Source organism: Phyllobates terribilis, unplaced genomic scaffold (genome assembly GCF_046119375.1).
Source record: "Phyllobates terribilis strain yellow unplaced genomic scaffold, ASM4611937v1 Scaffold_12__6_contigs__length_324123572, whole genome shotgun sequence".
In the NCBI taxonomy this organism is placed as follows: domain Eukaryota; kingdom Metazoa; phylum Chordata; class Amphibia; order Anura; family Dendrobatidae; genus Phyllobates; species Phyllobates terribilis.
In genome coordinates this window covers 298,516,247-298,588,335 of record NW_027362772.1, presented here as the reverse complement: position 1 = coordinate 298,588,335, position 72,089 = coordinate 298,516,247, and the positions used below count along the sequence as shown (strand labels likewise).

The 72,089-nt window shown below is 46.7% G+C and overlaps 1 protein-coding gene across 1 annotated transcript; it reads right to left on the bottom strand.

Moving 5' to 3' along the window:
• Nucleotides 1-29,331: 29,331 nt before the first annotated feature.
• LOC141172740 (indolethylamine N-methyltransferase-like) lies at nt 29,332-47,330 on the bottom strand. The gene is made up of 3 exons (XM_073657211.1): nt 47,106-47,330; nt 31,379-31,586; nt 29,332-30,175 (listed from the first exon to the last, which is right to left on the bottom strand). Exons 1-3 carry the CDS (start codon nt 47,254-47,256, stop codon nt 29,752-29,754), a joined length of 783 nt encoding a protein of 260 aa, XP_073513312.1. The 5' UTR covers nt 47,257-47,330; the 3' UTR covers nt 29,332-29,751.
• Between the last annotated feature and the right edge of the window lie 24,759 nt (nt 47,331-72,089).

Here is a 72,089-nt window from a genome sequence, read left to right as displayed (position 1 = left end):
AAGTGGAGGACGAACTGATGGAAGACTCATCAGATGAGGGAGACCTTGATCACATTTCTGTTGTGCGAGGTTGGGGGGAGAGGACAGAGGAAGGAAGCATGATTGTTACCTCGCCACCAACACAACAGGGACTTGGTGCTCCTGGATGCGCAACACACATGAGTGCCTTCTTGCTGCACTACCTGCAACATGACCCTCGAATTGTGAGAATTAGAAATAATCCTGACTACTGGGTTGCCACACTGTTAGATCCCCGGTACAAAAGTAAATTTGCCGAAATTATTCCTGCCATAGAAAGGGATGCACGCATGCAGGAGTATCAGCAGAGACTGTTGCAGAATCTTACATGTGCTTTTCCACAAAACACCAGTGGTGCACGTAGTGAATCTCACAGTTCCAACTTGCCAACCGTGGGACCGTCAAGTGTTCAGCACTCAAACCGTAACAGAACCACAGTATCTGCTGGTAACATCAATTTTGCGGAATCATTTCACCACTTTTTTAGCCCATCCTTTGCAAGGCCACAGGAGACAAGAAGTCTGACACATAGTCAACGCCTAGAGACGATGGTACAGGAGTATCTCCAAGTAAACATTGAAGCCACGACTGTGTCACTGGACCCTTGCTCTTTTTGGGCTTCCAATCTGGATAAATGGCCGGAGCTAGCCACTTACGCCTTGGAGATCTTGTCATGCCCCGCAGCCAGCGTTCTGTCTGAACGTGTGTTCAGCGCTGCTGGTGGTGTGCTGACAGATAAGCGCACGCGGCTCCCCACTGATAATGTAGACAGACTCACGTTCATAAAGATGAACAAATCATGGATCCGAAACGACTTTTCTACCCCTGTGTCATCCTGGGGAGAGTAAAAGCTTGATGATTGGTTAAAATCACCCTACCAACCGTTTTAAGCTTTCAAATTACTAATCATGTTTATCTGTATCTTGACTGGAAAATAATTTGGGCTTTGTAGCAGTGTGCAGCACTGATCCTATTAGGCCATCTATAATAAGCTCCACCAGATTTAAAATTAAAAATAATTTTTAGCTGCATCTAGCCCGGAAAATAATTTTGGGGCTCCGAGATGCGCAAGACACATAAGTGCCTTCTTGCTGCACTACCTGCAGCATGACCCTCATATTGTCAGAATTCGAAGTAATCATGACTACTGGGTTGCCACACTCTTAGATCCCCCAAACTTTTCGATCAACCTTTTCATTTTAATAAAGACCAAAAAAATGGTCATTTTTGAAATTATAAGCATTAGCAGGTTGTTAGAAACTGAAATCAAACAGTTTTCAACTCAAAACTTTATTCTAGGTGATGTTACATTTTCACATAGGACCCCTTGTTCGAAAGGAGCTTCTGAACTCTCTCGTCCATTGAATTTGTCAGGTTTTGGATGGTTTCTGCTTCAATTGTTTTGCATGAGGACAGAATACCCTCCCAGAGCTGTTGCTTAGATGTGAACTGCCTCCCGCCATCATAGACACTCCTTTTAATGATGCTCCAAAGGTTCTGAATGGGGTAGAGGTCAGGGGAGCATGGGGGTCACACCATAAGTTTGTCCCCTTTTATGCCCATATCAGCCAGAGATGCAGATGTTTTATGTGCAGCATGAGATGGTGCATTATCATGCAGAAAAATGATCCTGCTGTGAAATACACGGTTCTTCTTCTTGAACCATGGCAGGAAGTGCTGTTTGAGAAAATCCACATACATTATGGAGTTCATCTTTAGCGCCTTCAGGGATCCTAAAGGGGCCGACAATCTCTCTCCCCATGATTTCAGCCCAAAACATTACTCCACCTCCTCCTTGTTGGCGCTGTAGCCGTGTTTGCGTGGGGTGTCCATCAACCAGCCATCCTCCACTCCATCCATCTGGACCATCGAGCGCTGCACGGCACTCATCCGTGAACAAAACAGTTTTGAAATCAGTCTTCATGTAATGTTTGGCCCACTGGAGCCGTTTCTGCTTGTGTGAAGTGGATAGAGGAGGTCGACAGGATGGCGTATGCACAGCTGCAAACCTCTGAAGGACCCTGCATCTTGTTGTTCGGGGGACGTTGGAGGCACAAGCAGCTTCAAAAACTTGTCTGCTGCTATGACAAGGCTTTTTTGCCGCTGCTCTTTCAACCTGACGTAATTGCCTGTAGGAAAGAGTCCTCAATTTGCCCTTATCAGCACGCACACGTGTGTACTGTGAATCAGCTACATACTTCTTGTTTGCCAAGACACTTCATCCTGATCATCGCACAATGTTGATTGTAGTCATGCCTTGACCTAAACACTCCACAATTTGTTGCTTCTCAGCAGCCGACACATCCTTTTTCTTTCCCATTTTGGCAGAAAATGTAGGCTGCTTAATAATGTGAGAGAGCCTTCTTAAGTAGTCTTGCCTTTCATTGGACACACCTGCCAAACTAATTAGCACAGGTGTCTGCAATTGCTTACAGTGATATAAAGAGCCCTGACACACATCACCATCAATGAGTTTAACTGACAAACAAACAAATTCTTCCCTTATCACTCCTAAACACTTTTTGCATAATAATTTGGAACGCAGTGTACATGTGCTTTTCCACAAAACACCAGTGGTTCACGTAGTGAATCTTACAGTTCTAACTTGCCAACCGTGGTCTGTATGGAATTGTTCAATAAAGGGCCCAAAATTAAGATAACATAGATGGGAGAGGTCTCTATGAATAGGAATTCCTAAGTGTTTGATACCCTGTGAGGGCCAGGCAAAGGGAAAGTTGGACTGGATGGAATCCTATATGGATTTGGAGAGGGAGACATCGAGGGCCTCAGACTTCGCTGCATTGATTTTAAAATTTTACCATGTAACAAAGTGATCTATTTCAGCCATAACAGCAGGGATGGATATATGTGATTGAGTGATATATACTAGGACATCATCAGCAAATAGAGAGCACTTGTACTCGGTGCCTCCCACCTCAATCCACCTAATATTGGGGTTATGGCGAATTGATGAGAGCAGGTGCTCCGTTACTAGGATGTATAAGAGAGGGGACAGAGGACATCCCTGCCTTGTCCCATTGGTGATTGTGAAAGGTGATGAAAATGTTCTGACGCACCCCCTGGGCCTTGGGACACCCGGAGCCGGACCCTTTTTGGTGGATGCTGGTGGTTGTAGTCTTCGTGGCGGCGACCCGGTTCCGTGGCTCAGGGCGGTCAAACCAGTGGCGGAACTATTTATGTGGTTTTGATGTTTAAATGTCCGACTACGCCACCCGTGGATTGCGGTCAGAGTGAACCGCCGCTACAGGGCAAACCGCTGAGGCTGGTGTTGTGGGTGCAGCAGAGCGTAGCATAACTCCCCACGGGAGGAGTATAGCCTGAGGGCAGTGTATGCGGAGGATAGGGGTGATGGCGCAGGGCAGCAGCAGTAACGACACGGAGTCAGTGATGCAGTCCAGGGCCTTTACTCACAGTTCTTATTATCCAGACCACATCTGCAGGTAACGGCTGCCCACGTCGTACTGTGCTCACCAGGTGAGGGGCTCAGACAACTCCCAGATAACTTTGGAGCACTTCACAGGACCCCCTTTGTGTGTCCTTTGTCTGGCCTTTCTTACCAACACTTCTGTCCGGATGCCTCGGGCCTCCTCTTGGTAAACTTGGCGCCAGTTTCCCTGACCCTATGTGGTGCCTTCCTAGCGGGTGTAGCGAGGGGCTGCGCCACATAAAATGTCAGAGCCTCCGGTTTCTAGCTGAGGGTCGTTTCCTGCCTCCACTAGTTCGGGGACCGGTCTCCCCCTTTGGCCTGACCCCTCCACGCAGGTGGATTCGGGCGTGCGGTGGCGACTCGCCCGTCCGCACCCCTGGGATCCCTTCATTCCTCATTCCTGGAGCCTTCTCCGCTCCTCTTCCTTCCTTCTCCCTCTTCCAGGCCTGGGCCTCTGTTACTAGGCCCGCCTCCGGAGCAGAGCTCATGCAGAGCCCCTGCTCCCTGCCACTTCTGCTCAGACTTCTCTGCACTGAACTAAGATGGTGCCCACCTTTTATACTCCCTTCTCAATGCACCCAGGAACTGCTTCTTCCCTGCTCCTGCACTACAGGGTTCCCCTTCCTCAGTGTTCCCTCCCCCCACTCCAGCCAGGGACAGGGACTGTCGTGCCCATCTCAGGGGCATATTGGTCGCCCTGCCCCACGGCAATGTGGTGTAATGCATGCAGGTGTCGGGTCCTGATCCACACTCCATCCTTACCTGAGAGTGAGATATCACACCTCTGGGTGAGGTGCAATACGTCTGTAGCAACCGAGCCCTCAGGGTGCTACAGTTCCATTTATCTTCAGCCTAGGTGACGTATTGCGATACAGGGCCGTGATTTTGGCTATAAAAGGGTCCCCTAGACCCCTACCCCAAGCTTTTTAAGAGAATCATATATGGCGTGCCAGGAGACTCTATGGAATGCTTTCTCAGCATCCAACGAGAGTATCTAATTACAAATTTTTAACTGCATCTAGCCCAGGAAATACTTTGTGCCTAGTAGCAGTGTCTGCTAGTCAGCAGATTATCCCGGCTGTTAAGCAAGCTACACCACCTGTAGTTTAGACACTTAATTTTTTCAAAGGAAATGCTTCGGGACCATGGGATACTTAGTGAAGAGCATCAGGAGGCACCCCAAGGCATAGGGGCTGGGACTGGCAGTAGGATGCCTTGCGGTGGACAGCCGAGCTCGATCCTTATAAAAGCTTTTTAACTGCAGCAGCTTTAGTGGACGCTACTGGAGCTGGAATTACCTCGGCTGCTGGCATGAGACTTGCCCTCCAATAGATCCTTGTAAATGGATTTAAAGTGTATTCATTCAAATTAGAGAGACAATTTAAATTAAAAAGCTTAGAGCTGCCTCCACCACAGGGGGGCTCGCTCGACCCACCAGCGGACAGGCACCAGTATTGGGAGAGGGGGGCTGGCCGTCAGGGTTCACCGCGGCTCTGGCACAAACCCGGCGACACGGAGGTGGCACGGGCAGGAGCGGACTGGCCGTGTCGGCTTCTCACTTTTTGGATTTTAGAAGGGCATGACATGCCTATATCTGTGTCTCCCCCTCCTTTTACTCCTCCACCTCTTTTATTTTCGCATGACTATACAGTTATATGAAAAAGTTTGGGCACCCCTATTAATCTTAAGCTTAATGTTTTATAAAAATTGGTGTTTTTGCAACAGCTATTTCAGTTTGATATATGTAATAACTGTTGGAAACAGTAATGTTTCTGCCTTGAAATGAGGTTTATTGTACTAACAGAAAATGTGCAATCTGCATTCAAACAAAATTTGACAGGTGCATAAGTATGGGCACCCTTATCATTTTCTTGTTTTAAGTACTCCTACCTACTTTTTACTGACTTACTAAAGCACTTTTTTGGGTTTTGTAACCTCATTGAGCTTTGAACTTCATAGCCAGGTGTATGCAATCATGAGAAAAGCTACTTAAAGTGGCCACTTGCAAGTTTTTCTCCTGTTTGAATCTCCTCTGAAGAGTGGCATCATGGGCTCCTCAAAACGACTGTCAAATGATCTGAAAGCAAAGATTATTCAACATAGTTGTTCAGGGGAAGGATACAAAAAGCTGTCTCAGAGATTTAACCTGTCAGTTTCCACTGTGAGGAACATAGTAAGGAAATGGAAGAACACAGGGAAAGTTCTTGTTAAGACCAGAAGTGGCAGGCCAAGAAAAACATCAGAAAGGCAGAGAAGAAGAATGGTGAGATCAGTCAAGGACAATCCTCAGACCACCTCCAGAGAGCTGCAGCATCAACTTGCTGCAGATGGTGTCACTGTGCATCGGTCAACTATACAACGCACTTTGCACAAGGAGAAGCTGTATGGGAGAGTGATGCGAAAGAAGCCGTTTCTGCAAGCATGCCACAAACAGAGTCGGCTGAGGTATGCAAAAGCACATTTGGAGAAGCCAATTTCTTTTTGGAAGAAGGTCCTGTGGACTGATGAAACCAAGATTGAGTTGTTTGGTCATACAAAAAGGCGTTATGCATGGCGGCAAAAAAACACAGCATTCCAAGAAAAACACTTGCTACCCACAGTAAAATTTTGTGGAGGTTCCATCATGCTTTGGGGCTGTGTGGCCAATGCCGGCACCGGGAATCTTGTTAAAGTTGAGGGACGCATGGATTCCACTCAGTATCAGCAGATTCTTGACAATAATGTTCAAGAATCAGTGATAAAGTTGAAGTTACGCAGGGGATGGATCTTTCAGCGAGACAATGATCCAAAACACCGCTCCAAATCTACTCAGGCATTCATGTAGAGGAGCAATTACAATGTTCTGGAATCGCCATCCCAGTCCCCAGACATGAATATCATTGAACATCTGGGGGATCATTTGAAGAGGGCTGTCCATGCTCGGCGACCATCAAACTTAACTGAACTGGAATTGTTTTGTAAAGAGGAATGGTCAAAAATACCTTCATCCAGGATCCAGGAACTCATTAAAAGCTACAGGAAGCGACGAGAGGCTGTTATTTTTGCAAAAGGAGGATCTACTAAATATTAATGTCACTTTTCTGGTGAGGTGCCCATACTTATGCACCTGTCAAATTTTGTTTGAATGCAGAGTGCACATTTTCTGTTAGTACAATAAACCTCATTTCAAGGCAGAAACATTACTGTGTCCAACAGTTATTACATATATCAAACTGAAATAGCTGTTGCAAAAACACCAATTTTTATAAAACATTAAGCTTAAGATTAATAGGGGTGCCCAAACTTTTTCATATAACTGTATGTACTTGTCACTTTTCCATGTGTTAGTTATGTCTTCTGAGCAGTTTGTCAGCTTTTGGACACCTTTGAAGGTGTTTTCTATGTGTTTCTATGTGTTTTTGTTTGCCTGCCATTGGTTTTAACGGTGTTCGAAGGTGTTCGACGAACAGTTCGACGAACAGTTCGGCGAACACACGGGTGTTCGACGAACCGAACCGAACTCGAACACTACGGGGGTGGCTCAACACTAGTGGGCACTGGCAGGCTCGGCTGGTATGCAGACAGGCGGGTACTGGCAGGTAGGACAGCAGGTAGGATAGGGACCAGTTCAGACTGGGACACAGGAACGGAGCCGCAGGTGCGGAGGACAGCAGAGCAAAACCGCAGGCGCGGTGAACAAGCAGAGCGGAGCAAAACCGCAGTCGCGGTGAACAAGCAGAGCGGAGCAAAAACGCAGGCGCTGTGATCAAGCAGAGCGGAGCAAAACTGCAGGTGCGGTGAACAAGCAGAACGGAACCGCCGGAGCGGTGAACAAGCAGAGCAGAACAGAACCGCAGGTGCGGTAAACAAGCGAAGCAGAGGGGAAACGATGGAGCCGTGAACAAGCAGAGCGGAGCAAAACCACAACTGTGGTGAACAAGCAGAGCGGAGAAGAGCGGAACCGCCGGAGCGGTGAACATGCAGAACAGAATAGAACCGCAGGTGCAGTAAACAAGTGGAGGAGAGTGGAACCGCCAGAGCGGTCAACAAGCGGAGCAGAACAGAACCGCAGGTGCGGTAAACAAGCGGAGCAGAGCAGAACCGCTGGTGCGGTAAACAAGCAGAGCGGAGCAAAACTGCAGGCGCGGTGAACAAGCAGAGTGGAACCGCCAGAGCGGTGAACAAGCAGAGTAGAACAGAACCGCAGGTGTGGTAAACAAGCGGAGCAGAGCAGAACCGCCGGAGCGGTGAACAAGCGGAGCAGGACAGAGCAGAAGGTGAAGGAAGACAGGACAGGGCTCTGTTCACATGACTGGAGAACACAAGAAGATAGCTGGAACACAGGGTTTAGATACAGAGGCAGAGAAACAGAACGAGCAGAACCAGATACACACAAGGTACTTGCAATGAAGTAGCGAGTGGACACAAAACTCACAAACAGAAGTACAAAGACAACGAGTTGGAGTTAGGTGCAAGTTCATATACTGCAGGAAAGGGAAAGGAACAGACAGATACAAACAGGTAACGTACTAGAACACTGTTCAGAAAGGAACTGAACCAGGAACAAGATACAGGAACGAGCATGAGAACTCAGCCCCCAGAGTGGCGGAAACAAACTAGAAGTCAGAGATACAGGTAGTGGCCCTGGGTACTCGGCCCCAGGGTGGCGGAAACAGACTAGAAGTTACAGGTACAGGAAAGAGCCCTGGTTACTCGGCCCCCAGGGTGGTGGACAGACTAGCGTCAGGACAGGACCTGGCACCTCAGTTTGAAAAGACAAACTGAGTGAAAGTGTTGCTCAGGCACCTCCCACTGGGTGGAGGGGTTTAATTATCCAGTTACTCACAGCAATATGCTGGGGATGCATTAGGACTGTGCACACAGTAGCTATAAGAAACAAGCAGAAAGCCGCGCCGACGCCCTAAGCAATCAGACAAGAGACATGGACAGAGCAGACACTGGAGCAAAGAGTGCAGCATGGACTGACAGGTAAGATTGCGGTCTTGCATAGTGGGAGGTGGTGCACTATGCAAGCACGCCGCCAGGGAATTTACAGTACCTCCCGTTTATGCCCCCTCTACCTCCAGCCAGCAAGGATCTTCTGCAGAGAATTTGGAGGCCGATCCTTCTCCTCAAGAAGATTTCCTCTTCTGTCCACTAGAGGGAACAAAGCTGGTCTCATCCTCTTGGTAACTAGGATGCTTCCTTCCATCGGGCCATCCTCAGCAACAGATGAAGTGGGCGAGGTACCAGGAGCAGGACACAGGAAAGTCTCTCTCCACTTATCAATATCGGGTAGCACCCCATAGGATTCATGGGACAACTGGAGGTCCTCCACCAGGTTGGAGGGGTGCAGAGACTCGGGGTTAGCCACCGCTCTGATGTACACTTTGCCAAGCTTACTGGATGAAGTGGGCGAAGTACCAGGTACAGGGTGCAGAAAAGTCTCTCTCCTTTGTTATCAGGTAGCAACCTGGAGGATTCAGGAGACAACTGGAAGTCCTCCGCCTGGTTGGAGGGGTGCAGAGACTCGGCGGTAACCACCGCCTTGACGTACACTTTGCCAAGCTTACTGAATGAAGTGGGCGAAGTACCAGGTACAGGGTGAAGAAAGGTCTCTCTCCATTTGTTATCCGATAGCACCCCGGAGGATTCAGGATGCAACTTAAGAGACTTGGAGGTAGCCACCGCCTTTATGTACTTATTTCCAGATTTGTTAGAGATGGAGGATCCTTGATTAGGGACCAACTTCAGTCTGGTTTCTGAGATGACATGTCTGCGAGGCGGGGCGGTGCCTAAAGCCAGATCATTGGTACAATCGTCGAGACTGTGTGGGAACAATGCCTCCGCTTCCCTTCCTTCAGAGACTTCAGCGCACAGCGAATCAGCGACTATCAGATCTGGTAAAGAAGAAGAAACTGCTGACTGTCCTGAAGATATGGGGACTGGACACCTCTTGCACCGCAGCAGTCCCGATCTCCAGACCCGAGCGGGCACTAGATCTCTCAGCTCTGAACGATCTGTGGGTAAACCATTCAGCACCTGGAATGTGAACTTCTTCATGTGTAATGCTCCAATCTGGAGCTTAATTTGTACAGACATATTTTGACTGTTTCTGAGTAGGGCTCGTCATTCTGCTGACAATGCCCAAATCGGCTTCTGCAGTTGTCGGACGGGAATCAGACACCGACTCTCCAAGACTTTAAGCCCGAAACTTCCGGTTAATCCGAGGCCTTCACTTGCCACGGAGACAGTCATGGTCATCTGTGGAGAGGAAACACTAACGCCAAGGGCAGCCTCTCCTACAGGCCTAATGTCTTGGGATTCTCCAACTTTCGCTGGACAAAGACCGTCAGGAGGTCCCAAACAACCGCAGCGGGACCGCAATCCGATTTTGTGACTGAGTTCTGGCCTCTGCTTTGCCTGACGAACATAGTCATCCTTCATGGATTCTGTGTGGAGAGCTGCCTCTACAGGCTGGGGAACAAGAGGTCTTTGGGAGGACAGAACCTGGCGTGACGGTTTACCTCTATGCCTTGCACGTCTGGACTGCCTCTTGAGGTTGGGAAGGGAAGTATTCTGTGGAGCATTGTCATCCTGTGTGGGTTCTGTGTGGGCAGCAGTCTCTTTAGGCTGGAGAACTGGTAGGCTACCTACACACATTACCCATCGGGGCTGCTCCAGGATACTGGGAAGGGAAGCTTTAGCAGAAGCCTCAGGGTTAGGGTCATCGAAGACCATTAGAAAGGCCACCAGGAAGGACTGCAGGTCAGAGACGATAGGATCCCATGCTTCCCATAGGGGGGTGATCCATTTCAAGGCATCACCCACTAGGGAGGACATCATGAATGCTACTTTAACCTGATCAGTAGGAAAATAGTGAGCATAGAATTTGAAATGCAGCATGCATTGCTCCACAAATGCATGGCTTCGTTTTGGATCCCCATAGTACCGTGGTGGATCCGCAGGAACGAGTGCTGACAGATTCATTTGGGCTTGTGTGTAAATCGCCTGGGCCACAGATTGAGAAAAAAAAAAGTTTTTCCTGGTGTACGTATTCGCCAGACAAGGATTCAAAATGTCTCTGAGAGCGAAAGGCCATGGGGCTCAATGGGAACCATGGCCTGAGCAAACTGTTACACTCGCGCTCGGACTGACTGGCATGAGCGTGATTAGTGATCCCACTGTACCATGAACCGAGGAGTGCCTGGAGGGGTGTAACTAAGTATCAACTCGGTCCGACCAAGGTCACACGGTGGCTCTGTCAACTCCGTGAACCAGGGAGGAACCGAGCAGAATGACCAGGTGCTACTCCAGGTCAGACCCCGGTCACAGCTGTTGACCCACACCGGGGAATGCAGGAACAAGCAGGATAGGCTGGTATACAGACAGGTGGGCACTGGCAGGCATGGCTGGTATGCAGACTGGCGGGTACTGGCAGGTAGGAACGCAGGTAGGATAGGGACCAGTTCAGACTGAGACACAGGAACGGAGCTGCAGGTGCGGGGGACAGCAGAGCAAAATCGCAGGCGCGGTGAACAAGCAGAGCAGAGCAAAACCGCAGGTGCGGCTGGTATGCAGACAGGAGGGGACTGGCAGGCACGGCTGGTATGCAAACAGGCGGGTACTGGCAGGTAGGAACGCAGGTAGGATAGGGACCAGTTCAGACTGGCACACAGGAACGGAGCCGCAGGTGCGGAGGACAGCAGAGCAAAACCACCGGAGTAGAGCAGAATAGAACCGCAGGTGCAGTAAACAAGCGGAGCATAGTGGAACCGCCAGAGCGGTGAACAAGCAGAGCAGAAAAGAACCACAGGTGCGGTAAACAAGCGGAGCAGAGCGGAACTGCTGGAGCGGTGAACAAGCAGAGCGGAGCAAAACTGCAGGAGCGGTGAACAAGCAGAGCGGAGCAGAGCAGAGAATAGCGGAACCGCCAGAGCGGTGAACAAGCAGAGCAGAACAGAACTGCAGGTGCGGTAAACAAGCGGAGCAGAGAGGAACCGCCGGAGCGGTGAAAAAGCGGAGCAGGACAGAGCAGAAGCTGAAGGCAGAGAGGACAGGGCTCTGTTCACATGGAACAGACTGGAGAACACAAGAAGATTGCTGGAACACAGGGTTTAGATACAGAGGCAGGGAAACAGAATGAGCAGAACCAGATGCACACAAGGTACTTGCAATGAAGTAGTGAGTGGACACAAAACTCACAAACAGAAGTACAAAGACAACGAGTTGGAGTTAGGTGCAGGTTCAGATACTGCAGGAAAGGGAAAGGAACAGACAGAGACAAACAGGTAACGGACTAGAACACTGTTCAGACAGGAACTAAACCGGGAACATGATACAGGAATGAGCCTGGGAACTCAGCCCCTAGGGTGGCGGAAACAGACTAGAATTCACAGGTACAAGAAAGAGCCCTGGGTACTCGGCCCCCAGGGTGGCGGACAGACTAGAGTCAGAACAGGACCTGGCACCTCAGTTTGAAAAGGCAAACTGAGTAAAAGTGTTGCTCAGGCACCTCCTACTGGGTGGAGGGGGTTTAAGTATCCAGTGACTCACAGCAATAGGCTGGGGATGCATTAGGACTGTGCACACAGTAGCTATAAGAAACAAGCAGAAAGCCGCGCCGACACCCTAAGCAATCAGACAAGAGACATGGACAGAGCAGACACTGGAGCAAAGAGTGCAGCATGGAGTGACAGGAAAGATTGCGGTCTTGCATAGTGGGAGGTGGTGCACTATGCATGCACGCCGCCAGGGATGTTACACTTTCTAATAGGAACATGTCGTAATTTGTTACTGTGGCCCTGCTCCGTGTGTCTTTAAATTCTTAGTGGGGTTTTTCCTAAAATTAGTCAGCCGTTGGACTCACTGCATACCCTATAGCTGTATAGCAGACCCTCTCCTTTCTAATGGGAACATGTCGTACCTTGTTACTGTGGCCCTGCTCCATGTGTCTTTCTTAGTGGGGTTTTTCCCAAATTTTTCCAGCCCTTGCAGTCACATCATGGGCATTACCACTATAGGAGACCCGCTCCTTTATAATGGGAACATTTTTTTTACTGAGACCCTCCTCTACGTCTCTTCAAAGGGGTTTTGGGTTGCGTCCAAATTTTTGGCAGCCCTTGCAGTCACTGGATACACAATAACTGTATAGGAGACCCACTTGTTAATAATGGGAACAACAAAGCATAGCCGGCTGATGGCTCTCTAACAATAGCTAGGGCCGACTGCTGGCCTTTTAAGAATAGTAAGGGCCGTCTGATGTCCCTATAAAAATAGGATTTATGACTTTCAGAGTCCCTCCATCATAAATAAAACAGGAAGTGTCTGATGATGTGTCACACACCACATTGCCAGCTAAGGTTGTAAAATGTTAAATGACATTTCCCGGTGAATGCATTTGTCTTAAAAAAAAACTTAAAAAAAACAAAACAATAGGATCTTTCTTTAGTATAAAAACAGCACCACCAATTTAACAACAATGTAATCACATTGTTCAGCTCATGCACCTCCTCCTCCATCTCCGAAATGACCACATCAGTCATAAGCTGACAGCACTGCAGCACTGCCTTGGCCAAGTGGCAACAGGCTGTGCTGAAGATAACATGCTTAATGCTTAATAGTGTTGGGCGAACATGCTCGACACTTCTCGGTACTCGCCCGAGCATCACGCTACTCGGGATGTTCGGCGAGCACCGAACATTTCCTGGTTACTCGGGCGGGAGCTCGGGTCTCCGCCCTGCATGTTTGGCGCTCTTTACAGAGCCAATGAACATGCAGGGATTGCCAACCAGTCACTGTAATGCTGCAGCCATGTTGTTTGTGGGCATTACAGTGATTGGCTGGCCGCACAGCGTCACCTCGAGTATTTAAAACTGGGCGCAGCCATCTTGGACACAGTCGCTCCGGATTAGACAGTATAGAGACAGCGCTGCTGATTTAGGGAGAGATATAAACTGCGAAATAGTTAGTGTAGGGTCTGTAAAGGCTGCCAGAACAAACAAACAGTCCTTCTCAGGACTAATATCCATCCCAGATTCCAGGCAGGCAGGCTGTATAGGAGACACAGTGGTTATACCAGCAAACGCTGCATTACAGTCCTGTGTGCTCCTGTTGCTGAAATTGCTGGACTTTGCACCAGGTTTCGGGGGCCAGGAAAAATCCTTTTCTTTTCATCTAAATCCTCCTTTTTTTTCCTCCTTCACACTGTACAAATACCCGTCTTATTAACCTTTTGGTGTCCCCCCCCCCACAAAAAAAAAAGCGTGTCTCTGATTTTTCAGACACAAATTTAACTGTTGAAAATAGTCTGGTGTAGGCTAGAGAAACAGAAGTGTTGTTTTGCACTTCCACGGTTCAAACCTCTGTATTATCCATTTTGGGCCATTTGTATCTAAAAAATAAAACAGTTTGAGTGTGTCGCTCACTGTTCAGCCGCAAATCTATATATTTAAAAAAGTCTGGTATTCCCCAGTAAACAATAACTGTGGTTTTGCCATCCCACGGTAAAAAATCTCTATTATTCAGGTTTTGGTATATTTTCCATAAAGAAAAACAGTAGTGTCTCCTGACTGTTGTGACACAAAAATATATCTGTTGAAAATAGTCTTGTGTAGGCCCGACATCCCAGTGTGGTTTCGCAGTTCCACGGGTCAAATCGCTGTACTATCCAGTTTTGGGCCTTTGTTATCTAAAAAAAACAGTTTGAGTGTGTCGCTCACTGTTCTGCCGCAAATATCTCTATTTAAAAAAGTGTGGTATACCCCAGTAAACAATAACTGTGGTTTTGCCATCCCACGGTAAAAAATCTCTATTATTCAGGCTTTGGTAGTTTTTTCCGTAAAGAAAAACAGTAGTGTCCCCTGACTGTTGTGACACAAAAATATATCTGTTGAAAATAGTCTTGTGTAGGCCCGACATCCCAGTGTGGTTTCGCAGTTCCACGGGTCAAATCGCTGTACTATCCAGTTTTGGGCCTTTGGTATCTAAAAAAAAGCAGTTTGAGTGTGTCGCTCACTGTTCAGTCGCAAATATCTCTAATTAAAAAAGTGTGGTATACCCCAGTAAACAATAACTGTGGTTTTGCCATCCCATGGTAAAAAATCTCTATTATTCAGCTTTTGGTAGTTTTTTCCGTAAAGAAAAACAGTAGTATCTCCTGACTGTTGTGACACAAAAATATATCTGTTGAAAATAGTCTTGTGTAGGCCCGACATCCCAGTGTGGTTTCGCAGTTCCACGGGTCAAATTGCTGTACTATCCAGTTTTGGGCCTTTGGTATCTAAAAAAAAAAGCAGTTTGAGTGTGTCGCTCACTGTTCAGCCGCAAATATCTCTATTTAAAAAAGTGTGGTATACTCCAGTAAACAATAACTGTGGTTTTGCCATCCTACTGTAAAAAATCTCTATTATTCAGCTTTTGGTAGTTTTTTCCATAAAGCAAAACAGTAGTGTCTCCTGGCTGTTGTGACACAAAAATATATCTGTTGAAAATAGTCTTGTGTAGGCCCGACATCCCAGAGTGGTTTCGCAGTTCCACGGGTCAAATCGCTGTACTATCCAGTTTTGGGCCTTTGGTATCTAAAAAAAAAGCAGTTTGAGTGTGTCGCTCACTGTTCAGCCGCAAATATCTCTATTTAAAATAGTGCGGTATACCCCAATAAGCAATAACTGTGGTTTTGCCATCCCACGGTAAAAAATCTCTATTATTCAGCCTTTGGTAGTTTTTTCCGTAAAGAAAAACAGTAGTGTCTCCTGACTGTTGTGACACAAAAATATATCTGTTGAAAATAGTCTTGTGTAGGCCCAACATCCCAGTGTGGTTTCGCAGTTCCACGGGTCAAATCGCTGTACTATCTAGCTTTGGGCCTTTGGTATCTAAAAAAAAAGCAATTTGAGTGTGTCGCTCACTGTTCAGCCGCAAATATCTCTATTTAAAAAAGTGTGGTATACCCCAGTAAACAATAACTGTGGTTTTCCTCTTCCACGGTTCTAATCTACTCTTTATTACCCTTTTTCCATTGATAGTGCAAGTGTAAGCTATTTTACTTCATTTACAATGGGCAAGGCGCCGTGAGTAGCCGTGAGTCTCGACCGCATACTCCTCCTCAGCCTGATGCTCCTTCCTCCCACCATGCCGAGTGTCGTCAGAAAGCAAGTGATCCCACACTTGGACACTCTGAAGAGCTGTTCACTGGTCCATTTCCATATTCGGGCCCCTCGCCTGATACGCTTGAAGTGGTGGAAGAGGAGATCCCATGTTGCAATGCCCAAATATTTGAACAGCCACAGCCACAGGAAGTCGACGTTGGCAATCTGTCACAAGAGGTGGACGATTACGAGACACAATTGCCAGGAAGTGAGGAGGAGGATCGTGGTGCGCAAGTGGAAGAGAAGGAGGTGGTGTATGATCTAGTAACTGACCCAACGTGGAAGGAGGACATGCAGAGTGAGGCCAGCAGCACACAGGGGGAGGGAGGCAGAGTACCCCAACAGGCAGGAAGAAGCAGTGTGGTGGCCGCAGACAGAAGGCAGGCAACGGTTCCCCGTAACACCAACAGAGGGACGTTGCCAGTACAACCTGTATGTCTTCCAGAGTCTGGAATTTTTTTAAAGACTCTGCTGATAACCCCAAAAAGGCCATATGTTCCACCTGCCATGCCAGCATCAGCAGGGGTGACAAAACTACCAGCCTGACCACCACCAGCATGATCAGGCACATGGCAGCAAAGCACCAGACTTTGTGGGGCGAAACCCAGGGTCCACGACCAGTGTCAGCGGGTGTCACCACTGCTTCTTCCACTGTTGTGCGTGCAATATGCAATAGAACCCCCTGTTGTGTGTGCAAGGCAATCCCCTGTCCATACTGCATGTAAAGATACCCCCTCCTCTCAGTCTTCACTTGTTATGGCAGTTTCTCAAGAAACAGCATCAACGTCCACGTCCCACCGCAGCGTTCAATTGTCCATATCCCAGACCTTTGAACGAAAGCGGAAATTCGCAGCTAACGCCCCACAGGCCACAGTCCTAAATTCACACATTTCACGACTGCTTGCATTGGAAATGCTGCCTTTTAGGCTGGTGGAGACGGAATCCTTCCGCAATCTTGTGGCGGTGGCCGTCCCTCGGTACTCGGTCCCCAGCCGACACTATTTTGCCCGGTGTGCCATCCCTGCACTACACAAGCACGTGTCCCAAAGCATCTGCCGTGCCCTCAACAACGCAGTTACTGGGAGAGTCCACCTGACAACGGACACGTGGACAAGTGCTTGTGGCCAGGGACGGTACATCTCTCTGACGGCATACTGGGTAAACATAGTGGAAGCCGGGACCCAGTCGGACCTTGGGACGGAACACATCCTCCCCACACCGAGGATTGCGGGCCCTATGTCAGTCAGAGTTGCCCCCACAGTGTACAGCTCCTGCGCATCCTCCTCCTCCTCCTCATGTTCAGCCTCCATCTCAGATATCACCACATCAGTTACAAGCTGGAAGCATTGCAGTACTGCCTCTGCCAAGCGGCAACAGGCTGTGCTGAAACTCATAAGCTTAGGTGATAAACCTCACACTGATTGTGAGTTGTGGACAGCTGTGAAAGAGCAGGCAGATCTGTGGCTGAGACCGCTGAACCTACATCCCGGCATGGTCGTGTGTGAAAATGGCCGTAACCTGGTGGCGGCTCTGAGGCGAGGTGAGATCACACACGTAACATGCCTGGCTCATGTGCTTAACCTCGTGGTTCAGCAGTTTCTTAAATCGTACCCCGAGTTGCCAGATCTGCTCGCGAAAGTACGCCACCTGTCAGCTCAATTTCGCAAGTCGGCTACAGCTTCCGCCGCCCTTGCTGTGTTGCAGCAGCGTTTACAGATTCCGGCACACCGACTGGTGTGTGATGTCCACACACGTTGGAACTCTACCCTCCACATGTTGCAAAGGATTTGTGAGCAGAAGAGAGCAGTTGTGGAGTACCAGCTGCAACAAGGCTGTCGATATTCAGGTCAGACTCCACACATAAGACCTCAGGAGTGGACCTGGATGTCTGACATTTGTACCATCCTGACAAACTTTGAGGAGGCCACCAAGATGGTGAGTGGCAATGACGCCATCATTAGTGTCAGCATCCCACTTGTCTGTCTTTTGCAACACTCTCTGCAGAGAATTAAAGAGGAGGCATTGCAGCCAGAGTATGATGAGATGGATCAAGAAGCCGTAGCGGGCGATTACACACAGCCCAGCCTCATCTCATCGCAACATGCATTGGGGGACAATGAGGGAGAGGAGGAGGAGGAGGAGGAGGAAGAACAGGAGCTGCTATCATTCATTGTAGACGGTAGTACCTGTACAAGTGTCATACCGTCGGTTCAGCGTGGGTGGCCTGAGGACAGGGGGGAAGAGGAAGAGGAGGAGGAGGAGTTGGAGAGCATGGTCAGTCATCATCTTGGTGAGGACACGGAAATCTTGCCCGTTACCAGTCTGGCACGCATGGCTGACTTTATGTTACGCTGCCTTAACCGTGACCCTCGCATTGTCAAAATGTTGGGTGACAGTCATTACTGGTTGGTGACACTTGTAGACCCCCGCTACATGGAGAACTTTCACTCTCTTATTCCTGAGGTGGAGAGGTCTACAAAAATGAGGCAGTACCAGAAGGCCCTTGCTGCAGAACTCTTAAAAAAATTCCCATCTGAACATGCTAGCGGCAGAGGTCACAGTTCGTTGCCCAACCAAGGCGTACAGGCAAGAGAGATGCAACTCCAATCCAGCAGAGGCAGGGGAACACTGTCAATGTTCTGGGACAGTTTCTGAGACCCGCCCAGCTTACAGGCCCTGAGGCGCGGGGTACTCTCACAAGGAGTGGAAAGTTTCAAAAGATGGTGAGGGAGTACCTTGTTGACCGTACCTGCGTCCTCCGTGATTCCTCTGTGCCTTTTAATTATTGGGTATCCAAGCTGGACACTTGGAATGAACTCGCTCTGTACGCCTTGGAGGTCCTGGCCTGCCCTGCCGCTAGCGTGTTATCGGAGCGTGTTTTTAGTGCCGCTGGGGGAATTATAACTGATAAGCGCACTCGCCTGTCAACTGACACTGCTGACAAGCTGACCCTTATCATAATTAACACGGGCTGGATTGGGTCAGACTTCTCATGACCACCAAATGACAGCAGAGTAACATAAAGTCAAATCCACTGTGTTATTTCGGGAGGTGTATTCACATGCACCGCTTCACACCCACACATGGGTATACGCTTCTTCGTTTCGGCTGTTTTATCTTCTTCTACTTATCCTCAGCCTCCACCACCACTATAAAACCAGGGTGTCAGCATTGCAAGTTCCTCTGTCCTTATTTTTGGCAGCTTTTGCTTGCAAGGCATAAGCAAATACTATGGGACACCCACTCCCCAATAATGGGCCTTTTGTTTGTAATATGCTGTACTGCATGGCTCTTGTAAGGGGCATTGCAAGTTGCTCCATCCTAATTTTTGGCAGCTTTTGCTTGGAAAGCATAAGCAAATACTATGGGAGACCCACTCCCCAATAATGGGACTTATGTTTGTAATATGCTGTACTGCATGGCTCTTGTAAGGGGCATTGCAAGTTGCTCCGTCCTAATTTTTGGCAGCTTTTGCTTGCAAGGCATAAGCAAATGCTCTGGGACACCCACTCCCCAATAATGGGACTTACGTTTGTAATATGCTGTACTGCATGGCTCTTGGAAGGGGCATTGCAAGTTGCACTGTCCTAATTTTTGGCAGCTTTTGCTTGCAAGGCATAAGCAAATACTATGGGACACCCACTCCCCAATAATGGGACTTATGTTTGTAATATGCTGTACTGCATGGCTCTTGTAAGGGGCATTGCAAGTTGCTCCGTCCTAATTTTTAGCAGCTTTTGCTTGGAAAGCATAAGCAAATATTATGGGAGACCCACTCCCCATTAATGGGACTTATGTTTGTAATATGCTGTACTGCATGGCTCTTGTAAGGGGCATTGCAAGTTGCTCCACCCTAATTTTTGGCAGCTTTTGCTTGGAAAGCATAAGCAAATACTATGGGAGACCCACTCCCCAATAATGGGACTTATGTTTGTAATATGCTGTACTGCATGGCTCTTGTAAGGGGCATTGCAAGTTGCTCCGTCCTAATTTTTGGCAGCTTTTGCTGGGAAAGCATAAGCAAATACTATGGGAGACCCACTCCCCAATAATGGGACTTATGTTTGTAATATGCTGTACTGCATGGCTCTTGTAAAGGGCATTGCAAGTTGCTCCATCCTAATTTTTGGCAGCTTTTGCTTACAAGGCAAAAGCAAATACTATGGGACCCCCACTCCCCAATAATGGGACTTAAGATTGTAATATGCTGTACTGCATGTGACGCGCACCCTGGGCCGTGTGTACACGTGTGTGGGATACCCGGTGCCGGGTCTCTGGGGTCTGTAGTCTCCGTGGCAGTGACCCGTTCCCGTGGCTCAGGCTGGTCAAACCAGTGGCAGTCTTTCTTATGTTTTGAGGTTAATTGTCCGACTGCGCCACCCGTGGATTGCGGTCAGGGAGTACCACCGCTGCGAAGCAGACCGCTGAGGCTGGTGTTGTGTGCGCAGCAGAGAATGGGATAACTCCCCACGGGAGGAGTATAGTCTCAGGGCAGTGAGTGTGGATGATGGGGGTGATGGTGCACGAGCGCAGCAGTAACGACTCAGAGTCTATGCAGTGCAGTTAAGGGTCTTTACTGATGATTATAAGGTAGACCCTCCCAGGAGTACTGGCTAGCATAAGAGGCCTGGTCAGTCTGTGAGCAAGCAGGAGTTCCCCTGGCCAGGTGGAGTTGTAGGCCTCCCGTCTGTCTGCACTCTTCCTGGCTACCTTGCTGTAAGCGGGTAGAAGTAGCCCACGTCCCTGAGTGTACCGTGTAGTACTCACCCTTATGGCTGGTGACTTGGGGCCTTCTGTTAGCATCCGCTCCACGACGGCGGTGCTGGTCCCTTGCTTGTGACTGAGCCTCCTGTGTCCGGTTCCTATTGCCTTCTGCCAGGGTGAGCTCTGCTCAGCTTCCAGCCCCTGGTCTTTAGCTCCTAGCTCCTACAGAGCTCCTTGCTGTTACTTTCCCTTGCTCTCACTCTGACTCTGACTGTTCTCTGTTCTCTGACTCACTCAACCCCGCCCCAGATCCAGTTTATAAGGGCAGAATTCTCCCCTCCCAGGACTGGGACAGGAGGACGTTGCATGTTTAAGGGATCCTGACCAGGAAACCTCCCACTTGCTCTCCGACGTAATATCTCTATTACTGTGGTGACCAGACCCCTGGGGTGCCACACATGGCTCTTGTAAGGGGCATTGCAGTTCCTCATAATTTTTGGAAAGCCTTCCATTCACTGCTTAGGCCAACAGTGCACAGGAGACCCAGTTGCTATAAATGGAAAAAAAGGTTTAGTTAACGCCCTCTGACCTCCATGTCAATTCCAAGGGGCATTGGAGTGCCTCGAAATTTTTGGTAGGCATTGCACTCACTGTATGCCCTATAACTGTGTAGCCGAACCGCTCCTTTTGTTACAGAAACATATCCTACAAGACATATCTGGTTGACTGGCCTGATATTGATTTGAATGGTCCCTGTTCCTCCTGCTCTTTCTCCTTTGCCACTACCTCATCCATCATTTATCACCTGAAGCTTTGTTTTAACGGGAGTCATAGAACTTGGATAGTAGCAGGAAAACATCCAGCAATCCTCGGCGGAGGTAGGATATGCGCCAAAACGCTGACCACCTCAGGCCTAGCCGCTACTACATACATGCGCTTGCATTACAACAAAACAAAGAAGATGCTAACTTATATCATCCTCATCATGCTCCTCACCTTGGCACTCTCAACTCCCCTGATGGAGAAGCCAGGGCCCACCGGAGGAGTCTGATAGTCCGGTGGGCTCGGCCAATGCTGCCCTAAAGCAGGCCAGGCTAAGAAAAGTGTGGGAAAGGTTACCGGGACAAATAGGGGTGGCTGGGGACCGAGTATGGACACCCGGCTACCCCCTGGAGGCTGGGGAGCAAGCGGGGACACCCGGCCACCAGACGGCTGGGGACTGAGTATGGATACCAGACCACCGCCACAGCCATGGCGTGGTGGCCAGATTCCGCCTCCACATGCCTAAAAGGCCCAATTTAAAGTGCAAGCAAGCAAGCAGTACGGTATTGCAGCCTGGGGGTGGGTGGGTGGCAGGCTGCATACTTGCGCTTGCATTGCAAGGAATGGGAGAGGTACAATTGAACACTGCCCTGGGACAAGGACTTGAATGGGGATAGTTGCAAGTCTGCAATGACAGGTGAAAGGTGGGAGGCATCTTCGCATGTACTATGAACAGGGGTTTGGCATGCACACACTACAGCAGAATAGGCTCTCCTTCCCACTAAATGCACTGGCGAGGGCACCGGTAATGTTTTGGTATGCGCGCTTAATCTTATGTATAAGGCACACCAGGACAAATAGGGGCTGCTGGGGACTGAGTATGGATACCTCGCTGCCGAAACAGCCATGAGGTAGTGGCCAGCTTCGGCCTCCTCCAAACTAAAAGGCCCCATTTCAAGTGCAAGCTAGCAGTATGGAATTGCAGTCTGCTGGTGGGTGGGTGGCAGGCTGCACACTTACACTTGCATTAAAAAAAAACATAGCAGATGCTAACTTCTGTCATCATCATCATGCTCCTCACCTTGACACTCTCAACTCCACCGATGGAGAAGTCAGGGCCCACCGGAGGAGTCTGGTTCTCTGGTAGGCTCGTCCAATGCTGCCTAAAGCAGGTCGAGCTAAGAAAAGTGTGTGGTGGGATGTTCCAAGGAGAAATAGGGGCGGCTTGGGACCGTTTATGGACACCCAGCTGCCCCCAGGCGGCTGGGGACCGGGTGTGGACACCCGGCCACGGGGCGGCTGGGGACCGAGTATGGACACTCGGCCGCCGGGCGGCTGGGGACTTAGTATGGATTCCAGGCCGCCAACACAGCCATGACGTGGTGGCCAGATTCTGCCTCCACATGCCTAAAAGGCCCAATTTCAAGTTCAAGCAAGCAAGCAGTATTGTATTGCAGCCTGGGGGTGGGTGGGTGGCAGGCTGCATACTTGCTCTTGTATTGCAAGGAATGGGGGAGGTACAATTGAACACTGCCCTGGGACTAGAACTTGAATGGGGATAGTTGCAAGTCTGCATCTTCTGATGCGGCAAGGATCACTTATGATGGGCACACTTTTAGACAGTGACCTGGGAGTCAGAGATGCTTCCAGGGGTCTTCCCCATGCTGTTCCCATGTCTTTTCAGCACTTTATGCATGTGTCACACAGCACATGGCCAGATAAGGTTGTAAAATGTTAAAATGACATTTCCCGGTGAATGCATTTGTCATAGTTGAAAGCAATACAAAAGTGCAAAAACACATAAAAAATGCTACTTGTGAACATAGCCGAAGGTGTGGAGGAGTATTTTTGTTTTTGGCCATTTATTTTAACTTATACGCAAGTCTTTTCCCTGGAAAGGATGTTCCTTAACATATTTCACAGGAAAAAAGTTTCACTTTCGTTTTTGAACGTTTTATTGTGAGCTCGTAAAAGTGGCTTAATACCTCTGACCACGTTGTTGAGAGCAGTGACCTGGGGGTCAGAAATGCTTCCTGGGGCGATCCCCATGCTGTCCCCATGTCATTTGAGCACTGTCACTATCGTTTTGGGCACTTGTTAGGCTTTTAAAAGACTGCTGGGGGTGCCACCGCAAAAATGCTCGAGTCTCCCATAGACTAACATTGGGCTCGTTGCTCGGGTCGAGCACCCGAGTATCACGGCGAGCTCGGCCCGAGCTTCGAGCACCCGAGCATTTTAGTGCTCGCTCAACACTAATGCTTAATTGACAAACCACCCAGCGCTGCAGAGTTGTTGAAAGCTGTAATACAGCAGCCTAATCTGTGGCTCTCACCCCTGAACATACAACCAGGCAGGTGTGTGACAATGGGCGGAACCTGCTGACGGAGAAATGACAGCCGGGGTAGATACGGTTTCCCTCTATGCCAGTCCTTTCACCGAGCTAAAGAATATGGCTGTGGTGAAATGCAACTCCCACTGAGAAGCTGTTTCAGATTGAAAAACATTGTGCCCACCAGAGGATTTGATTCTGAGGGCTAACCTTTCTCCCCCGCTCAAGAACCCCATAGCAGCTTCAAAGTTAGCGCTATCATGAACACTCCTGAGGTAGAAGCCAAGGCACACCAGAGGATTCTCTGGTGGGACCGTCCAACCCTGCCGAGAAGCAGTCCTGGCTATGAAAAGTGTGTGGAAAGGTTCCCGGACACTCTATGGCTGCTTTTTTACTGAGGTGGAAACCCACGCAAACACAGGGAGAACATACAGAGTCCTTGCAGATGTTGTCCTTGCTGGGATTTGATCCCAGGATCCCAGCGCTGCAAGTCTTCAGTGATAACCACTGATCCAATGTGCTGCCGTTCACCCTCTCATATCTAACAGGCAGGAGAAATTTGCACCTGCTACCACTCTATCTTCAGCTCCTTTGTGAGAAAATGTATTTGGGCAGCCACGCAGTCTACCAAATAAAATTCCTGAGAAGGAAATTGGGGATGGCTTCGCCACTGGTACTGGGGGCAGTGCTAATACCATGGCGTCGTACCATAGTTGGCTGGAAATATTCCATGCTGGTAGGAGGCAAGCAAATTCCCACAGAAAAGTACCAGCAGTAATGTTCAGGGACCCGCGCTTGTAGAAGACGGAGACAACACCGGGAGAAATAGCGACAGCTGCAGACCGAGCATGTACACGAGGCATGAGGCATGTGGTTGTGAAAAGCTTCCGCCTCCACGAGCCTAAAGGGCCACATTTCAAGTGCAAGCAGCTTTACAGGACTTCCTGTGAGAAATGACCTGCAGGCTAGATAGGGTTTTCCCCTATGCCAGTCCTTTCACCGAGCTAAATACAACTGTCAGCAAAAAAAATTGTGGACTGGCTCCGTACCGTCCCTGGCCACATTCACCTATAAGTGCACTGGGGAGGGCAAGGGTAATGTTGAGGTCTTCCCCATGCTGTTCCCATGTCTTTTCAGCACTGTGCGCATGTGTCTGATGATGTGTCACACACCACATGGCCAGATAAGGTTGTAAAATGTTAAAATTACATTTCCTGGTAAATACATTTGTCTTGGTTGAAAGCAATGCAAAAGTGCAAAAACGCATCAAAAACACAACGTGTGAACATAGCCCAAGGTGTGGAGGAGTATTTTTGGTTTTGGTTATTTATTTTGCCTTCTATTCAAGTCATTACCCTGGAAAGGATGTTCCTTAACATATTTCCCAGGAAAATCCATTTTGTTTTTGTTTTTGTATGGTTTATTGTAAGTCCGTAAAAGTGGCGCAATACTCTGACAACGTTGTTAACAGCAGTGACCAGGGAGTCAGAAATGCTTCCAGGGGTCTTCCCCATGCTGTTCCCATATCATTTGAGCACTGTTCCCATCGATTTGGGCAATTTTTAGGCCCTCTGCAGACCGCTGGGGGGAGCCAGTGGAAAAATGCTTGAGTTTCCTATAGACTTACATTGGGCTCGTTGCTCGGGTCGAGCACCCGAGCATTCCAATTTGCTTGACCCGAGCAACGAGTAACCGAGCATTTTAGTGCTCGCTCATCACTAGTCGGGAGTCATAAGGGGCACTTTGTTTTCCAGGCTTGCTATGGGACTTTGGGGAAATGTGTGGTATGCTTATGATAATGCCCCCCCCCTTTCCTATCCAGACCAGGCATCTGATTTAACTGCCTTACCTGGACTCTACCTGGATTTACTTGCACAGGATGTCCACTTGGTGAGACTGTTCCATTTTATATTTCCATATATAATTGGTTATTGGTGGACCAAGTAGGTCACTGTTTTTATATAGTTTGTCTATATATGTTTTTTCAGGAGCCGTATTTTATTGATTAGAAATAATGCTCCATCACATTATGCCCCATTTGTTCAGAGAAACAATGATACCTTGTCCATGAGCAATTAACATATCTCTTTGTGCATTACCCATGGTCACCTTCTTTGTTTTCCTGCGTGTTTTCTTCCTGGGCACAGAAACTCACTTCATTGCATCTATAAAGAACTTTCCCCAAATTTATGACCTTTATTTGTACATTACTTCATTTTAAGTTACTTTTCTTCTAATCAAGTTTGTTCTCCACTTTCATGGTGCGGTTAACATGTCACTTTAGGTTCTTGACCTACCACGCCACTTGGGATGCTACTACCACGTTTCCAAATTTAATCATTAAGTTAAGTTATATCATGTTCCAACAATTGGAGACAAATAATCCTCTTCCATCAAAGGGATGGCTAAAAAAGGCATTGACGTGGCCAATATAGGGGATTCAGCACAATGGCAGCAGTCAGTATGATTAGTCAATCCAACTATAGCCTGATGGTGTTTTATGACTTTATTATCCCGCTCACCCTGGAGATACTTGTATATAGCTTCAATTGTGATCAGAACTGATAGAAAAACACTTATCTGAAACACATGCATGATGAGGTCTGACTGCTGTTGACCATTATAAAACCTTTTGCAGTGAGAAGATTGTATTGAAGGGTTCTTCCTTCATAAAATGGCCTTTGCCTGCATCATTACAGAACCTTGACTAATGGGTTGTGCAGGGCCTGGATAGTAAAGGCAGAAACATAGGTAGTAGTGGATAATTGAATCCTTGTACAAGTCCATGTTTATTTATCATACTTATCATGGCTTCTTTAGCACAGTCGAACCATGGACCATATGTAAAATGAATCATAATACGGAAGAGTGATCTGGGAAGGGAAGACGTTTCATCCAATCTTCACACATCACATATATGTTGCTTCTTTACTCTTCCATTTTTATTTTTCTTTGTCTGAGGACTGCAGCTGTAGTTTATCTTACAGCTCAGAATACATGGGTAAATCATACTGCAAACTACATATGTATTTCTCTGCTAGTAGCAAAATTACAGCTGCTTTAACAGCAGTGTCTTCTAGGGCATTACTCTGGGCTTACCATGTATTTACCTTTGTATGAGCCTGGATTTTTATTATAGCCAAGTGATTGAGTGGCTCCAGAGCTCTATATTGCTGTCTAATACTGTCAGCATTGTTTATGGGCTTACCTTAAGAGCCAACAAAATTCCTGCTCTTCCAGATTTGTCCATAGTTATGTGCCACTCCAAATGCATACCTGGAATTGGTGTAGATGTTTGCTATTCTATCTTTAACTATTGTATACACATACATCTTTTGTCATTGCACTGCTTCCCCTCAGGTTGTTTCCCCTCCCCGTACCAGCCTTTTTAGCTTGATTCATAGTTCACTGCCTGTGTTAAGTCAGGCAGCAAAAAAGGAAATTAGACAGTGAGTTAGTAATAAAGCTAAAGAGGCTGGTGCTGGGCGGGAAAACTTCCAAAGGAGTCAATGACTCCTTAACTGCCCTCTAATGGCCAGAGCCATTAATGTCTCATTTGAGTATGAATAAAGATGCTAATTACTCAGGAATACAGCAGCAGATATAAAGGTATTGATGGATTTACATTTTAAAGACCTGCATACTCACATGTGCGGTTTAGAGCATGGGAGGAATTGATCTTATTCATTGATTTCTCTTTAAAGCAATTTATATAAGATGACCATGATGATACAATTAATACGTCTTAACACACATTCAAGATATTCTTTAGAAAAAAGGCTTTACAATATGGTGGGGCTTTTAGTTTTGACCTTAACTTAAACTCTTTTACTCATTCTTATCTGTTTTAGAATTAAGTATTTTCTGTGACAAATTATTTTCACTGGAGTACAGATATACCATATGAAAAACATTTACAATAATTATGCTATCCATTACAGCACACAATAATATATTCCATTCTCACAATTATTAAATATTCATGTTATACAAGCAGACTTGGAAATTCTTACCACAAGAATTATAAGCAAGCAAGTGTACTTAAAGCCCTTTTGTATGTTCTTTATAACATTACTGCCCATTCTATCACTCAATATATCTATGGATATATGTGCTGTATCTTGCCACTTGAGGTTCCCCATGGGTTTAATGAGACTTATTCCAGGTACCATAGAATAATTTCTAGTCTCTTATTAAACAAATTTTAAACACCTTGAAGTATTTTCTAGATTCATGAAACTGATTTCAAACGCCTTAGAACCATTTATTGCTTCAAAATCCAACCCCAAATCTCATACTGAGGGTGCATTATGTATTATCTATCTCAGTCCCTATATTCTTTTCCTGGCTTCTGATATCCTTCTATGACTGAAAATAAGTTATCTATTGTGTTTGTACAGAGGATAGCATGCCACTAACAGGAACACACACATACTGAGGACAAGACAAAGGACTGTCTAAACATTTAACATTCTCCTGACCAAGGGGAAATATAAAAGTCGTGAATTCAACTTACCTAAATCACTTACTCATTCACATGACTGATAACTAGGGTTGAGCAAGTATGTTCTGTCCGAGTATGCTCGGGCCGAGCTCCAAGTATTTACAGCTGTTCGGTGATATGTTTGAATCGCTCCCGTGGGCATGATTTGCAGCTGTTTGACAGCTTTATTACATGTGAGGAATGTGTAAGAAATAGACATTCCACACATGTAATAAAGCTGTCAAACATTTGCAAATCATGCACATGGGAGCGATTCAAACATATCACCGAGCAGCTGTAAATACTTGGAGTTCGGCCCAAGCATACTCGGCGAAAGGGTTAATAGAACATACTCGTTCAACACTACTAATAAAAATTGAATCATGCATAATATAAGGGAATTTTTTTCAAAATCCCCGTACTAACCTATCAAAACTGACAGAGGACAGATTCCTGGAGAAAAAAAAGTGTCCTTTTTTTCAGATTCACGTGGTGTTTTGTGGATCTCAGCGGTGCCTCAAAACTGTTAGAGCAACCCTAACTTTAACGTAAAAGTTTCTGGGATTTAGTTTATGACCACTGAGAATGAAAAGTGCACAGGCTATGATTTCCAACAATCTCCAAACCTTGTTTGAGTGAACGATTAATTTATAACCTTCATGAATATACGCATTCTCTGCATAAATTAGAAAATAGCTGCATAATAACTAAAAGATACTGCTTAGTCCGCCCAGCTTAGTCATGCCCTTCATCAGTTCTTTGTTCTAGCATTCTCTGAAAGCTTCCACATTAGGTAATATTTGGCAGGCTTGAAGACATTAACCCCTTCCTTACTTTAAAACTGTATATATTATTCAGGCACTTTGTTGATATTAACTTTGTGTGGCTGTGATACTTGGCACAGTGGTTAGTACTGTAGCATTGCGCTACTGGAGTCCTGAGTTAAAGTCCCACCAAGGACAGCATCTGCAAGGAGCTTGTATGTTCTTTCCTATGTATGTGTGGGATTCCTCCTGGTTCTCTAGGTTTCCTTCCACACTCCAAAGGCATACTGAGATTGCAAAGTGCTGTGTAAAATAAAGATACTAGATAAGCAAATAAAAGAAATAAATATAAATTTGTTGATCTCCTTTAATGAAGATATCACCAGACCAACTTGCTGTCCCAGAGAAAAGGACATAAAGTGGCAACTCTTATAGAGGGCAACACATTTTTATTGTATTTACTCCCCAAAAGACAATTCCACTCTCTTTTCTGCATCATCATCATCATCATCATTATAATTATTATTATTATTAATATTATTATGCTGCCTCTTCCCTTGTTACACCTCCATGAGCAAAACAGTCTGCTTTCACATGGTACATCCAACTCAATATAATTATTACTCATAAATCAAATTCTGGAAAACTTTACCAGTAAGCACAAAAATATTGCTTTAGTAAATAACACAAACAACTATAATATGATTCTCTTTATTTCACTATTCGCATAAAGCAGATGGAAAACAGATCAGCAATTAAAATCAATGAACAATCTGTTAGCTCGCATATTGCACTACTCAATCTTTTGACTGTTACTTTATGTGCCCTTAGAATATTAGGCTTCCACGCCCCTCATGGATGTTCATCTGTATTTTGCAATTTTGAAGACATGTGACATCTTTGGTACAGTAAACAAAATTCCTGCCTGTCTGCATTGGTGTTTTAATCATAGAAATTATATTTCTCCTTGAATACATCCTAAACAGCACCTCTTTTACTAAAGGCTAAGCTGTTTTATTTTTATACATATATATGTTTGTGTAGGTATTTTATGATTATTCAACTTTAAAGCTATACATAGAAACTCTTGACATACAGACCTCATCTATAAGTTTCTACTTCTCTTTGTGAGCTGCAATGAATAGCACGCCCTTATAATCAGTGAGGTCACTCACAGCCGTTCTCTTCTTAACCTTACAGGTATCAATAACAAAACCTTCTTCAACTAGAGCTTTCCTGGCAAAATCCTCATCATAATTGAGAACATTGAACTTATCTTTCCCAATTATAACATATGTTGCATCTAAAATCCCCAAAATTATGAGGTGTCCTCCTGGTTTCAGCAACTTTGTGACCTTCCTAAGATAATTTTTGAATGCATCTTGATTTTTGCTTAGAAATTCTAGGAGCGAACCAATGATGATGCAATCTGCTGGTGGGAGATCTATCGGCTCTACGATATTTTCTTTCTCGAAGTCACATTTCACAACATGTCTAAGGGCTCTTCTCACTTTTTCACCTTTTTCCTCAAATTGGTCACTGAAATAAATGGAAACATGAAGAATGTGATTGTATCACAGCAATTTTTGAATAGAAAAGCATAAGGGCCCAATGGTTAGCACTGGACTATTGGTTTTCAGTTTTTGGAAAAAGCTTAAATTTAACCAAGATTGATGCATTGCATTTTAGTTTTGAAAGCTGTATTCACACTATGTTTGGATGGCTATGTATGATGCATGCCCTAGGAGCTTCAGTAGTATACATATACTAAAAGTATCCATAAGCCCGCATTCACTCAATAGGATCCAAAACAATGTAATAATCTCTTTCAGCAAATTTTTTTTAACTGCATATGAAAGAGTGGAAAACTGCACAGATAGTGCCCAGTCCTTGGTTTTGGGCAGAGGGGGAGGGTATGTAGAAAAGCAAGTTAGGACAGGGTTAAAACTTAGTACTGGAAGTCCTGATTACGTGCACTTGGCTAGGTATTTCTACAGCTAGGCCCCATGTTCATTTGTTGGGCAGTCAGCTGGGGAAGCTTGGTAGAGTAGGCTGTGTTGGACCTGCAGAGAGACAAGTCAGAATCTCTCTGAGAGGAGACTGCACAGGTTGTGTGCAACAAGCTGCAGGTATCACTGGTTGCTATAGACAACAGCCATTTTGTGTGACTGAACTGAGACTAGCTCAGACATGTCTGAGTCACCAATGAATGTGAGCAGGACCTCCATTGTTATTTGTGTGAGACCCTGTTATTGCTTTGCTTTCATTGGAAAAAGAACTGTGATTTTTGCTATTTCATATGTGTCGGGAAAAGGCTATTTTCATTTAAAGAGCTTTATAAATTTATGGAGTTCAATAAACCTCACATTGTCTGGACACAAGAATGCGGTGCCTGTGTGAACTCTAATGCCGACCTGAGAGTGGGAATCCCTTCAATTGGTATACTCTAAATTGTGGTCAATGTGTAATATACAGTATGTAAATATAAGGAAAATCAGAGGCATTCATGGAGGTAAACGCAAAGCTGTACTAATGGGATTCTCCAGATTATACCTCTGACCCAAATGTGATGTGATCATAGCCTTGCTGTGTCCTTTCACAAAAACACAATGATTAACAATTTTGATCTGAAGTAGACCTTTTTACTGACAGCTGAAATTTAATTTGCAATAGAATATTTTAAAATAAGGTTGGCGGAAAATATGAAGTATTCTACATGTTTTCTTGTACAGTATATTTCACCTTTTTCCTTCTATGTCTGCATGATGTTTCGCACAATGGTCCCACTCAAATGCTCCTGTACGTTCATCCACCCATCTTTTCAGCTCCATGATGCATCTGTCATTGGCCTTCAGCACGATGATGTGTTTGAAAAATTCACAGGCTGCATAGAGGTGATGAATTGTGGAACTAGCACTGAGATCAATCAAAATGTTTCCTTGAATGTGACCTACAGAAAAAATGTCTGAATATTGTTATATGCATACAAGAGGAAAAAGTGATGATTCGTCATTATCTACAGTATATTCACTACTTCCACTATACATCTCCTAAACAGACTATCCACTATCTGAACACACCATTTTATAAAGAGGTTTACCCCTTGTATAATAAAAACACCCGCAGCCCATCAGTGGCCAGTATTGGGTTGCTGTGCTGTCACTTCTATTTGACAAATGTTGGATAAATGCAACAAGAGAGAATACATACTGCAAAGTTCTGCTGCTGAATGGGCAATGGGCAAGCAGAATGGGTACATCAATTACTGAACAGCTACAACATTTGTCAAGCAGTTAAATCTTCTTACATTGGCACAAATGGACAAAAATCGCATTGGAGAATTCATGCTAAAATTTACCTTTTTTCATCTTTGAGGACAAGGGCCAGGATTAGGTTTGGTGATGAAGACCGCTCTGGGGATAGACATCTGCAGATGCCTTTTTGGAAAGTCCATACATCCTCCCAGAAGTTAAGGTGAAAAACTTACAAATTTTTAGACCTCCCTCAATGGTTTAGCTTAATATGATTTTCGGAACATCCTTTGAGCACACATTACTTACATCACGGTGCGTTATGATATTTTCCTTGGTCCCTAAAATGTCCTGAATGTCAGGAGTGTTCCAGGTCCCTATTCCTGTTGGGGAACTTCACCCTCTGCCTACTTTGGCTTAACTTCAAAGCTTTAATAAATGCAGTTCGTCATCCTCATCTTCCTTCTGTGATTCCCAGAATATATGCATTTATATTTTTTACAAGGGTAACAGAATAAAAGAAACCATGCAATTTGTTGTGCAATTTCTTCTGAGTACACCGATACCCCATATGTGGTGGAAATCTACTGTCTCGGAAGGGAAGGAGCGCCAATTGACTTTAAGAGTGCAAAAATAACTGGATAGATAGGGGACTCCATGTCTCGTTTGCAGAGACCCTGATGTGCCTAAACAGAGGAAACCCCCCACAAGTGATCACATGTTGCAGACTACACCCCTCAAGTAACTTATCTAGAGGTGTAGTGAGCACTAGAGATGAGCGTTGTTCTACTCGAACTGTTCGCCAATCTCAAATTCGAGCTGTTTTGGGCGGTGTTCGAGCCGGTCGGCGAACACGAACAATTTGAGAAAAATTCGGCTGTTCGAGGTTATGTTCGATAACTGTTCGTGCACCAAAATAATAACTGGATTTTTTCTCAGTAATGATGAAAATTAATGTTAATACGCAGTTTGAGTGTACAGCGGGGCGGGGGGAGGGGCAGGGGATGGATCTCTGCAGGAACAATGAAGATCTCCATTTTTTTTTCTCTTTCCCGCATTTGCAGTGGGGAGGTGCAATCTGTCAGCCTATCAGCAGCGCACACACGGAGCGAAGTGCTTTTTTTCACACAAGCAAGGGCATGTGTGATTGGCAGTGTATGTCACATGTCCTTGCCCTATAAGACCAAGCCATTTTCCCGTCGCCACCATTTTCTCACTGCTGCAGCTGCGTGTTAGACGGCACCGCTGTTGCTGTGTGCGCTATACCTTGTTAATTTCAAGCCAATTTTCGCACAAATATACAGATAGCTTGGGAGTAGGGAATAGTTGTGATTGCAGTCCTTTTAAGGACTAGGTTACAGCATTTCCTACGACTTTTATCAAGCAGGTCTGTGCTCTTAAATAGATAGATTGTGGGAGTAAAGACTAATTGTAATTGGAGTCCTTTTCAGGACTAGGTTACATCAGTTCCTATCAGTTTTTGCCAGTCAGGTCTGTGCCAGTGCTGTGCAAGTTTTTTTCACAGCATTTGGCTGAATCTAGCAAAGCTAATCCTTTTTGGCCTATTGCAGAGTGTGTTAGTCAGTGGAGTAGCCTATCTGTGTTGCAAGATATACCACCTGTGTATAGAATACCAATTTTTTACTGCACCTAGTGAAGTAAAATCTTTTGGGCATAGCATCATTCTATTAGTCCATCTATACTGACCTCCATCAGGTTGCAAACTGAATATAATTTTTTTCTGCATCTAGCTCTGAAAAAATATTTGGGCTTCTAGCAGTGTGTGGGACTTGGTCTATTAGTCCATCTATACTGACCTCCATCAGGTTGCAAATTAAAAATAATTTTTTTCTTCATTTAGCTCTGAAAAAATATTTGGGCTTCTAGCAGTGTGTGGGACTTGTTCTATTAGTCCTTCTATACTGACCTCCAGCAGGTTGCAAATTGAATATAATTTTTTTCTGCATCTAGCTCTGAAAAAATATTTGGGCTTCTAGCAGTGTGTGGGACTTGGTCTATTAGTCCATCTATACTGACCTCCATCAGGTTGCAAATTAAAAATAATTTTTTTCTGCATCTAGCTCTGAAAAAATATTTGGGCTTCTAGCAGTGTGTGGGACTTGGTCTATTAGTCCATCTATACTGACCTCCATCAGGTTGCAAATTAAAAATAATTTTTATCTTCATTTATCTCTGAAAAAATATTTGGGCTCCTAGCAGCGTGTGGGACTTGTTCTATTAGTCCATCTATACTGACCTCCATCAGGTTGCAAATTAAAAATAATTTTTTTCTGCATCTAGCTCTGAAAAAATATTTGGGCTTCTAGCAGTGTGTGGGACTTGGTCTATTAGTCCATCTATACTGACCTCCATCAGGTTGCAAATTAAAAATAATTTTTTTCTGCATCTAGCTCTGAAAAAATATTTGGGCTTCTAGCAGTGTGTGGGACTTGGTCTATTAGTCCATCTATACTGACCTCCATCAGGTTGCAAATTGAATAAAAAAAATTTCTGCATCTAGCTCTGAAAAAATATTTGGGCTTCTAGCGGTGTGTGGGACTTGGTCTATTAGTCCATCTATACTGACCTCCATCAGGTTGCAAATTAAAAATAATTTTTTTCTGCATCTCGCTCTGAAAAAATATTTGGGCTTCTAGCAGTGTGTGGGACTTGGTCTATTAGTCCATCTATACTGACCTCCATCAGGTTGCAAATTAAAAATAATTTTTTTCTTCATTTAGCTCTGAAAAAATATTTGGGCTTCTAGCAGTGTGTGGGACTTGTTCTATTAGTCCTTCTATACTGACCTCCAGCAGGTTGCAAATTGAATATAATTTTTTTCTGCATCTAGCTCTGAAAAAATATTTGGGCTTCTAGCGGTGTGTGGGACTTGGTCTATTAGTCCATCTATACTGACCTCCATCAGGTTGCAAATTGAATAAAAAAATTTTCTGCATCTAGCTCTGAAAAAATATTTGGGCTTCTAGCGGTGTGTGGGACTTGGTCTATTAGTCCATCTATACTGACCTCCATCAGGTTGCAAATTAAAAATATTTTTTTTCTGCATCTAACCCAGCCAATAGTTTTGGCCTAATACCACAGTTTGGCCACTCAGCTCTGCTCGGTTACCATCCATTGTTTTTTTGTGCAAACAACTCCAGAGTTGTGAATTAGTTAACCACCAAAATGAGTGGAAAAAGGCCTGCTGCTGGTGGAAAGGGGAATAGGCGTGTTGGGAAGGGGAAAAAAGGTTGTGTCCGTGGGGTAGGTGCAGAAGAAAGACCATCTTCCAGCCAAACTAAAATGTCTACTTCTTTTAGCGGACAATGTGATAAGATCCCTTTCTTACGGCCACGCCAATCGCTACAAATTCCAGATGAGGCACAAAAACAGCAGGTGCTTCAACGGATATCAAGTGCTCCTTTAAGTGGGCTCTCCTCCACATCAACTTCAACATCACAAATACTCCAGTCCTCAAAGGTGTCACCCAAATTGCACTTGCTTCCTCACAGCTCCCAAATCTCCAGCTGCCCATCTGAGTATGAGGTAGAACAGATGGTTGAGTCTGCAGAGCTGTTTACTCATACTATAGCCTGGGAATCAGAGGTCGACTCCAGCGCTTCTGTGAATCCAGACGAGGAAATGATCTGCACTGATGCCCAGAATCTTTATGAGTCGGATCCAGGACCAGATGCAGAAGGTTCTGACCATAATGTAGACCCTCATTCCCAAACTGTAACTCCTGTTGGTGGAGACAATGAGGAAGACGATGATAAGACTCAAATACCTGATTGGAGCGACAACTTTAGTTTTTTGTCAGGGCAGGAACAGGTTGGCTCTGAGGACGACGGGTGTGATAACGCACAGGGTGATGATGATGAGGTCGGAGATCCCACTTACTGTCAACCCACAGTCAGCCAAGAGATGAGGTCAGCAGAGGAGGTGGAAGAAGATGCTAGTGACGACGAGGTCAGGTTGCGCCTTCCTGGACAGAGACGTAGTACTGGAAGCACGTCAACAACTGCATCCTCAAACACAACTCTGCCTCTCACCACAAGTCGTGGTGGCTCTTCAGGTCGCATGGGTGCTAAGCCTTGCATAGCCTGGGCATTTTTTCAGATCGATAAAGATGACCCAACTCGTGTTATCTGTAACATTTGTCAGCAAAAGCTAAGTAGAGGCCAAAAAATACATAGTTTGAGTACTTCATGCATGAACCGGCACATGGACATGAAGCATAAGTTGCAGTGGGAAGCTCAGTGTGCTACAATGCGGCCTAGCCGGCCGGGCCAACCACCGTCTGCCATATCTTGTGCATCCGCGGCCTCTTCATCCTCTGTGACTGGGGGGACAGCAGTCACACCTGTTTTGGGGCGCAGACCTGCCACCTCTTTACCCACAACAGCCAGCGTGATTGGCAGGTCATCATTTTCTTTGGAGGTGGTAACACCAGCTGGTCTTGAGCGCTGTCCGACATCGATAGCACCACCTTTGGATCAAGGCAACCTAACATGTCCGCCTGCATCTTCCTCACAGACCGGCAGTTTGCCGGGGACACCCTTATCAACCCCGTCTAAGCACAATAGCCAGCCCTCGGTCCCTCAGATGTGGACAAGTAAAAGACCATTTCCTCCTAGCCATGAGAAAGCTAAGAGGTTGAATTTCACCATCTGCAAGCTCTTGGCTACAGAAATGCTGCCTTTCCGCCTGGTGGACACAGAGGATTTTCGAGACCTTATGTCCGTCGCAGTGCCCCAGTACCAGATGCCCAGTCGGCACTACTTCTCAAAGAAAGGTGTGCCTGCGCTCCACCAGCATGTCGCACACAACATCACCGCTTCTTTGAGAAACTCTGTGTGTGACAGGGTGCATTTCACCACAGACACTTGGACGAGTAGGCATGGACAGGGGCGTTACATGTCGCTGACTGGGCACTGGGTAACTATGGTGACAGCAGGACAAGGGGCTGCTGTCCAAGTCTTGCCGTCCCCACGAGTTGTGCGTCAATCCTCTTTATGTCAAAGTTTCTCCACTGCTTCTGCCTCCTCAACCTCCTCTCGGTCTTCCACCTGCACCCAAAGCCTGTCTGGTCATGCCACAAGCTTTCTAACTGCGCAGAAGGGATCCTGCACACCTCCTTACTATGCTGGCAGTAGGGCTCAACGTCATCAGGCGGTTTTTACATTGAAATGTCTGGGAAATGTGAGTCACACAGCTGAGGAGTTGTGGTCAGCTCTGGAGAACCAATTTCATGAATGGTTGTCTCCACTGGACCTGAAACCAGGGAAGGCCGTGTGCGACAATGCTGCAAACCTGGGTGCGGCCCTTCGCCGGGGCAATGTCACACACGTGCCTTGTATGGCTCACGTGTTGAACCTGGTTGTCCAGCAATTTTTAGCCCACTATCCCAGACTAGATGGCCTTCTGCAGAGCGCACGGTCGCTGTGTGCTCACTTCCGCCGTTCGCATCCCGCAGCTCAGCGACTTACATCTCTACAGAAGTCGTTGGGCCTGCCACTTCACCGGCTAAAATGCGATGTGCCTACCCGGTGGAATTCAACTCTGCACATGTTGCAGCGACTGTGGCAGCACCGACAAGCCCTGGTGCAATACGTTCTGACGTATAGCCTGGGCCAACGAGATTCAGAGGTGGGGCAAATCACACTGGAGGAGTGGTCTCAGATCAGGGACCTATGCACCCTTCTGCACAGTTTTGAAATGGCGACGAAGATGTTTAGTGCTGACGATGCCATTATCAGCATGACTATTCCGGTGATTTACATGCTGGAGCACATGTTAAACAGAATTCGGAGTCAGGTGGTGGCACAAGAGAAGGTGGAGGAAGTAGAGGAGGAGGAGTTGTATGCGGAAGGGCTAACATCTGCAAGGTCCAGACGGTCGGCAGCACCAAGGCGGCAGGCATGTGAGGGTGGGGGAGATGATTTTACCAGGGCGCATGGTAGTAGCCAAACTAGTGAGGAAGGTGCAGGAGCCCAGGAAGAAGTGGAGGACGAACTGATGGAAGACTCATCAGATGAGGGAGACCTTGATCACATTTCTGTTGTGCGAGGTTGGGGGGAGAGGACAGAGGAAGGAAGCATGATTGTTACCTCGCCACCAACACAACAGGGACTTGGTGCTCCTGGATGCGCAACACACATGAGTGCCTTCTTGCTGCACTACCTGCAACATGACCCTCGAATTGTGAGAATTAGAAATAATCCTGACTACTGGGTTGCCACACTGTTAGATCCCCGGTACAAAAGTAAATTTGCAGAAATTATTCCTGCCATAGAAAGGGATGCACGCATGCAGGAGTATCAGCAGAGACTGTTGCAGAATCTTACATGTGCTTTTCCACAAAATACCAGTGGTGCACGTAGTGAATCTCACAGTTCCAACTTGCCAACCGTGGGACCGTCAAGTGTTCAGCACTCAAACCGTAACAGAACCACAGTATCTGCTGGTAACATCAATTTTGCGGAATCATTTCACCACTTTTTTAGCCCATCCTTTGCAAGGCCACAGGAGACAAGAAGTCTGACACATAGTCAACGCCTAGAGACGATGGTACAGGAGTATCTCCAAGTAAACATTGAAGCCACGACTGTGTCACTGGACCCTTGCTCTTTTTGGGCTTCCAATCTGGATAAATGGCCGGAGCTAGCCACTTACGCCTTGGAGATCTTGTCATGCCCCGCAGCCAGCGTTCTGTCTGAACGTGTGTTCAGCGCTGCTGGTGGTGTGCTGACAGATAAGCGCACGCGGCTCTCCACTGATAATGTAGACAGACTCACGTTCATAAAGATGAACAAATCATGGATCCGAAACGACTTTTCTACCCCTGTGTCATCCTGGGGAGAGTAAAAGCTTGATGATTGGTTAAAATCACCCTACCAACCGTTTTAAGCTTTCAAATTACTAATCATGTTTATCTGTATCTTGACTGGAAAATAATTTGGGCTTTGTAGCAGTGTGCAGCACTGATCCTATTAGGCCATCTATAATAAGCTTCACCAGATTTAAAATTAAAAATAATTTTTAGCTGCATCTAGCCCGGAAAATAATTTTGGGGCTCCGAGATGCGCAAGACACATAAGTGCCTTCTTGCTGCACTACCTGCAGCATGACCCTCATATTGTCAGAATTCGAAGTAATCATGACTACTGGGTTGCCACACTCTTAGATCCCCCAAACTTTTCGATCAACCTTTTCATTTTAATAAAGACCAAAAAAATGGTCATTTTTGAAATTATAAGCATTAGCAGGTTGTTAGAAACTGAAATCAAACAGTTTTCAACTCAAAACTTTATTCTAGGTGATGTTACATTTTCACATAGGACCCCTTGTTCGAAAGGAGCTTCTGAACTCTCTCGTCCATTGAATTTGTCAGGTTTTGGATGGTTTCTGCTTCAATTGTTTTGCATGAGGACAGAATACCCTCCCAGAGCTGTTGCTTAGATGTGAACTGCCTCCCGCCATCATAGACACTCCTTTTAATGATGCTCCAAAGGTTCTGAATGGGGTAGAGGTCAGGGGAGCATGGGGGTCACACCATAAGTTTGTCCCCTTTTATGCCCATATCAGCCAGAGATGCAGATGTTTTATGTGCAGCATGAGATGGTGCATTATCATGCAGAAAAATGATCTTGCTGTGAAATATACGGTTCTTCTTCTTGAACCATGGCAGGAAGTGCTGTTTGAGAAAATCCACATACATTATGGAGTTCATCTTTAGCGCCTTCAGGGATCCTAAAGGGGCCGACAATCTCTCTCCCCATGATTCCAGCCCAAAACATTACTCCACCTCCTCCTTGTTGGCGCTGTAGCCGTGTTTGCGTGGGGTGTCCATCAACCAGCCATCCTCCACTCCATTCATCTGGACCATCGAGCGCTGCACGGCACTCATCCGTGAACAAAACAGTTTTGAAATCAGTCTTCATGTAATGTTTGGCCCACTGGAGCCGTTTCTGCTTGTGTGAAGTGGATAGAGGAGGTCGACAGGATGGCGTATGCACAGCTGCAAACCTCTGATTTACCCTGCATCTTGTTGTTCGGGGGACGTTGGAGGCACAAGCAGCTTCAAAAACTTGTCTGCTGCTATGACAAGGCTTTTTTGCCGCTGCTGTTTCAACCTGACGTAATTGCCTGTAGGAAAGAGTCCTCAATTTGCCCTTATCAGCACGCACACGTGTGTACTGTGAATCAGCTACCTACTTCTTGATTGCCAAGACACTTCATCCTGATCATCGCACAATGTTGATTGTAGTCATGCCTTGACCTAAACACTCCACAATTTGTTGCTTCTCAGCAGCCGACACATCCTTTTTCTTTCCCATTTTGGCAGAAAATGTAGGCTGCTTAATAATGTGAGAGAGCCTTCTTAAGTAGTCTTGCCTTTCATTGGACACACCTGCCAAACTAATTAGCACAGGTGTCTGCAATTGCTTACAGTGATATAAAGAGCCCTGACACACATCACCATCAATGAGTTTAACTGACAAACAAACAAATTCTTCCCTTATCACTCCTAAACACTTTTTGCATAATAATTTGGAACGCGGTGTACATGTGCTTTTCCACAAAACACCAGTGGTTCACGTAGTGAATCTTACAGTTCTAACTTGCCAACCGTGGTCTGTATGGAATTGTTCAATAAAGGGCCCAAAATTAAGATAACATAGATGGGAGAGGTCTCTATGAATAGGAATTCCTAAGTATTTGATACCCTGTGAGGGCCAGGCAAAGGGAAAGTTGGACTGGATGGAATCCTATATGGATTTAGGGAGGGAGACATCGAGGGCCTCAGACTTCGCTGCATTGATTTTAAAATTTTACCATGTAACAAAGTGATCTATTTCAGCCATAACAGCAGGGATGGATATATGTGATTGAGTGATATATACTAGGACATCATCAGCAAATAGAGAGCACTTGTACTCGGTGCCTCCCACCTCAATCCACCTAATATTGGGGTTATGGCGAATTGATGAGAGCAGGTGCTCCGTCACTAGGATGTATAAGAGAGGGGACAGAGGACATCCCTGCCTTGTCCCATTGGTGATTGTGAAAGGTGATGAAAATGTTCTGACGCACCCCTTGGGCCTTGGGACACCCGGAGCCGGACCCTTTTTGGTGGATGCTGGTGGTTGTAGTCTTCGTGGCGGCGATCCGGTTCCGTGGCTCAGGGCGGTCAAACCAGTGGTGGAACTATTTATGTGGTTTTGATGTTTAAATGTCCGACTACGCCACCCGTGGATTGCGGTCAGAGTGAACCGCCGCTACAGGGCAGACCGCTAAGGCTGGTGTTGTGGGTGCAGCAGAGCGTAGCATAACTCCCCACGGGAGGAGTATAGCCTCAGGGCAGTGTATGCGGAGGATGGGGGTGATGGTGCAGGGCAGCAGCAGTAACGACACGGAGTCAGTGATGCAGTTCAGGGCCTTTACTCACAGTTCTTATTATCCAGACCACGTCTGCAGGTAACGGCTGCCCACGTCGTACTGTGCTCACCAGGTGAGGGGCTCAGACAACTCCCAGATAACTTTGGAGCGCTTCACAGGACCCCCTTTGTGTGTCCTTTGTCTGGCCTTTCTTACCAACACTTCTGTCCGGCTGCCTCGGGCCTCCTCTTGGTAAACTTGGCGCCAGTTTCCCTGACCCTATGTGGTGCCTTCCTAGCGGGTGGAGCAAGGGGCTGCGCCACATAAAATGTCAGAGCCTCCGGTTTCTAGCTGAGGGTCGTTTCCTGCCTCCACTAGTTCGGGGACCGGTCTCCCCCTTTGGCCTGACCCCTCCACGCAGGTGGATTCGGGCGTGCGGTGGCGACTCGCCCGTCTGCACCCCTGGGATCCCTTCATTCCTCGTTCCTGGAGCCTTCTCCGCTCCTCTTCCTTCCTTCTCCCTCTTGCAGGCCTGGGCCTCTGTTACTAGGCCCGCCTCCGGAGCAGAGCTCATGCAGAGCCCCTGCTCCCTGCCACTTCTGCTCAGACTTCTCTGCACTGAACTAAGATGGTGCCCACCTTTTATACTCCCTTCTCAATGCACCCAGGAACTGCTTCCTCCCTGCTCCTGCACTGCAGGGTTCCCCTTCCTCAGTGTTCCCTCCCCCCACTCCAGCCAGGGACAGGGACTGTCGTGCCCATCTCAGGGGCATATTGGTCGCCCTGCCCCACGGCAATGTGGTGTAATGCATGCAGGTGTCGGGTCCTGATCCACACTCCATCCTTATCTGAGAGTGAGATATCACACCTCTGGGTGAGGTGCAATACGTCTGTAGCAACCGAGCCCTCGGTGCTACAGTTCCATTTATCTTCAGCCTAGGTGACGTATTGTGATACAGGGCCGTGATTTTGGCTATAAAAGGGTCCCCTAGACCCCTACCCCAAGCTTTTTAAGAGAATCATATATGGCGTGCCAGGAGACTCTATGGAATGCTTTCTCAGCATCCAACGAGAGTATCTACTTACAAATTTTTAACTGCATCTAGCCCAGGAAATACTTTGTGCCTAGTAGCAGTGTCTGCTAGTCAGCGGATTATCCCGGCTGTTAAGCAAGCTACACCACCTGTAGTTTGGACACTTAATTTTTTCAAAGGAAATGCTTCGGGACCACGGGATACTCAGTGAAGAGCATCAGGAGGCACCCCAAGGCATAGGGGCTGGGACTGGCACTAGGATGCCTTGCGGTGGACAGCCGAGCTCGATCCTTATAAAAGCTTTTTAACTGCAGCAGCTTTAGTGGACGCTACTGGAGCTGGAATTACGCGGCTGCTGGCATGAGACTTGCCCTCCAATAGATCCTTGTAAATGGATTTAAAGTGTATTCATTCAAATTAGAGGGACAATTTAAATTAAAAAGCTTAGAGCTGCCTCCACCACAGGGGGGCTCTCTCGACCCACCAGCGGACAGGCACCAGTATTGGGAGAGGGGGGCTGGCCGTCAGGGTTCACCGCGGCTCTGGCACAAACCCGGCGACACGGAGGTGGCACGGGCAGGAGCGGACTGGCCGTCTCGGCTTCTCACTTTTTGGATTTTAGAAGGGCATGACATGCCTATATCTGTGTCTCCCCCTCCTTTTACTCCTCCACCTCTTTTCTTTTCGCATGACTATATGTACTTGTCACTTTTCCATGTGTTAGTTGTGTCTTCTGAGCAGTTTGTCAGCTTTTGGACACCTTTGAAGGTGTTTTCTATGTGTTTCTATGTGTTTTTGTTTGCCTGCCATTGGTTTTAACGGTGTTCGAAGGTGTTCGACGAACCGAACCGAACTCGAACACTACGGGGGTGGCTCAACACTAGTGAGCACCTTAAACCCACAGGTGCTTCACAGAATTTGATAATGTTGAGTTCTGAAAATGGAAAAATACATTTTCCCCCAAAAATGTTGCTTCAGCTCAAGTTTTTCATTTTTACAAGCCTAACACAAGAAAATACACTATACAATTTGTTGTGCAATTTCTCTTGAGTACACCGATAACCCATTATGTGGCAAAAAAATACTGTTTGGGCATGAGGCAGGCCTCACAAGGGAAGGAGCTCCAATTGAATTCTGGAGCACAATTTTGGCTGGAGTAGATTGCGGATGTCATGTCACATTTGAAAAGCCCCTGACATGCAAAAACAGCTGAAACCCCCCTCAAGTGACCCCATTTTGGAAACTACACCTCTCAAGGGGTGTAGTGAGAATTGTTAACTCTTAAGCGATACACAGAATTGTATAACATTTTGCTCTGTTAATGGAAAATTACAATTTCTTCCACTAAAATGTTGCATTGGCCCCAAGTTTTTCATTTTCAAAAAAGATAATAGGAGAAATTGAATAGTACAATTTTTATGCAGTTTCTTCTGAGTATGTCAAAAACTACTTTTGAGGCTCAGTGCAAAGCTCAGAATGGAAGAAATGCCATATTTGAGTTCAGATGTTGCTGAAATGTTTTGAGGGTGCCATGTCACATTGCCAGAATCTCTGAGGTGCCAGAACAGCAGAAACCCCACAAGTGACCCCATTTTACAAACAACACCTCCGATTAATTTATCTAGGGGTGCAGTGATCATATTGACACCACATGTACCTCACAGCAGAATTTTATACCATTGGGCAGTGAAGAAAGAATAATTACATTTTTACCACTAAAATGTTATTTTAGCCCCAAATTTTTAATTTTTATAAGGGCTAAAGGGAAAACATGGACCTCACAGTTTGTTGTGCAATTTATCCTGAGTGCGCCATTACCGAACATGTAATCATGAAATAGTTTTCAGGCACTGTGCAGAGCTCAAAATGGAAGGACCGTTGATTTGCGGGTGCCATAACTGACTGGAAGAGCCACTGAGGTGGCAGAACATCAGAATCCCTCATAAGTGACACAATTTTACAAACTACAACTATCAGTGAATTAATCCTAGGGTGCAGTGATCATATTGACACCATTGGTGTGTCACAGAAATTTATACTATTGGGCAGTGAAGAAAAAATAATTAAATTTTTACCACAAAAAATTGTTTTAACCCCTGATTTTACATTTTCACATAGACAAATAGGTAAAAATGGCACCAAAAATTGTCACACAATTTCTGCTAAATGTGGAAATACCCCACATGTGGCTGTACAGTACTGCTTAGCCATACGGCGAGACTCGGGAGGGATGAAGCTCTATTTGCCTACTGGAGCACAGATTTTTGTAAAAAAACAGTATTCAGACTCCATACACAGAACACCAAAATGATAGTAGAGCAGAATCCCCCTTGAAGTGACCCCATTTTGGAAATAATACCCCTTTAGGGATTTATCTACAGGTGTAGTGATGATTTAACTCCATGAGTGTTTTTCAGAAACAATCAGGAGTGAATATTGCAGAGTGAAAATTGCAAATCTGTCATTATAGTGCCCGTACGTTGTAGTGCCCAGTACATTTTAGTAGCCAGTATATTATGCCCAGCTCGTGCTTCTGGAGACACACACCTATAAATTACGCAGGCTTGCATCGCTACGGAAATGCCAAACATGTGAATGCTAAATGTTGTTTAGGCACACTGGGGCTCAGAAGGGAGGGGGACATTTGTATTTGGAAGTGCAGAATTCACTGAAATTCTTTTTGGGGACGAGAAGCCATTTCACTTTTCAGAGCCTTTGTGCTACCAGTAAAATGGAAGCCCCCTATATTTCCGTTAATAGATGATGGACCTGAGTGGAGACTCCGTCTGGCCTCTGTTCAGCCGTGTCCTTTTTTTCAGAAACGCAAAAAACTGTCCCGTCCGCAGGCTTAAAAAGATGAATACTGCTGAATTATAGGCCAGACAGTGTCCACAGTGCCTCCATCTGCCTCATTAAAGGGAATCTTCTGCCAGAGGTTCCACCTGAATCATGTATTTCAAAGATGTACATGGAAACCTCAATGTAGAGCTCAGGATAAATGTGCACCGAAACTTGCTTGGGAAGCAGAATGCACAAATCAACAGCAAGTGAAGAATTGGTTTTATTTATTTTTTACACCGTTCCTCGTGATACCAGGTTTATATAGTTTTTTATGTTTGGCTACTGTCACACACTAAAAGACACTTTTATTTTTTGCAAAAGCAATTTTTTTCATTGTCATATTTTGAGAGCTATAATTTTTCTATATTTCTACCTACAGAGTTACATGATGGCTTGTTTTTTGTGGGACGAGATGACATTTTTGTTAGTACCATTTTCGGGCACATGACATTTTTTGATCGCTTTCTATTCCGATTTTTGGGAGGCAGAATAAACAATACCCAGCAATTCAGGGATAGGTTTTTTTATGCAGTTCCGCGTTTGGTAAAACTGATAAGGCAGCTTTATTCTTCGGGTCAGTACAATTACAACGATACTACATTTATATCTTTCTTTATGATTTGCCACTTTTACACAATAAAAACTATTTTATAGAAAAAAGGAACTGATTTTGCATCGCTGTATTCTGAGATCTACAGTTTTTTTTTATTTTTCCACAGATGGAGCTGTATGGTGGGTGACTTGTTTTTGAGGGACAAGATGTTTTTTTCAGTGATACCATTTTTATTTACTTTTGTCGTTTTCATCCCGTTTTACTCTACTTTTTGTTTGGGGGTATGATGAAAAAGCATTGTTTTTTTTGCCTCGTTTTTTAATTTTATTTTTTACGGTGTTCACTGAAGTGGTTAACTAGTGTGACAATTTTATAGATCAGGTCTTTCCAGATGTGGAGATACTAAATATGTGTACTTTTTATGTTTACTTTTGTTTTCCATAAAAATACGTATTCATGAATATATTAATTTTTCATTTTTTTAATTATTTTGTGATTTTTTAGAAAAATCTTTTTAATTTTTTTTAAACTTTTTTACTAAGTCCCTTCATGGGACTTAACTTTTATCACTCTGATTGTTTGACTAATTCATTGTAATGCTTTAAACCTTTGACAGAAGCCTCTTAGACCATGCTCTCAGCATGATCTAACAGACTTGCCATAGCTGGTAGACGTAGGGGTCTTCATGACAACCTCGGGTTGCCATGATGATGATCAGGCCCTCACGATCACATTGTGGGGTCACCGATCAGATGGGAGAGGGAGCCCCCTCCCTCTCCACGCTCCTAAATGTTGCGTTTGATATCGATTGCAGCATTTAGGGGTTTAAACAACCGGAGCGGACCTGGCTGTAAATGCTAAACTCCAGGTGGTGATCACTACTGTGCCACGCACGATCATCATGATGTACCTATATGTCATCGGTCAGGAACCCCTATGTGACCATGACGTATAGGTACGTCACATGTCGTGAAGGAGTTAAGGTGTTTATCAGCAGCAATCTGTGGGTTAATCTAACTGTAAAGCTGCATTTACACTACAAGCTTATTGTCAATCTGCTTCTCATGCAAGTTCTCTTGCCAACGTAGATGTGGATTTCGTGAAACATTCTGTGTCTGTGTATCCTTAGATTAGATTTGTAAATTGCGCCTACTATTGTAGTTTTAGATTTTTTCACCCTCAATATATTTTCCAGGGTTCTTGAAATTATAGATGGGAAACCAATTCCATTACTAATTCCAGGGACCCTACACTTTAATCATATTCAAGACCGGAGTTTTGTTCGGCTCCCTCGATAGGGTGCTTTCTCCTTCTATTCACTCAAACTACTAACATTTTTTTTTACAAATTTGTATTATTTAAAAATGTTTAAAACTAATTCAATATAGAAAGATTAATAAGATACATACCCTCTGTGAAAGTTTTTACAAGATTTTCAATGGGAAATATGATGGAATCCTCTTTAAAACTCATTTTAGGTTTATCTGAAAAATAATCTTCTAGATGTTGTCTGGCATCAAAGCCATCTTCATGGTAGATCTTGTAGTTACAGGAATCCATTGTGTAATCTTGTGTCACGGATGAGTTGTTTCTCTCTACACTGGCTCTTGAGGTCTTTATATAATTTTCAAAGCTTGTAAGAATTATCAGGTGATGAGACCTCATTTTAATGAGTAGAGTCATGGGATTATACATTCACGTGAAAACTGTATGATCTTTCTATAAACAAGTCACTTTTAGAGTATGTGCAAACAATAATTTTCTCAGCCGGACAAACGGTGACATTTTTCAAAGGAAGACGCTTCAGGAAACCAGGGAGTTTTTTTTTCCTGAAGTGTCTTTTTTAATGTTTTTTGATAATTTCCTGAGTCTTTTTTACAGCATTTTTGGGGGCATCTTTTTACTGGCTTTTTCAAGATGATATTTTCTTGAACTTCATCCAACAATAAAGAAACCGCTAGCAATTTTTTAAGCAAGAACGATGGCAAAATGCTTAAAAAGATGCCCAACTTCTTCTGGGTGTCTCTTGAACCTTGGTATTGACTTGATTTGTATGTATGGAGCATCTTCAGAGCAGGAAATGCCTGGAGAATGATTTGCTCATTTCTTTTAGTCACTGAACTGCTTGCCCATACCGAATGTGCACCAAGCTATTCAAATATGTTAAGAAGATGAGAACAATTTTTGGCAAACTCTATCTATGGTATGAAAGTACAAATCAATTAGTAATTAGTGTTGAGCGATACCTTCCGTTATCGGGAAATATCGGATCGGATTGGATCGGACCGATACCCAAAAAATATCGGATATCGCCGATTCCGATACCGGAAACCAATGCAAGTCAATGGGACTCAAATATCGGAATAAAAATAAACCCTTTCATTCCTTGTAGATTAATTCTACATGAAGGAAAACAACTAAGAATAACGTAGAATGTATTGGGGGAGGTGGAGGAGACATTAAAGGCATAGAGGTTTAGCCCAATCAAATGGAATAGCAGGAATTAATATATATTTTTTAAGACTTTCGGAGTTACAAAGATATTGACTATGTTAAACTTTTTAATATTTTGTCAGATATTTATGTTTCACTACTTTCATGCTCTTCACCTTCTTTTTTACTTCTCCCACACTTTCTCCTTCATCATCCTCAGCAGCAGCATCTTTTTCATCAACTTCTTCTTCACCTTATTCATCTTCTTCTTCTTCTTCACCTTCTTCCTATTATTCTTTTTTTTACATTCTTCATATTCTTCTTATTCAACTATTATTGTTCTTCATATTCTACTTCTTCATCTTCTTCTTCATCATATTCTTATTTGTGACAGGCATTGCTGTAGTTGTTATCTATAAAAGTTTGAAGATTACACCTTTCATTCTGCCTGTCACAAAAGACTTACAACAGGATTTGTCCGCGTTCAGTTTGGCCTGCAGCAGCAGGTCTTTTCCAGGGGCACCACGAGGAGGAACAGACTCACCCCCCTACACTGCTTAGTCTTCTTCTGCTTATAATTTAGATAATATCTTTTGCTCTGATTTTTAGTCTTATGCTTAATGTTCTTCTGCTTTTTGTTCTGCAGCTTCTTGCTCTTCTGCTACTTGGTCTTCTGTCTCTTGTTCTTCTGTATCTTGGTGGTTACCTTATTGTTCTTTGTCCTCTTGGTCATCTTCTTCAGGGTCATCTTCTTGGTCTTCTTTGGGGTGGTCTTCAGGGTCGTCATCTTCAGGGTCGTCGTGTTCGGGGTCCTCGTCTTCTTCGGGGTGGTCTTCAGGGTCGTCTTCTTCAGGGTCATCTTCGGGGTCCTCGTCTTCTTCGGGGTGGTCTTCATGGTCGCCGTCTTCAGGGTCATCGTCTTCGGGGACCTCGGCTTCTTTGGGTTGGTCTTCAGGGTCACCGTCCTCAGGGTCGTCGTCAGGGAGATCCAGAGTGATTACCAAAAACCATTTCAAAAAGCTTCAACTTGGAAATGTAGCAGAAGGTACAAGAAGGCTGAGGCACTGCCTGGAACCAGCTGACGGTGCTGGAACCTGGATGGCTGGCAGAAGGTACAAGAGCCAATGGAACTACTGAGGACCAGCTGACGGTACTGGAACCCGGTTACTAAGCAGGAGGTACCTGTGCCAGAAAGCACTACCAAGGACCAGCAGACGTTGGTGGAACTCGGATACCGAGAAGGAGGCACCTTAGCCAAAGGCACTGCCAAGAACCAGCTAACGGTACTGGAACCCGGATGGGCAGCAGAAGGTAGAAGAGCAAATGGAACTACCGAGGACCAGCTGACCGTACTGGAACCCGGATGGGTAGCAGAAGGTACAAGAGCCAATGGAACTACCGAGGACCAGCTGACGGTACTGGAACTCAGATAGGTAGCAGAAGGTACCCATGGAAAAAGAAGTTGCAAGGCCACGAGCCGGCCGGAGTTACCGAAACCCACAGTACTACAGGGGATACTTGTCCTATTATCACTATGGAACCAGCCTTCATTGCGAGATCATGCAGCCCACATAGGAGTCACCTAAACTGCAGGCACCATAGAGTCGACTAACCCGAACGCAAAACGACAGGACAACTTATTGGAGGCAAAGTGACGTTGACACTACCCGGAAACAGCTGACGTGCTGGAACCAGGCTGGGCAGGAGGGAGTACCCGTGCAAAAGACACTACTGGGAAACAGCTGGCGGTGCTGGAACCCAGGGTAAATACTAAAAACAGAGTGGAGTCAGAGGCCTAATTGGAGCAAGTTTAAAATCAGTAGTAGTGTGAATTTGGACAGAGCAGGTGAAATTGCTGGACACACAGCAGGGGATCAGCTGACGTTACTGAACCCCAATAACACTGGAGCAAGTGCTGACTGTGCAGATGGCACTTCTGAGCAGCAACTGGCGGTGTTGGAGCCCAGGGATTACAGTTCAGGTGGTAGAAACATGAACACAACAGGAGACATGGATACTGTTGACAACCAATTATTTAAACTGGAAGAGGACTGTCAAAGTCATGCGAGATACAGGCCTTGTTCATTTTCAGAAAAGTAAGCCGGTCAACGTTATCGGAGGATCTAAAGACGCGTTCCGATAATACACTAGCAGCAGGGCAAGCCAGCACCTCCAATGCATACTGGCTAAACTCTGGCCATGTATCCAGCTTAGAGACCCAAAACTTGAAGGAGGAAGAGCCGTCTGGGAGTACACTGAGAGGTCAAGACATGTAGTCTGTCACCATCTGATGGAAACTTTGTTTCCTGCTGACTGGAGCTGTCTGTGATGGTGTAGACATTTGTGGCGGCGGGGACACAAAACTTTGCCACATTTGGGCCATACTGGTCTTGCCTTGTGCTGAGGCTTTGCTTCTGCTCCCTCTTTGTGCAGAGCTTCCTCTACTGCCTCGACGCACTAAGCTGCTTTGTAAAGCACTAGCAGCACTGCTCTCGGTTGGAATGGAGAACATGATGGAATGCACCAGTGTGTCTTGGTACTGCCGCATTTTACGCACCCGGTTCAGCGGTGTTATGAGGCTTTGTAAGTTGTCCCGATAGCGAGTATCTAGGAGGGTGGACACCCAATAATCAGCCGTGTTGAGGATGTGGGCGATGCAGCGGTCGTTTCTCAGGCGCTGCAGACTGCCAACTGGCCAAGAAACACTGTCCCCTGCTTGAGGCATGATCTCTGCCTGCTCTGCATCACCCCACCCTTGCTCTAGATGCTGACTACTAGAGCATTGTGTAACTCCCTCCTCTGGACAGATGTCTTCCTCCTCCATTGACTCCTCCTCATCCTCCTCACAAAGTGTCCCCTGCCTAGGCCTTTGTGAGGAACCATGTTGCGCAGAATGTAGAGAAGCAGATGGCATTTGTGACTCCTCATCCTCCACCTCTTCCAAAACCTCTTCCCTTAGTGCTTGCAGTGTTTTTTCAAGCAGGCAGATAAGGGGGAGAGTCATGCTGACTAGTGCATCATCTGCACTCGCCATCCACGTGGAATAATCAAAGGCATGCAAAACGTGGCAGATGTCCTTCATAGAGGCCCACTCAGTGGTGGTGAAGTGTGAACGGCGCACAGTGCGACTTGTTTGCGCCTGCTGCAGCTGGTACTCCACTAGTGCTGCCTGCTGCTCACACGACCTCTCCAACATATGTAACGTTGAATTCCACCTGGTGGGTAGGCCACATATGATGCGATGTTCCGGAAGGAATAATCGGCGCTTCAGAGCTGCAATGTGAGATCTTGCGATGCTGGAATGCCACAAGTGAGCGCACTCTATGAGGACCTTGTGCAGCAGTGCATCAAGATCCATATAGTCCCTCAAAAAACTCTGCACGACCAAGCTGAGCACATGTGCCAGACATGGGATGTGAGTGAGGTTGCCTAGGCCCAGAGGTGCCACCAGATTTCGGCCATTGTCACACACTACCATGCCTGGCTGGAGATTCGCTGGCACAAACCACACGTCGCTCTGCTGCTTGATGGCATTCCAGAGCTCTTGCGCTATGTGCCTTCGATTCCCCAAAGAAATTAATTTCAATACGGCCTGTTGACGTTTGGCCACGGCTGTGCTCATATCGGTCATCATAACAGGTAACCATTCACGGGTCGATGTGGAGGTAGACCGTGACGGCTCCTGCAGCGCTGATTCAGAGGAACTGGAGTATGAGGAGGAGTCAATGTGTACAGACTGGATTCCTGCAATCCCTTGAGTTGGCAGAACACGTACAGCGCCACTCTCAAGATCTGTACCTGGCTCCACAACATTTACCCAATGGGCAGTGAGGGAAAGGTATCGTCCCTGTCCATGCTTACTGGTCCACGCATCGGTGGTCAGCTGGACCTTGCTACTGACGGCGTTTTGTACCGCATGTTTAATTTTTCCCTCCACATGCTGTTGCTGGGCAGGGATGGCTTGCCTGCTGAAATAAAAGCGGCTGGGCACGTTGTGTTGTGAGACTGCCAATGCCATCAAGTTACGGAAGGTGTCAGTCTCCACCAGCCTGAATGATAGCATTTCAAGGGCCAGTAGTTTTGCAATGTCAGCATTCAGAGCATGTGCTCGGGGGTGGTTTGCCGAGTATGGGTGGCTTTTCTACCATGTCTGTGCTAACGATGGCTGTAGACTGGCCTGGGAGTGTGAGGATGACAGGGAACATGGTGCTGTGGGTGGAATGACACTGTGTCACTGTACAACAGTGCTAGAGGTTCTTCCATGGTGATCCTGTGAGGAAGCCGAACCAGCTGTGTGTGAGCTGGAGGAAGAGGCTACAACATGAGCTGAAGAGGTGGTAGGTGGCGCTGTAGGCTGGCCTAGGTCTTCAGTGTGTCTTTGTAACTGGACCACATGCTTGGTCCGCACATGTTTCAACATATTTGTGGTATTGAGGTTGTTGACACTTTTCCCTCTTTTCACTTTCTGATTACACAGCTTACATTTGACAAAGAAAATGTCATCTGCAACTGTGTCAAAAAAGGACCAGGCACTGCAAGTTTTGGGAGCGCCCGTTTTGGGTTTTGGAAGAGGCATGCTCCTAATGGGTGCTGAAGTGGAGGCTACAGGCAACCAAGTCTGCCCCCTCCCTCTCCCTCTTTTTTGGGCCGTTCGGGGAATCTCTTCCTCAGAGCTGCTCCCACAACCTTCCTGTACCTCATGCCATGATGGGTCAAGGACCTCATCATCTACACTACCCTCTTCAAACAACTGCTTCTCCTGGGTAGTCTCAAGAGAACAGTATGCACCAGAAAGTGGCACCTGAGTCTCCTCATCAGATGCGTACTGAGGTGTGCTGACCATAGGCACTGGCCCACCCGCCTCTTCAGATTCAGAGAGACAAAGTGGTTGCTCATCACTGCATTCTACCTCCTCTTCTAATTCTCGAATTCTGCTTGGCTGGCCCCCTCTTTCCAAGCCAAGAGATTCAGAGAGCAGAAGTAGAGATGGCTCCTGTCCAGGGCTCTCTGACTGCCTGGGCAATTTGGCAGATGGTGAAGAGACAGATGGGTGCTCTTCAGTGCTCAGGACCTGAGAGGATCAGGAACTAATTGAAGTCGATGCATTAGCTGCTATCCATCCGACAACGGCTTCAATTTGGTCCTCCCGCAGCAGTGCGGTAGAGCGAGCTCCTACAAAGCTGCGCATAAAGGACTGTTGCCTGGTAAAACTGGGGGATGCTGAGTCACTTGTGCCCGCAGCAGGCACAGAATCCCCACATCCTCTCCCTACAGAAACTCCACGCCCACGCCCATGCCCACGAGCCTTACTCCCTGCGTTATTCTTCTTGGTAGACTGATAAAGATAGGCAGAAAAGTATTAAGGGCTTTGTGTGCTTATTCCTGAACAGCTTCTAACAGGTATAAGAAACACTAATTTTATAAAGTGTGGACTAGACTTTAATATGAGCTAATGTGGCCTACACAACTGTAAAATGGAGTGTTTGGTGAACTTTATTTAGTTTTTTTTTTCACAAAAAGACACTGGATGTGCCCAAAGATGTAAAACCGATAGTATCACAAACTTTTTGTAGCTATTACAATGCAGGAAGGTAACCTACAATGCAATAGATGAGGCTACCAAAAATAGGCTAATACTAATCTGGCTGGGGCTGCAGGGCACAAGGCTGCAGAAAGGCTCCTCTATTTACTTCTATATAGTGTTTTTGGAAGCAATCTAGCTGGACATGGATGGAACCACACTAATAGGAGAAATCAAGAAAAATGAGCAATCAAAAAAGACAATGTATGAGGCAGTGATGCACGCTGAGCGGACTACAACCGGACGTGGCTGCAGAGCACACTACAGCATCAGCTGCACAAACACACAGAGATCTCGCAGACAGCCGTGAACAGTGCAGAGAACTGTGCACTAGCGCTGCAAGGCAAAAGAAAGCTTATAAAGTAGCCTGGGTAAAGCACAATAAAGCAAATCGGTAGCTAAAGTTGTCCCTCAGAACAGCAGCGTCCTATCCCTAACTGAATTCACAGCAGAGTGAACCCAAAATGGCGGCGGCGGCTTTTATAGTGCATCATGACATCATATTGGCAGCCAATCACAGCCATGCCATTAGTTAACATGCCTAACATGCATAACAGGATGTGCCCACACTTCTTAGGATCCTCATTGGCTGAAAAAAATGAAACTGGCTCATTGCAGTATGGAAACTTCCGATCCGGTATTCGATATTCTTAAAGTATCGGAACTCAGTATCGGAACTCCGATACAGCGAATATCGGTCGATACCCGATATTTCAGTATCGGAATGCTCAACACTATTAGTAATACATAATAGTTTGCAAAAAGACGATTCTGCATGTAGCTGTGGGTTAGTGCCCGTAGACTTGCAATATATGTCCGTAATGACACATCCTTCATCAGAAATATGGATTTTGAGATCCAAACAGTCCTGCTCTCTACCATGGTGATACGTCAATTTGATGTTGAGATTATTATTGTTGAGAGCTTTCATCAAAATATCCAAATTCATTTTTAATGTGTTTATTTAATATGGTATTTTGAATACCCTTTTAATTTTCCTTTTTTAACCCCAGCAAAAATTTGTCTGATGTCTGTGAGGCCTTTCAGATGGCAGCCGAGTATTATGCTGTAACCCGCTTTTGAATGTGTTTTAGGTTCAATCTCCCTCTTCTTGTCCCCCCCCCCCTTCTCCCCTATTTTCACACTTGTGTATCATGGGTACTGTAAAGGATGAGTAGTCCTAAACTATTATGTATCACTAATTGATTTGTACTTTCATACCATAGATTAAAGACTTACTCACATCTACTATTTACTTACCTTTTGCCTTGGCTACTCTGGGTGGAGTCTGGTGATTTGATTGGTTCCTTTTTTCGGAGGGGATGGTGTTCGTGGTGCCTTCCACGGAGATCCATGACGATGGACAATTAGAATCAAGAAACATTAGCTTGGAACTATCTACTAATGACATGCATGGACTATAATAATGGATGGCGCTGTGTCTCTTTAACAAGTGAAATTCTTGCAATTTGAAACATGTGGGATATCTTTGAAATTTGTGGTACTCCCCACAGAAATCCATGATGATGGACAATTTAATTAAGAAATATTGGATTGGAATTATGCATTAATGATAAGCATGGACTATAAATTTTGACTCGCTGTGTTTCTTCAACAAGTGAATTATTTATAATATGCGATTTTAGGAGTGAGCTGGGGGGTCCCCTTTTGGAAGAACATGTATTTTATATACGATGGTTAACACTTGCAGAATAGTAGGCTCTTTACCTCATTCTCCATGATTATGCTGCACAAAACCTTTGCACAATTAACAGTTTTTTAATTGTTATCTTCAGCACTTTTTTTGATTATATCATATCTCAACACTAGTGTTGAGCGATACCTTCCGATATCGGGAAATATCGGATCGGATTGGATCGGACCGATATCCAAAAAGTATCGGATATCGCCGATACCGATTCTGGAAACCAATGCAAGTCAATGGGACAGAAATATCGGAATAAAAAAAAACCCTTTCTTTCATTGTAGGTGAATTCTACATGAAGGAAAACAACTAAGAATAATGTATAATGTATTGGGGGAGGTGGGGGAGACAATAAAGGCATAGAGGTTTAGCCCAATCAAATGGAATAGCAGAATTAATATTTTTTTTAAGACGTTCTGAGTTACGGAAATATTGACTATGTTAAGCTTTTTTATATTTTGTCAGATATTTATGTTTCACTACTTCCATGCTCTTCACCTTCTTTTTTACTTCTCCCACACTTTCCCCATTCATCATCCTCAGCATCAGCATCTTTTTCATCAACTTCTTCTTCACCTTCTTCCTATTATTGTTTTTTTTTTACAATCTTCATATTCTTCTTATTCAACTATTATTCTTCTTCATATTCTACTTCTTCATCTTCTTCATATTCTTCTTCTTCATCATATTCTTATTTGTGACAGTCATTCCTGTAGTTGTTATCTATAAAAGTTTGAACATTACACCTTTCGTTCTGCGCGTCACAAAAGATTTACAACAGGATTTGTCCGCGTTCTGTTTGGCCTGCAGCAGCAGGTCTTTTCCAGGGGCACCATGAGGAGGAACGGACTCACCCCCATACACTGCTTCGTCATCTTCTGCTTATGATTTAGATATTATCTTTTGCTCTGATTTTTAGTCTTATGCTTAATGTTCTTCCGCTTTTTGTTCTGTAGCTTCTTGTACTTCTGCTACTTGGTTTTCTGTCTCTTGTTTTTCTGTATCTTGGTGGTTGTCTTCTTCTTTTTTGTCCTCTTGGTCAACTTCTTCAGGGTCATCTTCTTGGTCTTTTTTTCGGGGTGGTCTTCAGGGTCGTTGTCTTCGGGGTCGTTGTCTTCGGGGTCCTCGTCTTCAGGGTCGTCGTCTTCGGGGACCTCGTCTTCTTCGGGGTGGTCTTCAGGGTCCTCGTGTTCAGGGTCATCGTCTTCGGGGTCCTCGTCTTCTTCGGGGTCGTCTTCAGGGTCCTCGTAATCAGGGTCGTCGTCTTCGGGGTCCTCGTCTTCTTCGGGTTGGTCTTCAGGGTCCTCGTCTTCAGGGTCCTCGTCTTCGGGGTCCTCGTCTTCTTCGGGTTGGTCTTCAGGGTCCTCGTCTTCAGGGTCCTCGTCTTCGGGGTGGTCTTCAGGGTCCTCGTCTTCAGGGTCCTCGTCAGGGAGATCCAGAGTGATTACCAAGCACCATTTAAAAAAGCTTGTACTTGGAAATGTAGCAGAAGGTACAAGAAGGCTGAGGAGCTGCCGAGAACCAGCTGATGGTACTAGAACCCAGATGGGTAGCAGAAGGTAGAAGAACCAATGGAACGATCGAGGACCAGCTGACGGTACTGGAACTCGGTTACTAAGCAGGAGGTACCTGTGCCAGAAAGCACAACCAAGGACCAGCAGACGTTGGTGGAACTTGGATACCGCGAAGGAGGCACCTAAGCCAAAGGCACTGCCGAGAACCAGCTGACGGTACTGGAACCCGGATGGGTAGCAGAAGGTACAAGAGCCAATGGAACTACCGAAGACCAGCTGATCGTACTGGAACTCGGTTACTAAGCAGGAGGTACCTGTGCCAGAAAGCACTACCAAGGACCAGCAGACGTTGGTGGAACTTGGATAACGTGAAGGAGGCACCTAAGCAAAAGGCACTGCCGAGAACCAGCTGACGGTACTGGAACCCGGATGGGTAGCAGAAGGTACTCATGTAAAAAAAAGTTGCAAGGCCGCGAGCCGGCCGCAGTTACCAAAACCCACAGTACTATAGGGGGTGCTTGTCCTATTGGCACTATGGAACCAGCCTTCATTGCCAGATCCCGCAGCCCACATAGGAGTCACCTAAACTGCAGGCACCATAGAGTCGGCTAACCCGACCGCAACACGACAGGACAACGCATTGGAGGCAAAGTGACGTTGACACTACCCGGAAACAGCTGGCATGCTGGAACCAGGCTGGGCAGGAGGGAGTACCAGTGCCAAAGACACTGCCGAGAACCAGCTGACGGTACTGGAACACGGATGGGTAGCAGAAGGTATAAGAGCCAATGGAACTACCGAAGACCAGCTGACGGTACTGGAACTCGGTTACTAAGCAGGAGGCACCTGTGCCAGAAAGCACTACCAAGGACCAGCAGACGTTGGTGGAACTTGGATACCGCGAAGGAGGCACCTAAGCCAAAGGCACTGCCGAGAACCAGCTGATGGTACTGGAACCCGGATGGGTAGCAGAAGGTACCCATGTAAAAAAAAGTTGCAAGGCCGTGAGCCGGCCGCAGTTACCAAAACCCACAGTCCTACAGGGGGTGCTTGTCCTATTGGCACAATGGAACCAGCCTTTATTGTCAGATCCCACAGCTCACATAGGAGTCACCTAAACTGCAGGCACCATAGAGTCGGCTAACCCGACCGCAACACGACAGAACGACGCATTGGAGGCAAAGTGACATTGACACTACCCGGAAACAGCTGGCGTGCTGGAACCAGGCTGGGCAGGAGGGAGTACCCATGCCAAAGACAGTACCGAGAACCAGCTGACGATACTGGAACCCGGATGGGTAGCAGAAGGTACAAGAGCCAATGGAACTACCGAAGACCAGCTGACGGTACTGGAACTCGGTTACTAAGCTGGAGGTACCTGTGCCAGAAAGCACTACCAAGGACCAGCAGACGTTGGTGGAACTTGGATACCGCGAAGGAGGCACCTAAGCAAAAGGCACTGCCGAGAACCAGCTGATGGTACTGGAACCCGGATGGGTAGCAGAAGGTACAAGAGCCAATGGAACTACCGAAGACCAGCTGACGGTACTGGAATTCGGTTACTAAGCAGGAGGTACCTGTGCCAGAAAGCACTACCAAGGACCAGCAGACATTGGTGGAACTTGGATACCGCGAAGGAGGCACCTAAGCCAAAGGCACTGCCGAGAACCAGCTGACGGTACTGGAACCCGGATGGGTAGCAGAAGGTACCCATTTAAAAAAAGTTGCAAGGCCGCGAGCCGGCCGCAGTTACCAAAACCCACAGTCCTACAGGGGGTGCTTGTCCTATTGACACTATGGAACCAGCCTTTATTGCCAGATCCCGCAGCCCACATAGGAGTCACCTAAACTGCAGGCACCATAGAGTCGGCTAACCTGACCGCAACACGACAGGACAACGCATTGGAGGCAAAGTGACATTGACACTACCCGGAAACAGCTGGTGTGCTAGAACCAGGCTGGGCAGGACGGAGTACCCATGCCAAAGACACTGCCGAGAACCAGCTGACGGTACTGGAACCTGGATGGGTAGCAGAAGGTACAAGAGCCAATGGAACTTACGAAGACCAGCTGACGGTACTGGAACTCGGTTACTAAGCAGGAAGTACCTGTGCCAGAAAGCACTACCAAGGACCAGCAGACGTTGGTGGAACTTGGATACCGCGAAGGAGGCACCTAAGCCAAAGGCACTGCCGAGAACCAGTTGACGGTACTGGAACCCGGATGGGTAGCAGAAGGCACCCATGTAAAAAAAAAGTTGTAAGGTCATGAGCCGGCCGCAGTTACCAAAACCCACAGTCCTACAGGGGGTGCTTGTCCTATTGGCACTATGGAACCAGCCTTTATTGCCAGATCCCGCAGCCCACATAGGAGTCACCTAAACTGCAGGCACCATAGAGTCGGCTAACCTGACCGCAACACGACAGGACAACGCATTGGAGGCAAAGTGACGTTGACACTACCCGGAAACAGCTGGCATGCTGGAACCAGGCTGGGCAGGAGGGAGTACCAGTGCCAAAGATACTGCCGAGAACCAGCTGACGGTACTGGAACCCGGATGGGTAGCAGAAGGTATAATAGCCAATGGAACTACCGAAGACCAGCTGACGGTACTGGAACTCGGCTACTAAGCAGGAGGCACCTGTGCCAGAAAGCACTACCAAGGACCAGCAGACATTGGTGGAACTTGGATACCGCGAAGGAGGCACCTAAGCCAAAGGCACTGCCGAGAACCAGCTGACGGTACTGGAACCCGGATGGGTAGCAGAAGGTACCCATGTAAAAAAAAGTTGCAAGGCCGCAAGCCGGCCGCAGTTACCAAAACCCACAGTCCTACAGGGGGTGCTTGTCCTATTGGCACTATGGAACCAGCCTTCATTGCCAGATTCCGCAGCCCACATAGGAGTTACCTAAACTGCAGGCACCATAGAGTCGGCTAATCCGACCGCAACACGACAGGACAACGCATTGGAGGCAAAGTGATGTTGACACTACCCAGAAACAGCTGGCGTGCTGGAACCAGGCTGGGCAGGAGGGAGTACCCGTGCCAAAGACACTGCTGGGCAACAGCTGGCGGGGCTGGAGCCCAGGGTAAATACTAAGAACAGAGGAGCCAGAGGTGTAATTGGAGCAAGTTTTAAATCAGTAGTACAGTGGATGTGGACAAAGCAGGAGAATTTTCCGGACACACAGCTGGGGATCAGCTGACGTTACTGAACCCCAATAACACTAGAGCAAGCGTTGACTGTGCAGACGGCACTTCTGAGCAGCAACTAGCGGTATTGGAGCCCAGGGTAAATACTAAAAACAGAGGAGCCAGAGGTGTAATTGGAGCAAGTTTTAAATCAGTAGTACAGTGGATGTGGACAAAGCAGTAGAATTTGCTGGATACACAGCTGGGGATCAGCTGACGTTACTGAACCCCAATAACACGGCAGCAAGTGTTGACTGTGCAGACAGCACTTCTGAGCGCCAACTGGCAGAGTTGGAGCTCAGGGATAATACTGAAAACAGAGGAGCCAGAGGTGTAATTGGAGCAACTTTAAAATCTGTAGTAGTGTGAATGAGGACAGAGCAGGAGAAATTGCCGTCCGCACAGCAGGGGAACAGCTGACATTACTGAACCCCAATAACACGACAGCAAGTGCTGACTGTGCAGACAGCACTTCTGAGCAGCAACTGACGGTGTTGGAGCTCAGGGATTACAGTTCAGGTGGTAGAAACATGAACACAACAGGAGACCTGGATACTGTTGCCAACCAATTATTTATTCAGGAAGAGGACTGGCAAATTCATGTGAGATCCATGCCTTGTTCATTTTGAAAAAAGTAAGCATGTCAATGATATCGGAGGATTGTCGCTTGCGACGGTCTGTTAGTACACCACCTGTGGCACTAAAGATGAGTTCCGATAATGCACTAGCAGCAGGGCAAGCTAGCACCTCCAATGCATACTGGCTAAGCTCTGGCCATGTTTCCAGCTTACAGACCCAAAACTTGAAGGGAGAAGAGCCGTCTGGGAGTACACTGAGAGGGCAAGACATGTAGTCTGTCACCATCTGACGGAGACGTTGCCTCCTGCTGACGGGAGCCGTCTGTGATGGTGTAGACATTTGTGGCGGCGGGGACACAAAACTTTGCAACATTTGGGCCATACTGGTCTTGCCTTGTGCTGAGGCTCTGCTTCTGCTCCCTCTTTGTGCAGAGCTTCCTCCACTGCCTCGACGCACTGAGCTGCTTTGTAAAGCACTAGCAGCACTGCTCTCGGTTGGAATGGAGAACATGATGGAATGCACCAGTGTGTCTTGGTACTCCCGCATTTTACGCTCCCAGTTCAACGGTGTTATGAGGCTTTGTAAGTAGAGATGAGCGGTGTTCGACTAGAACTGTTCGCCAATCTCAAATTCGAGCTGTTTTGGGCGGTGTTCGAGTTGTTCGACGAACCCGAACGATTTGCAAAAAATTCGGCTGTTCGAGGTTATGTTCGATAACTGTTCGTGCACCAAAAGCGTGTCCTGCATGTCTGGTGCTATTTAGATCACCAATCATGCAGGGATTGTCTGCCACTCACTGTAATGCCACAGCCATGGTGGTTGTGGCATTACAGTGATTGCCCAAATCGATGGGAACAGTGCCAACAGTGAAACATGAAAAGCCGGCAATTCAGCAGCGGCATACACCGGTACCCGACAATTTAGAACCGAAAGAATAGAGCTTCACACATAGATTAGATAGAAACATGTCAGTCACATATATATGAAGTACAGTGACAGTGTTGATTACTGTACTTGTCATTTAGCGTAAAGGATTTATCAAAAAAAATAATAGTGTTTTCATGCACCGTCTCTTTAAAAAAGCCGGCCGGCAATTCAGCAGCGGTACCCGACAATTTAGAATAGAAGGAATAGAGAATCACACATAGATTAGATAGATAGAAACATGTCAGTCACATATATATGAAGTACAGTGACAGTGTTGCTTACTGTACTTGTCATTTAGTGTAAAGGATTTATTAAAAAAAATAATAGTGTTTTCATGCACCGTCTCTTTAAGAAAGCCGGCCGGCAATTCAGCATCTGTACCCGACAATTTATAACAGACAGAATAGAGATTCACACATAGATTAGATAGATAGAAACATGTCAGTCACATATATATGAAGTACAGTGATAGTGTTGGTTACTGTACTTGTCATTTAGTATTAAAATAAAGGATTTATTATTAAAAAAATTGGCGTGGGGCTCCCCTTAATTTTAGGCTCTAGCGGAGGTTAAGCAGACAGCTGGGGCAGATGTTTGAAGCCTGGGAAGGGGGTAATACCCACGGAGCTTCCCAGGCTACTAATATCAGCCCCCAGCTGAATACATAGCCTTTACTAGCTATTAAAATGGGGGACCCCCCCAAAAAAATAACGTGGGGTCCCCCCTAATTTAATAGCTAGCAAAGGCTAGGCAGACAGCTGGGGGCTGATATTAATAGCCCAGGAAGGGAGCCATGAATATTGGCCCCCTCCCAGGCTAGAAACACCAGCCGTCAGCCGCCCCAGAAATGGCGCATTCATAGGATGCGCCAATTCTGGCACTTAGCCTCGCTCTTCCACGCTGCCCTGGTGCGGTGGCAGGGGGTAATAGGGCTGGGGTTGATGTCAGCTTATAATGCCAGCTGACATCAAGCCCAGGTTAGTAATGGAGAGGCGTCTATAAGACACCCCCATTACTAACCCCAGAGTCAAAGTTAAAAAAAACACAAACACCCAGAATAAAGTCCTTTAATTGAAATAAAGACACAATTCTTTATTGTTCTAAATTAAACCATACTTACCATCACGCCCATTCCAGCTGAAGCCAACGATCTCCTGTAATAAAAATAAAATAATAAAGCAACCTCATCCTTACCTTTCCATGGTTCCCACGACAGCTTCAGCTCTGCTACATCGAGATGACAGGCTGGACCGCAGCAGAACGCCGCCATCCAGCCTGTCATCCCGCAGACACTGAGAAGCGCAGGCTTGCTTGCGCTCTGCAGTGTCTGGCTGTGACGGCATCCAGATGAGCCGAGGTCATGTAGAATGAACTCGGCTCACCTCATGCACGTCACTGACAGCGTGGGAGAATTCTCACGCTGAAGCTCTGAGTGCAGGAGAATTTTCCCACGCTGTCAGTGAGGTGCATGAGGTGAGCTGAGTTCATTGGACATGAGCTCACCTCATGCACGTCACTGACAGCGTGGGAGAATTCTCCTGCACTCAGCACTTCAGTGTGAGAATTTTCCCACGCTGTCAGTGACGTGCATGAGGTGAGCCGAGTTCATTGGACATGACCTCGGCTCATCTGGATGCCGTCACAGCGAGACACTGAGGAGCGCAAGCATGCCTGCTCTTCTCAGTGTCTGCGGCATGACAGGCTGGATGGCAGCGTTCTGCTGCGGTCCAGCCTGTCATCTCGATGTAGCAGAGCTGAAGCTGTCGTGGGAACCATGGAAAGGTAAGGATGAGGTTGGTTTATTATTTTTCTTTTATTGCAGGAGATCGTTGGCTTCAGCTGGAATGGGCGTGATGGTAAGTATAGTTTAATTTAGAACAATAAAGAATTGTGTGTTTATTTCAATTAAAGGACTTTATTCTGGGTGTTGTGTTTTTTTTAAATACTTTACTAGAAATTCATGGCGGTCATGTCTAATACTGGCGTGACCCCATGAATTTTGGGCTTGGGGCCATCTGATAATACCAAGCTGGCCCTAACCCCTTTATTACCCAGTGAGCCACCGCACCAGGGCCCTGGATGAGTTGGGTACAGCGCCAGAAGATGGCGCTTCTATGAACGCTCCATTTTCCGGGGTGGCTGCGGACTGCAATTTGCAGCGGGGGGGGCCCAGAAAGCTTGGGCCTCCCTGCGCTGCAGATTCCAGCCCCCAGCTGCCTAGTTGTACCTGGCTGGACACAAAAATAGGGCGAAGCCCCACGTATTTTTTTTTTAATTATTTCATGAAATTCATGAAATAATTAAGAAAAAAAGGCCTTCCCTATATTGTTGTGTCCGGCCAGGTACAAATAGTCAGCTGGTGGTTGGGGGCAGCCCGTTCCTGCCTGCTGTACCTGGCTGGACACAAATATAGTGCGAAGCCCCACTTCAATTTTTTTAAATTATTTCAGGAAATTCATGAAATAATTTAAAAAAAATTGACGTGGGGCTTTGCACTATATTTGTGTCCAGTCAGGTGCAGCAGGCAGGAACGGGCTGCCCCCAACCACCAGCTGCCTATTTGTACCTGGCCGGACACAACAATATAGGGAAGCCCTTTTTTTCTTAATTATTTCATGAAATAATTTAAAGAAAATTGACGTGGGGCTTCGCCCTGTTTTTGTGTCCAGCCAGGTACAACTATGCAGCTGGGGGCTGGAATCCGCAGCGCAGGGAGGCCCAAGCTTTCTGGGCCACCACCGCTGCAAATTGCAGTCCGCAGCCACCCCGGAAAATGGCGCGTTCATAGAAGCGCCATCTTCTGGAGCTGTACCCAACTCATCCAGGGCCCTGATGCGGTGGCTCACTGGGTAATAAAGGGGTTAGGGCCAGCTTGGCATTATCAGCTGGCCCTAAGCCCAAAATTCATGGGGTCACGCCAATATTAGACATGACCACCATGAATTTCTAGTAAAGTATTTAAAAAAAACACAACACCCAGAAAAAAGTCCTTTAATTGAAATAAACACACAATTCTTTATTGTTCTAAATTAAACCATACTTACCGTCACGCCCATTCCAGCTGAAGCCAACGATCTCCTGAAATAAAAGAAAAATAATAAAGCAACATCATCCTTACCTTTCCATCATTCCCATGACAGCTTCAGCTCTGCTACATCGAGATGACAGGCTGGACCGCAGCAGAACGCTGCCATCCAGCCTGTCATCCCGCAGACACTGAGAAGCGCAGGCTTGCTTGCGCTCCACAGTGTCTCTCTGTGAGGGCATCCAGATGAGCCGAGTTAATATCCAATGAACTCGGCTCACCTCATGCACGTCACTGACAGCGTGGGAGAATTCTCCTGCACTCAGCGCTTCAGCGTGGGAGAATTCTCACACTGAAGCGCTGAGTGCAGGAGAATTCTCCCACGCTGTCAGTGACGTGCAGGAGGTGAGCTGAGTTCATTGAACATGAGCTCACCTTATGCACGTCACTGACAGCGTGGGAGAATTCTCCTGCACTCAGCGCTTCAGCGTGAGAATTTTCCCACGCTATCAGTGACGTGCATGAGGTGAGCCGAGTTCATTGGACATGAACTCGTCTCATCTTTATGCCGTCACAGCCAGACACTGCAGAGCGCAAGCATGCCTGCGCTTCTCAGTGTCTGCGGGATGACAGGCTGGATGGCAGCGTTCTGCTGCGGTCCAGCCTGTCATCTCGATGTAGCAGAGCTGAAGCTGTCGTGGGAACCATGGAAAGGTAAGGATGATGTTGCTTTATTATTTTTCTTTTATTGCAGGAGATCGTTGGCTTCAGCTGGAATGGGCGTGATGGTAAGTATGGTTTAATTTAGAACAATAAAGGATTGTGTCTTTATTTCAATTAAAGGACTTTATTCTGGGTGTTTGTGTTTTCTTTTAACTTTGACTATTGGGTTAGTAATGGGGGTGTCTTATAGACGCCTCTCCATTACTAACCTGGGCTTGATGTCAGCTGGCATTATAAGCTGACATCAACCCCAGCCCTATTACCCCCTACCACCGCTACAGGGCAGCGTGGAAGAGCGAGGCTAAGTGCCAGAATTGGCGCATCCTATGAATGCGCCATTTCTGGGGCGGCTGACGGCTGGTGTTTCTAGCCTGGGAGGGGGCCAATATTCATGGCACCCTTCCTGGGCTATTAATATCAGCCCCCAGCTGTCTGCCTAGCCTTTGCTAGCTATTAAATTAGGGGGGACCCCACGTCATTTTTTTGGGGGGGTCCCCCATTTTAATAGCTAGTAAAGGCTATGTATTCAGCTGGGGGCTCATATTAGTAGCCTGGGAAGCTCCGTGGGTATTACCCCCTTCCCAGGCTTCAAACATCTGCCCCAGCTGTCTGCTTAACCTCCGCTAGAGACTAAAATTAAGGGGAACCCCACGCCAATTTTTTTAATAATAAATCCTTTATTTTAATACTAAATGACAAGTACAGTAACCAACACTATCACTGTACTTCATATATATGTGACTGACATGTTTCTATCTATCTAATCTATGTGTGAAGCTCTATTCTCTCTGTTATAAATTGTCGGGTACAGATGCTGAATTGCCGGCCGGCTTTTTTAAAGAGACGGTGCATGAAAACACTATTATTTTTTTTAATAAATCCTTTACACTAAATGACAAGTACAGTAAGCAACATTGTCACTGTACTTCATATATATGTGACTGACATGTTTCTATCTATCTAATCTATGTGTGAGGCTCTATTCCTTCTTGTCTAAATTGTCGGGTACCGGTGTATGCCGCTGCTGAATTGCCGGCCGGCTTTTTTAAAGAAAGCGTCTTCTGAACAGTTTGTCAGCTTTTGGACACCTTTGAAGGTGTTTTCTATGTGTTTCTATGTGTTTTTGTTTGCCTGCCATTGGTTTTAACGGTGTTCGACGGTGTTCTAAGGTGTTCGACGAACAGTTCGACGAACAGTTCCTCGAACATCCCGGTGTTCGACGAACCGAACCAAACCCGAACACTACGGGGGTGGCTCAACACTATTTGTAAGTTGTCCCGATAGCGAGGATCTAGGAGGGTGGACACCCAATAATCAGCCGTGTTGAGAATGTGGGCGATGCGGCGGTCGTTTCTCAGGCACAGCAGCATGAAATCAACCATGTACTGCAGACTGCCAACTGGCCAAGAAACGCTGTCCCCTGCTTGAGGCGTGATCTCTGCCTTCTCTGCATCACCCCACCCTCACTCTAGATACTGACTACTAAAGCATTGTGTACCTCCCTCCTCTGGACAGATGTCTTCCTCCTCGATTGACTCCTCCTCATCCTCTTCACAAAGTGTCCCCTGCCTAGGCCTTTGTGAGGAACCACGTTGCGCAGACTGTAGAGAAGCAGATGGCATTTGTGACTCCTCATCCTCCTCTTCCAAAACCTCGTCCCTTAGTGCTTGCAGTGTTTTTTCAAGCAGGCAGATAAGGGGGATAGTCATGCTGACTAGTGCATCATCTGCACTCACCATCCGCGTGGAATAATCGAAGGCACGCAAAACGTGGCAAATGTCCTTCATAGAGGCCCACTCAGTGGTGGTGAAGTGTGAACGGCGCGCACTACGGCTTGTTTGCGCCTGCTGTAGCTGGTACTCCATTACTGCTGCCTGCTGCTCACACAACCTCTCCAACATATGTAACGTTGATTTCCACCTGGTGGGTAGCTCACATATGATGCGATGTTCCGGAAGGCGTAATCGGCGCTGCAGAGCTGCAATGCGCGATCTTGCGTTGCTGGAACGCCGCAAGTGAGCGCACTCTATGTGGACATTGTGAAGCAGTGCATCAAGATCCAGATAGTCCCTCAAAAAACTCTGCACGACCAAGTTGAGCACATGTGCCAGACATGGGATGTGAGTGAGGTTGCCTAGGCTCAGAGCTGCCACCAGATTTCGGCCATTGTCACACACTATCATGCCTGGCTGGAAATTCGCTGGCACAAACCACATGTCGCTCTGCTGCTTGATGGCATTCCAGAGCTCCTGATCTGTGTGGCTTCGATTCCCCAAAGAAATTAATTTTAATACGGTCTGTTGACGTTTGGCCATGGCTGTGCTCATATCGGTCATCATAACAGGTAACCATTCACGGGTCGATGTGGAGGTAGACCGTGACGGCTCCTGCAGTGCTGATTCAGAGGAACTGGAGTATGAGGAGGAGTCAATGTGTACAGACTGGATTCCTGCAATCCTTGGAGTTGGCAGAACACGTACAGAGCCACTCTCAAGATCTGTACCCGGCTCCACAACATTTACCCAATGGGCAGTGAGGAAAGGTATCGTCCCTGTCCATGCTTACTGGTCCACGCATCAGTGGTCAGGTGGACCTTGCTACTGACGGCATTTTGTAGCGCATGTTTAATTTTTCCCTCCACATGCTGTTGCAGGGCAGCGACGACCGATAAAAGCGGCTGGGCACGTTGTATTGTGGGACTGCCAATGCCATAAAGTTACGGAAGGTGTCAGTCTCCACCAGCCTGAATGATAGCATTTCAAGGGCCAGTAGTTTTGCATTGCCAGCATTCAGAGCCTGTGCTCGGGGGTGGTTTGCCGAGTATGGGCGCCTTTTCTCCCATGCCTGTGCTAACGATGGCTGTAGACTGGCCTGGGAGTGTGAGGATGACAGGGAAAGTGGTGCTGTGGGTGGAATTACACTGTGCCTCTGTACAACAGTGCCAGAGATTCTTCCATGGCGATCCTGTGAGGAAGCCGAACCAGCTGTGTGTGAGCTGGAGGAAGAGGCTACAACACGAGCTGCAGAGGTTGTAGGTGGCACTGTAGGTTGGCCTAGGTCTTCAGTTTGCTTTTGTAACTCCACCACGTGCTTGGTCCGCACATGTTTCCACATATTTGTGGTATTGAGGTTGCTGACACTTTTCCTTTCACCTTCTGATTACACAGCTTTCATTTGGCAAAGCAAATGTCATCTGCAACTATGTCAAAAAAGGACCAGGCACTGCAAGTCTTGGGAGCGCCCACTTTGGATTTTGGAAGAGCCATGCTCCTAATGGGTGCCGAAGTGGAGGCTACAGGCAACCAAGTCTGCCCCCTCCCTAACCCTCCTTTTTGGGCCGTTCGGGGAATCTCTTCCTCAGAGCTGCTCCCACCACCTTCCTGTCCCTCACGCCATGATGGGTCAAGGACCTCATCATCTATAGCACCCTCTTCAAACAACTGCTTCTCCTGGGTAGTCTCGACAGCACAGTATGCACCAGAAACTGGCACCTGAGTCTCATCATCAGATGCGTACTGAGGTGTGCTGACTAGTGTTGAGCCACCCCCGTAGTGTTCGAGTTCGGTTTGGTTCGTCGAACACCCGAGTGTTCGCCGAACTGTTCGTCGAACTGTTCGTCGAACACCTTCGAACACCGTTAAAACCAATGGCAGGCAAACAAAAACACATAGAAACACATAGAAAACACCTTCAAAGGTGTCCAAAAGCTGACAAACTGCTCAGAAGAAATAACTAACACATGGAAAAGTGACAAGTACATATAGTCATGCGAAAATAAAAGAGGTGGAGGAATAAAAGGAGGGGGAGACACAGATATAGGCATGTCATGCCCTTCTAAAATCCAAAAAGTGAGAAGCCGACACGGCCAGTCCGCTCCTGCCCGTGCCACCTCCGTGTCGCCGGGTTTGTGCCAGAGCCGCGGTGAACCCTGATGGCCAGCCCCCCTCTCCCAATACTGGTGCCTGTCCGCTGGTGGGTCGAGCGAGCCCCCCTGTGGTGGAGGCAGCTCTAAGCTTTTTAATTTAAATTGTCCCTCTAATTTGAATGAATACACTTTAAATCCATTTACAAGGATCTATTGGAGGGCAAGTCTCATGCCAGCAGCCGCGTAATTCCAGCTCCAGTAGCGTCCACTAAAGCTGCTGCAGTTAAAAAGCTTTTATAAGGATCGAGCTCGGCTGTCCACCGCAAGGCATCCTACTGCCAGTCCCAGCCCCTATGCCTTGGGGTGCCTCCTGATGCTCTTCACTGAGTATCCCGTGGTCCCGAAGCATTTCCTTTGAAAAAATTAAGTGTCTAAGCTACAGGTGGTGTAGCTTGCTTAACAGCCGGGATAATCCGCTGACTAGCAGACACTGCTACTAGGCACAAAGTATTTCCTGGGCTAGATGCAGTTAAAAATTTGTAATTAGATACTCTCGTTGGATGCTGAGAAAGCATTCCATAGAGTCTCCTGGCACGCCATATATGATTCTCTTAAAAAGCTTGGGGTAGGGGTCTAGGGGGCCCTTTTATAGCCAAAATCACGGCCCTGTATCACAATACGTCACCTAGGCTGAAGATAAATGGAACTGTAGCACCCTGAGGGCTCGGTTGCTACAGAGGTATTGCACCTCACCCAGAGGTGTGATATCTCACTCTCAGGTAAGGATGGAGTGTGGATCAGGACCCGACACCTGCATGCATTACACCACATTGCCGTGGGGCAGGGCGACCAATATGCCTCTGAGATGGGCACGACAGTCCCTGTCCCTGGCTGGAGTGGGGGGAGGGAACACTGAGGAAGGGGAACCCTGTAGTGCAGGAGCAGGGAGGAAGCAGTTCCTGGGTGCATTGAGAAGGGAGTATAAAAGGTGGGCACCATCTTAGTTCAGTGCCGAGAAGTCTGAGCAGAAGTGGCAGGGAGCAGGGGCTCTGCATGAGCTCTGCTCCGGAGGCGGGCCTAGTAACAGAGGCCCAGGCCTGGAAGAGGGAGAAGGAAGGAAAAGGAGCGGAGAAGGCTCCAGGAACGAGGAATGAAGGGATCCCAGGGGTGCGGACGGGCGAGTCGCCACCGCACGCCCGAATCCACCTGCGTGGAGGGGTCAGGCCAAAGGGGGAGACCGGTCCCCGAAACTAGTGGAGGCAGGAAACGACCAGCAGCTAGAAACCGGAGGCTGTGACATTTTATGTGGCGCAGCCCCTCGCTACACCCGCTAGGAAGGCACCACATAGGGTCAGGGAAACTGGCGCCAAGGTTACCAAGAGGAGGCCAGAGGCAGCCGGACAGAAGGGTTGGTAAGAAAGGCCAGACAAAGGACACACAAAGGGGGTCCTGTGAAGCGCTCCAAAGTTATCTGGGAGTTGTCTGAGCCCCTCACCTGGTGAGCACAGTACGACGTGGGCAGCCGTTACCTGCAGACGTGGTCTGGATAATAAGAACTGTGAGTAAAGGCCCTGGACTGCATCACTGACTCCGTGTCGTTACTGCTGCTGCCCAGCACCATCACCCCCATCCTCCGCATACACTGCCCTGAGGCTATACTCCTCCCGTGGGGAGTTATGCTACGCTCTGCTGCACCCACAACACCAGCATCAGCGGTCTGCCCTGCAGCGGTGGTTCACTCTGATTGCAATCCACGGGTGGCGTAGTCGGACATTTAAACATCAAAACCACATAAATAGTTCCGCCACTGGTTTGACCACCCTGAGCCACGGAACCGGGTCGCCGCCACGAAGACTACAACCACCAGCATCCACCAAACAGGGTCCGGCTCCGGGTGTCCCAAGGCCCAGGGGGTGCATCAGAACATTTTCATCACCTTTCACAATCACCAATGGGACAAGGCAGGGATGTCCTCTGTCCCCTCTCTTATACATCCTAGTGACGGAGCACCTGCTCTCATCAATTCGCCATAACCCCAATATTAGGTGGATTGAGGTGGGAGGCACCGAGTACAAGTGCTCTCTATTTGCTGATGATGTCCTAGTATATATCACTCAATCACATATATCCATCCATGCTGTTATGGCTGAAATAGATCACTTTGTTACATGGTCAAATTTTAAAATCAATGCAGCGAAGTCTGAGGCCCTCGATGTCTCCCTCCCCAAATCCATATAGGATTCCATCCAGTCCAACTTTCCGTTTGCCTGGCCCTCACAGGGTATCAAATACTTAGGAATTCCTATTCATAGAGACCTCTCCCATCTATGTTATCTTAATTTTGGGCCCTTTATTGAACAACTCCATACAGACCACGGTTGGCAAGTTAGAACTGTAAGATTCACTACGTGAACCACTGGTGTTTTGTGGAAAAGCACATGTACACTGCGTTCCAAATTATTATGCAAAAAGTGTTTAGGAGTGATAAGGGAAGAATTTGTTTGTTTGTCAGTTAAACTCATTGATGGTGATGTGTGTCAGGGCTCTTTATATCACTGTAAGCAATTGCAGACACCTGTGCTAATTAGTTTGGCAGGTGTGTCCAATGAAAGGCAAGACTACTTAAGAAGGCTGTCTCACATTATTAAGCAGCCTACATTTTCTGCCAAAATGGGAAAGAAAAAGGATGTGTCGGCTGCTGAGAAGCAACAAATTGTGGAGTGTTTAGGTCAAGGCATGACTACAATCAACATTGTGCGATGATCAGGATGAAGTGTCTTGGCAATCAAGAAGTATGTAGCTGATTCACAGTACACACGTGTGCGTGCTGATAAGGGCAAATTGAGGA

Bases quoted from the DNA above. Each gene is read 5' to 3' on its own strand.
- LOC141172740 (XM_073657211.1), bottom strand. From the start codon at position 47,256: ATGGATTCCTGTAACTACAAGATCTACCATGAAGATGGCTTTGATGCC. The intron at 31,587-47,105 runs GTATGTATCTTA...TTTTTTCTGTAG, and splicing joins TGTAAAAACTTTCACAGAGG to GTCACATTCAAGGAAACATT. The intron at 30,176-31,378 runs GTGAAATATACT...CATTTATTTCAG, and splicing joins GCAGACATAGAAGGAAAAAG to TGACCAATTTGAGGAAAAAG.